The sequence below is a fragment of the Labeo rohita genome, chromosome 5, assembly GCF_022985175.1.
Source record: "Labeo rohita strain BAU-BD-2019 chromosome 5, IGBB_LRoh.1.0, whole genome shotgun sequence".
Classification (NCBI taxonomy): Eukaryota; Metazoa; Chordata; class Actinopteri; order Cypriniformes; family Cyprinidae; genus Labeo; species Labeo rohita.
In genome coordinates, this window is record NC_066873.1 from 3276508 (window position 1) to 3332078 (window position 55571).

The 55571-nt window shown below is 35.5% G+C and overlaps 4 protein-coding genes across 5 annotated transcripts in view; all 4 read right to left on the minus strand.

The window, feature by feature from the left end:
- The window catches only part of tmem116 (transmembrane protein 116), a 12234-nt gene extending 3646 nt beyond the window's left edge, over positions 1 to 8588 (minus strand). Inside the window, exons 1-9 of the mRNA XM_051111245.1 lie at positions 8379 to 8588; positions 7458 to 7504; positions 7301 to 7364; positions 7074 to 7202; positions 2422 to 2523; positions 2270 to 2319; positions 1695 to 1778; positions 595 to 730; positions 1 to 104 (exon numbers count right to left, since the gene is read on the minus strand). The exon at positions 1 to 104 is cut by the window's left edge and continues 41 nt beyond it. Of these exons, the coding sequence (XP_050967202.1) occupies positions 1 to 104; positions 595 to 730; positions 1695 to 1778; positions 2270 to 2319; positions 2422 to 2523; positions 7074 to 7202; positions 7301 to 7364; positions 7458 to 7504; positions 8379 to 8444 (782 nt within the window). The 5' untranslated portion in view covers positions 8445 to 8588. The remainder of the gene's footprint in view (positions 105 to 594; positions 731 to 1694; positions 1779 to 2269; positions 2320 to 2421; positions 2524 to 7073; positions 7203 to 7300; positions 7365 to 7457; positions 7505 to 8378) is intronic.
- Positions 8589 to 17411: 8823 nt separating this feature from the next.
- zgc:153044 (uncharacterized protein LOC751678 homolog) lies at positions 17412 to 20345 on the minus strand. The gene is made up of 2 exons (XM_051108870.1): positions 20288 to 20345; positions 17412 to 18092 (listed from the first exon to the last, which is right to left on the minus strand). Exon 2 carries the CDS (start codon positions 18078 to 18080, stop codon positions 17541 to 17543), a length of 540 nt encoding a protein of 179 aa, XP_050964827.1. The 5' UTR covers positions 18081 to 18092; positions 20288 to 20345; the 3' UTR covers positions 17412 to 17540.
- Positions 20346 to 22573: 2228 nt separating this feature from the next.
- On the minus strand, positions 22574 to 34120 carry kiss1rb (KISS1 receptor b). 2 transcript variants are annotated; one of them, XM_051108908.1, is made up of 6 exons: positions 34021 to 34120; positions 32177 to 32453; positions 31965 to 32089; positions 28605 to 28740; positions 25545 to 25783; positions 22574 to 23332 (listed from the first exon to the last, which is right to left on the minus strand). In XM_051108908.1, the coding sequence occupies exons 2-6, from the start codon at positions 32439 to 32441 to the stop codon at positions 22982 to 22984; spliced, it is 1116 nt and encodes a 371-aa protein (XP_050964865.1). In that variant the 5' UTR covers positions 32442 to 32453; positions 34021 to 34120; the 3' UTR covers positions 22574 to 22981. The 2 variants fall into 2 exon arrangements, with proteins under 2 accessions (XP_050964865.1, XP_050964866.1); XM_051108909.1 differs by lacking the exon at positions 34021 to 34120 and having other exon boundaries at positions 31965 to 32013; positions 32177 to 32217.
- Positions 34121 to 39020: 4900 nt separating this feature from the next.
- mapkapk5 (MAPK activated protein kinase 5) lies at positions 39021 to 53953 on the minus strand. Its single transcript, XM_051109407.1, has 14 exons — positions 53209 to 53953; positions 51500 to 51573; positions 49446 to 49521; positions 48971 to 49068; positions 48740 to 48848; positions 46892 to 46981; positions 46532 to 46627; positions 46179 to 46259; positions 43443 to 43630; positions 42930 to 43050; positions 41088 to 41218; positions 40843 to 40958; positions 40454 to 40558; positions 39021 to 39690 (listed from the first exon to the last, which is right to left on the minus strand). Exons 1-14 carry the CDS (start codon positions 53242 to 53244, stop codon positions 39596 to 39598), a joined length of 1416 nt encoding a protein of 471 aa, XP_050965364.1. The 5' UTR covers positions 53245 to 53953; the 3' UTR covers positions 39021 to 39595.
- Positions 53954 to 55571: the final 1618 nt, after the last annotated feature.

Consider the following 55571-nt stretch of genomic DNA (forward strand, 5'->3'; position numbering starts at 1 on the left):
ATACGCCGTTCCAGGAGACGCAGAGTTTCCCAATGATTGTCACCAAAAAACCCTTGAGAAGTGATGACACGCTTGTACAGGGAGCGAGCTTTACACATCAGAGTCTGAAATTAAAATACGAATACAATTAGATTATGACTGAGTCACACAGTCTGGAAAATCGTATATCATTTGCCTAATAATCACTTAGACTACTGTTCAAAAGTCACCAAGGCTGCATTTATTTGTTTAAAAATACAGTAAAAACAGTAATATTGTGAAATAGTATTACCATTTAGAATATTCTGTGTTAATATTTTGTAAAATATAATTGATTTATTTGATCAAAGCTGAATTTTCAGCATGATTAAGCCAGTCTTCAGTGTCACATGATCCTTCAGAAATCAATCTAATATGCTGATTTGCTGCTCAAGAAACATTTCTGATTATAATCACTGTTGAAAACAGTTGTGCTGCTTAAACGGTTATTCTAAAATCTAATAATTGTACAATATTACTGTTGAAACCTTTGAACAGCAGTGTGCATTTAAATCATAGCTAGCTCAGGTATTCAAAAATAAGATCAAAACATGTTAAATGTTAAATTCAACTCACTGTGATGCCGATGAAGGTGATAAGGAAGGTAGTAAGGAATATGGTCATGCAGTAGTCCTGAATGACGCTACAGGCTGTCATTTCTGTATTTGCAGATGAGGTGAGATACACAGCCCCTGTATGCATCAGCAAACATCTGGAAGACAATCACATCTGATTAGCATCATATTAAACAACTGTTTTGAATGCATTCATACAACTAAACTATGGCTAGATATGGCTACTATCAGGATTCTGGACTTTGTGTTCCATGTTTTTGCCCCAGCCTTAGTTCCTGTTTTCCTTATTTGGTCATGTTCCTTTCCTTGTTAAGTTAATAACTTATTCCCTGCACCTGGTTTTTGTTTGTTAGCCTCATTAGTCCTCGTTTGTTTTGTATTTATAGCCCTACGTTTCCTCAGTTTTTTGGTCCTGTCACCGTTGTGTTATGTGGTTGTTTCTGTCCTGTTAACGCTTTTGGATTTATTAAAATGCTGTTTCTTTGATCTCCTGGCTCCTTCGAGTTTCTTCTCCAACAACACGTGACAGATGACAGGACCTTAAAAAAAATGGAAGTGATCGCTCACTTCTCCGCCCTAGCCCTGACTGGCAATGATATCAGGGCAGGATGACGCCACCACCAACTCTCTGTTCTGGATTGGGGCCAATTACAACCACCCTGTGGACCTCCCAGACACCACAGAACTGAGCTGGAGGAAAGGGATTCAACGCTCAAGCCTGCCAGCATCTCATGTGGCAAGTTATTATATACACATATGCCAAAACTGCCTGGTCCGCTATGGCTCCCCGAGCTCCCTGACCTGCCATGGCTTCCCGAACTGTCTGCTCCACCATGGCTCCGCAAGCTACCTGATCCGTCCTGGAGGCCCTCCATGTCTCCCTCAGTTAGCGGCCTCCAGGACAAACCCACGTTTGGATTTATTAAAACGCTGTTTCTTTGATCTCCTGGCTCATTCGAGTTTCCTCTCCAACAACACGTGACGACTACTAAATTGCATGCAGTAAGTATTAACAATAGGCTTATTCAAATAAGCCGTGATGACGTTATGTTGACTAGGTAATAAGTAATGACAAAATACATTTTATTAATTTTGACTGACCTGTAGGGCTGGGTGAAGTTTGTGTAACACTGAAACACATTTCCTGTTACAAAGACGGGCGCTGTGAGCATTAAAGGCAGAAGACTGTATGGAAAGATCAAGACAGACAGTCAGACGACCAAAAGCCATTTTATTTTTTTAAATCTGCTCATTTTAAACTTTATTTTGCATGGCATTTGGCCTAAATAGTATGATGATAGAAACAGATAATGGCAGAAATTCCAACACTGAATTAATTTAAATAAACAATTTTAAATAAAAGGTAAAATAGTTAAAATAGGTAAAATACTAAAAAATAATAAAAAGTGAAACTGTTGACGTGGTCGTTTTGATTAAGCACTTGAATGTTTAACAAAATAACTTGCTATATCAAAAGTACTTTACATAAGTAGTAAATTTTACCATGCTTTGTCTACATCTACACTAGAGTCTCCACAGAGGCCCTTTACCCCAGTTTTAACTGGGTTAAAATGAACCTCCATCTGCTTTTATATAATATTTTAGATATATTTTTCACACATTGCCTTATATTTGAAACAAGTTTGAATGATATTTTGTATCAGTGATGTTCTTACCATGACAGTACAGGACCAAGACATCTACAGCTTCTTGTGTTTGTTGGATTCTGAAATAAACGAGCTAGTTAGCATTGCCATTGGTTATATGCAGACTATCATATAGCGCTTTATTGATGTTATAAACGTGTTCATAATGGTGAGTTGATTACCTCGGCTGGGAAACCGTTGAGTCTCCTGTACTTCCCCATCAGTCCGGTGTAGAGCACCCAAACATAGTGCAGCGTGTAGAAGAACGAGGCCATGTAGAGCGTCTGCAGGATGTGAAAGTCAAAGGGAGAAGTTAATGAAGTTGAAGATATTTTAGTTATAGTTCACATCCACATTCTGTGTTGCTGCAATACTGTAAGCCACGGCTCTCGCGTTACTATTTGTTTGTTGTGATTGCAGTGCTTCACAATCCTGATCCTGAGAGCCTCGACACGACACATTTTGTTTCTACCTTATCAGACACACCTGATTAAGGTGTCAGTTTGTTTGTGGAGATTTAAAGACCTGAAATGGGTTTGAAGATTATGCTTAAGAGGGAACTACAGTGCGTCATATTCAGCGCAATACTGCATTAACACTGCACGTGAAATGCACAGAGATCATGCAAAGGTGAATGGATGTTGTTAAACTCCACCATGCTATTAAACTAGTATTTTTACATGCAGCAAAAGAGGTTTTCAGACTTGTCATTTTTGGGAGAACTATGGCTTTGACTTGATCACTTGTACTCACAGAATAAATGAGTACAGCCAATCTAAAACTTAACAAATTCAAAAATTACTTAGAAGACTTTACTTAGAAGACATGTTAGGGTTTTTTTAAGATATAATGTTCCAACAAGCCTGCTTAATCAATTACCAAAGAAGAATGTCAAAATTATTCAGGGAAATAAGATTTTCTTTTCAAAGTGAAAAAAATGTTGTGTTGCAAAAATAAGTACACCCTCCTGAAAGTTACTAAATAAAACAAACAAACAAAAAAATTAGTGTAGGGTTAAGGCAATTTTTGATCAACAGGTAAGTATATTGAACCAAAACCCCCAAAAAAAGAGAAGAAATTTCCTGACCATTAAAAGTGTTATATAGCCCACTGAATCATACTAAGACTTAATGCTGGCAACAAAGGAACCACTTGATATATATTTAAAGGAATAGTTCACCCAGAAATAAAAATTCTGTCAGTAATTACTCACCCTCATGTCGTTTCAAACCCGTAAGACCTTTGTTCATCTTCAGAACACGAGATATTAAGATATTCTTAATGAAATTGGAGAGCTTACAAAAAACGACTTTATTAAACATTTTTTCTTGTCCGTGTCAGTCTCCGCCGCATGTTCACGAGAGTACCAGGGCTCATAAACCCATGTCGACTGACATGAAAGAGAAGAAATTGTTGAATAAAGTCATTATTTTTGTTTTTTTACGCACATAAAAAATTCACGTAGCTTCATAAAATTACAGTTGAACTATTTTAACAAAGTTCTGACTACCTTTCTTGACCTTGAATGTGTAATTACATTGCTGTCTATGCAGGGTCAGAAAGCTCTCAGATTTCATTAAAAAATATCATAATTTCTGTTCTGAAGATGAACGAAGGTCTTACGGGTTTGGAATGACATGAGGGTCATTAATGACAGAATTTTCATTTTTGGGTGAACTTTTAATTGTGTTGAGAAAGTCTCTGTTTAAGTACACCTAAGTGGCCTGCAGTGTTTTAATTATATACATTCAAGATTTGAAGTACATTCAATACAATTAACCACACCTCTTTTTTACTCCAGGATCAGGGTTGGAAAACACTGTAAGACGGCACCTTTGTTGACATGCGTGCCAAAGCAAAGATGCTGAATGACATTCCAGGATTGAGAAACCTCTGTATGTAAAAGATAGCATATCTTTCTCTTAAAAATGCCAACACGGTTTTCCTTTCTCTTTTGTTTGAGCTCAGCTGACTGCCGGAGTTGTTAGTTATATTTGATCAGGGTGTGTATTACCTGATTTTAACATTCACAAAACTATATACACAATTTCCACTATTTAAAAAATGCACAATGAAATACATCAGTGGGCTAAAATGTAGAGCACTGCGTCATATTCAGCGCAATACTGCATCAACACTGCACGTGAAATACACAGAGATCATGCAAAGGTGAATGGATGTCGTTAAACTCCACCATGCTATAAAGCTAGTATTTTTACATGCAGCAAAAGAGGTTTTCAGACTTGTCATTTTTGGGAGAACTATGGCTTTGACTTGATCACTTGTACTCATCTGAGCTGATCTTACACTGCTGACTGCTATAACAATTTAGTTTCAGTATGAGTCTGTCTTCCTAGATTAATAACTGTTTTAACACATGATTAATATGAAGATATGGTTAATATAGTTTTACATATTTCACAATGCAGTGGTTTCCCGTAATGAGACGGAATGCTTGAGGACGAGGAAAACATGAACTGATAAAAGCAGGTTGTTTTGATTAGTCATTTAATTATTTCGGAGCTCTAAAAATGTAAACGTTTGTAGTAAACTCAGGTTTGAGTCATCAGCGGGTGTGTCACATGAGTGCAAGCAGGGTTTTCCAAACCTCACACACGGATGATTGCCGAACACTTTCAAAAGTCAAAACCCGGGCATTTTCCCACATACAGCAGAGTCTTAAATAGGGGCTAAAACGTATTATTACATGTTTAAAAAACGATTCTTATGTTTACGGAAGTGACAGTGTAAGCTGAGCTTGACAAATTCAGCAAATACTACATTATTTATAAAAACCGAAACATTCGACCAAGATTACTCTCATGTCACTTTAATGCTACTTCGTGTCACAGTTTTATGCAATGTTAAATTATTTTGTAATGGGACTAAATATTTAATTTTACATTATTAAAATTAGTTAATAATTATTTTAAATAAAGTTATTATTAGTATTACTATTAAAATATTTTTTACTGCAATAAATTGATTCCATTCATAAAAATTATGTCATGATTTTAATTGCTGGATACTTTCAAGAAGGAAAAAAAAAGTATTTGGTGGCATTTTCCTTTTCAAGTTGGGTTTTGTGACAGCATATCTAATAATAAATCTAATCAAGAGGATTTGTGAGTGCAACACCTGCCATAAAAGTTTCTGCAATCGAAACTAATTAAAAACCATAGCTTGAACTTTGGCTCTACACATTACTGAGCCGTGACGTTCACTCACACCCGCAGCAATCCGTTGTTATAAACCAACATGTGCAGACTTTAAAAGTGGGGCACAACTAATTATATCTGGACAAAGAATATGAATCAAATTTGCTGCTCCACTTCCTTTTCAGACTCATCCCAGCTCCATGTTTGTTCCCCGCTTTGGAGCAAACTGGTTTTTATGTGTGAGCTGAGAACAACTTGTTTTTGAAGTGAAACTGCCCAAGCACACATGATTTTCTTCTCTGTGAATTTTTAGGAAAATGCAAAACAAAGAGGCTTCAGTAATGAGAGACACATGTTTAGGCCTGCAGTGCGTTGGCAGGATGCAGGAATGAAGCATAGGGTTATAATGGTCCCTCCTTCATTTGTGTTTCTTTCTTTTTGTAGCACATACACTTTAAATGGCAGTCAAGTAACAATTTATGGGCTAAAGGCATTTCATTTTTGTGAAATCCCATCATTTAAAAAAAAATGCATCATGGTATTATCATATAGAATAATTACAATTCGTATTGTACTCCAGGGTACTTAAAAAATGTAATGGTACTACCATGGTACAAGCCCAAGAAACCATAATAGTATTACTTTTTGGTAACATGGCATTACCTTTTCACAATATTAAAAAATACCAGTCTGTTAAAACCATTTCCTTATAAAAGAATGAAAATGTTTAACGAGTCATTTTCGGCCAAAAATTTACCCTTAGACCATCCAAGATGTAGATGAGTTTGTTTCTTCATGGAAACAGATTTGAAGAAATGTAGCTTTACATCACTTTACACTTTACATCATTGGATCCTTGGATGGACGGCAAATGGGTGCCGTCAGAATAAGAGCTCAAACAGCTGATAAAAACAACACAATAATCCACAAGTAATCCACGCCACTCCCGTCTATCAGTTAACATCTTGAGAAACCAAAAAAAAAAAATCTGTGTGTTTGTAAGAAATAAATCTGTTATTAAAACATTTTAAGTGAAAAGTCCATCCCCTGTTGTCCTCTCACATCAAAATCCATCTAAAATATTTGTTTAGAAGTATTTTAGACTATTTTGGCTTGTAAACATTGCTTGAACTGTGCATATTTCTCTCCTGACTCAGATTAGACAACATTTTTTTACTAGAGAAGGCAGTATTATGGATGCCAGAAGCAATGGTTTTAAGTTTAAAAATGTCTTGATGGATTTGTTTCTTACAAACACTTTTGTAAGCTTTTGGCTTCGCAAGATGTTAACTGATGGACTGGAGTGGTGTGGATTACTTGTGGATTATTGTTTTTATCAGCCAATGGACTCTCATTCTGACGGCACCTATTGACTGCAGAGGATCCGATAATTTATACATTATACATGATACATTTATCCAAATATGATGGAGAAACAAATTCATCTGTATCTTGGATGGCTTTAAAGGATTACATTTTTAGCATATTTTCATTTTTGGGTGATTTATTCCTTTAACAGCCAATCAAACATGACTGCTCCTGTGCAATGTGGTTTTATTTGTGGAAGTGGAAGTGTGATGCAAAAACATGGCATTTACAGTCCACAAAGAGGAAGTATATCTTTTTTTTGCCTGTGATAAGCATTATTTCTGCATGATATTGTGTCGGTTTTGTACCTGTTCCACTATGTGCAGGTTGTAGCAGGTGGTGTAAGAGTCACAGGACTGGGTGAAGAGAAGACCGCCACACATCCAACTCAAAGCTAACAGCAGGTCTGTTAAGCTTAACAGTAATAAGGGCAGCACCTGAAACAGAGGTTTGTTTTAGTGCTCAAAATTACATGTTTGTTTGAACATTATTAAAAAAAAATCACAGTAGATATATATACAAGACAGAGACTTACCTCTGGTTTTCTTACTAGTCCTTTGCAAATGGAATAAAAGATTATGGAGCCAGCACCTATGATGCTGAGAGTCAAATTATGAATAATATATAAGTATAAAAGATGAAAACATCGATGAATACATGTCTGTTTATTAAACGACATCAACACTAGATACCTTAGAACGGCCATTGTTATCTGAATCCATCGAACTATGGAGTATATCTAGAAAAGAAAAGAAGAAAAGAAAAGAAAAGAAAAGAAAAGAAAAGAAGTTTATTCAGTCTGTCTGTGTGTGTGTGTTTTTTTTTTTATTGAATCATTCAAATTCTGAATTTTACAGTAGCCAGGAGGTGAACACAAAGAAAAGGAAATACAAAATTACAATGAATTGGGAAAAAAAAAAAAATAAATAAAAATAATAATAATAGTAATAAAATAAAATAAGAAAGAAAATTACATAAAAACATGAAAATGTTTACATACATTAATACATTTAACAGCTTTCTTGTTTGTCAGATTGTAAATAGATTTTATGTATTGCTTAACTTCTGATTTCAAAATGAGAAACAATGGTTTATACTTGCCATACTTGCATTTATGTATACTAAACTTTGCCAGCAAAAGCAACAGATTAATCAAATAATATTCCTTCTGGAATGACATGTGGTAAGTGAAAAAACCAAACAGAACATTTTCAAAACAAAGCTGAAAGCTGGGCATGATATGATCTCTAACAAATGAGCAGAAATCTGACCAAAAAGTCTGCGTTTATTTGAGGCATGTAGAATATCAAACGTAAGATAAGAAGCTTATTTTTTATGACAGTAAAAGTTTATGACAATACATGACCCAGATTAAGCGTCTGGAAATATCCTATAGTAGGGAAGACAGTGTTTCATTATCTTGCTAATAAGAATCACCGTACTAGACTATTACTTCTCAAATATCTTAAACAACTGCGATCGTTCTGAATTTAAAGACGATCATTTAAAGACAAAATCATGTGGCCAGTGCACAAGAGTCTCCATGTGTGTCTGCAGCATAGTTTTACTTAGATATTTCGCTAGTTGTAGTGAAATGTTGTGAAATCACTTACAGATGTCCAGTTTTCAGTCGGAATGGTGGTGTTCATCTGTGACTTATTTTGTCCAAAAATGTCCATTTTGTAATAAATAGCCTACTTATTGATCAATTTAACATTAACCCTATGTTCCTCTCGAACTCCGTCCTTATGTAACAACAGCGAATAACAATTGTAACAAATTTATAATTGCTGCCAGAACATACCAACAAAAACATTCATTCAGGAGGCTGCAGCAAGAATGCGCTTTCCAATTCCAGTACTGTAAATAATAAACAGCGCGCCCCGCCCACTTTACCACAAAGCGATTTTGATTGGCTACGACCCGACTGCGTCACACACTCGTCATGTTTCAATGTAAATTCGGCACTCAAAGCGACCACATGTTTCACTATGCGTGACAAAATACTGGCACGTTGTTTTGAGTCGGTCAGTCGTCTGTACTAGCAAGGACGTGCTGTTTTGTGTCGAAATTGTTTGCCTGTTGTCAAATTATGCGTGAAACTATGCGTGACAATGCCATTTAAACGTGATGACAGTCAGCACGTATTATGCATTTGTGCTCAAGGACATCAGGCATTATTTAGTCAAAACTGAAAGTCTCACTAACTAAACTATATATTAGTTATACTTAATAGCTAACTGGGTCCTTTTTTAATCATACCCTGAAACAAAGTCATTTATGCTCGCTATGGGTTTTTTAAAAGTACTGTTTAGCAAGAATAGTAATAAATAGTGACATTGAATTTGTTAAATATGTGAGTTAGGAGCACTGTAGACCTACACAGTTTTTAAATCTGAATCCAGTTTCCATAAATATGCATGTTTCCATTAAAACTGCTCAGTATTCATTTCACACTTGAATCATGTTCACTTTCTGTCTTTTCCAGATGGTGTTGGTGGGACTGTGTGACTTACATTCAAAGTATGCACATTTCTGTCAGTTCACATCAGCATCAGAGAGTGCATCATCAGCCGCCGTCCTGCTTCATTAATGGCAGTATGCCTGAGAACAGTGAACACAAGGGCTCCCAAAAAGAGCTGTCTAATACAGTTTATGTCATTGCTCCATATCAGCAACTGTGTTGCACATGGAGGTCAGGGAGCAGTTTAGAGTTCAAATGAGTTTGACAAGTGAGACTGCGTCATCTCTCTGTCCAGTGTCCTATCCATTAAAAGACATAAACGCCCATTAACAAACCTGCTCATTTCATATGCACATCTAGTTATGATACTTCATGCAATTGGAAAATGAAAGTATGGAAATATAAACAGTAAACAGAAAAGGCCACAGAGGTGAAAGTTCAGCTGTTTTTTTTTTTTTTTTTTTGAAGAAGAAATTAATACAATTATTCATCGAGGATGCATTAAATTGATCAAAAGGGACAGTAAAGAAATTTATAATGTTGCAAAAGATTCTATTTCAATATTCAATTTCTAATTTTAAATAATGCTGTTCTTTTGAACTTTCTATTCATCAAAGAATCCTTAAAAATAAAATGCATCATCGTTTCCACAAAAATACTGGGCAGCACAACTGTTTTCAAAATTAATAATAATCTGAAATGTTTCTTGAGCAGCAAATCAGCATATTAGAATGATTTCAGAAGGATCGTGTGACACTGAAGACTGGAGTAACGATGCTGAAATATCAGCTTCGATCACAGGAATCAATTACATTTTAACATGTTTATTTTAAATTGTTATAATGTTTAACATTATTACTGTTTTACAGTATTTTTGATCAAATAAATGCAGCCTTGGTGAACAGAAGACACTTCTTTCAAAAGCAATAAAAAATCTTACTGACCCTAATCTGTTGTACATGACATGTACATTTTGTCCCTTGCAAATTCAGACCCTTAACTAACTCTTTTGTTTGGGTAATGGCTTCTTTTGTGTTTGATATGGTTGACTGCTATACATATTTTTCTCAGTTCCATTCTCAGTTCATGAACTCTGGTTGCCTTTCTCACAAGACTTCTTTGCACAGTCTTAAAGAAATAGTTTACCCAAAAATTAAAATTTGCTAAAAATGTACTCCCTGTCAGGCCATCCAAAATGTAGAAAAGTTTGTGTTCATTATTAAGATGTTTTTAACTTCAAACTATTGCTTCCAGCTAAGTCCATACACCATAATATTGCTTTCTCAGGTGAAAGAGTTGTCTCCTGTCTGAATCACGTGAGAAATATGCACAGATCAAACACCATTTACACAGTCCGAAAAGAATATGTGGGTGGATTTTGACATGAGAGAACTGGAGGAAGTGTTGTTATGAATTATGGACTTGTTTTCTTACAACACACAGATTTTTGCTTCACGAGATGTGAATTGATGGACTGGAGTGGTGTGGATTACTTGTGGATTATTGTGATGTTTTTATCAACTTATTTGGACTCTCATTCTGACGGCGCCCATTCACTACAGAGGATCCACTGGTGAGCAAGTGATGCCGTGCTACATTTCTCTAAACCTGTTCCTACGAAAGGCCTGTTGAGTAAATTTTCAGGTAATTTTCATTTTGGGGTGAAATAATCCTTTAATAGAGATTATCTAGTATCCGTGCGATCTGACGCATCATCTCTTCCAGATAAATGATCCGAATGTACTCTGGGCATTAACCAAACCACAGGGTTTATCCAGATAACTTGGGTTTGGAGGTAACATGGAGATTAAGTCTGTATTTCAGTTCTTTTTTTTCACTTTAATGTTCCTTTTATTGTTGATTTTTGACAAATCAAACAAAATAATACAAAGGATAAAGATGTTACAGACAGCGGCTTTATTTGGCCTCAGGCAGAGTGGTACTATTGTGATGTTTCGAAATGAAAACAGATGACTTTGTATAAAATAGCAATATAAAACCCCCTTTTCTCTCTTCCCTTTTTAGTTTCTACTGAAATCAGTGTCACGATACACAGCTAACCAAACCTGCTGTCACTTTCAGGCATAACTGTAGAATCTGGGAGCTGAAAGTAGCAGTATGAACAATAAACTGAAATGTACTGCATGGAAAGAAACGAATGCTATCTTTACTATTGCAGGTATCACTGTCTGAAGATTTGCAGTTAAACTCATGAAATGCACAGGTCTCTTTGTGAGGTCAGTTATATTATATTTCATGTTAAATCTGATATGGAATCATATCTTTTAGCACCCCAAAACAATGCCAAACAATTAAAGGACTTTCACTGCATAACTTTCATTTGTGTGCATGTGTGTGTGTGTTTGACCCCTAGGAAAGAAGACAATAGAAAAGTACTGTGTTGACTTGATATTCATAGATTCAGGAACAAGGGAAACCCCTGACAGCCTCACAGGCTGGATTTTCTGACATTTCCAGTGCAGGTATGGAATATTTGAACAATGCCCGGAGCACGTGACCACATAAGCTTAAAAAATAAAAAACCTTAAACAAGGAAACAATCTTCATGCCTGTTGCACTATTGCCACATATCAAATATTCACTGACAGGGTGCGTGAGTTTCAAACATGTGTCTCTGTGAAAATGCTGCTATAAATACAGTACTGTGCAAAAGTCTTAGGCCACTAGTATTTTCATCAGCTAAAAATGGTTTAAAGTCAGTTAAAGTCAGTCTGCTGCTGTAGTGTGTCAGTAAGAAATAAACATTCATTTTGCCATTAATTGTAATAATCCAGTGAGATTTTTGTGTGGAGCACAGGCTGTTGTCAGACTCCTTGTGCAAACAGAGATCTGATCTCTCCATCATTCAATACAGTCTGTCATAAGAAACAGAAAAAATAGAGACAGACTAAATCCAGAAGAACTGTGGCAACATCTCCAAGATGCTTTAAGAGACCTACACCTACAAAGCTACAGTACTGTTAAAATTTTTAGACAGTTAGGCACATAAAATGAGGATGCTGTCAAAAACACTGTCATAAATAGATTTTCTTTATCAATGAACTTCTAAACTAAAATAAATCAGCATTTGATGTGACCATCTTTTGCATTTAAAGTAGCTTTTGCCCTATGTGCACTTGTACAGAGTTTTTCAGGTAGCTTTGCAGGTAGGTTACTTGAAACATCTTGGAGAAGTTGAAACAGTTCTTCTGGATTTAGTCTGTTTCAGTTTTTCTGTGTCTTCATGTCATTCCAGAGACAGACTGGACGATGATGAGATCAGATCAGTGTGGAGCACTGGCTGTTGTCAGACTCCTTGTGCAAACAAAATCTCACTAGATTATTACAATTAATGGCAAACAGAATGTTTGGAAATGTAAACTGATGTTTCCTACTGACACACTACAGCAAAAGATAGAAATAACTTTATTTAAATAACAAATACTTTTACTTCAAACTCGCTAAATTCCAGCCTCAGCCCAATCAGAAGTACCAGTACTTACATAGAAACCTATACATCTGAGCCTGATAAAAATGCTTTTTTTTAAAGAATGACGTCAGATTGATTTAGCTGGTTTTGCATCTGAACTCTTCATATATACATAAACTTTTATTTCTCCTATTAATGTAGGTCTCCATTGCAAAGGACATGTAGTTGTACTTATTAACTTCAAAACTGTCCTCATTCACATGCACCTGATGAGAACAGCACGTAGCTGATAAGACAATGTATGAGTATGTTAGAATGATTTCTGAAGGATCATGTGAGACTAAAGACTGAAGTAATGACGCTGAAAATTCAGCTTTGATCACAGCAATCAATTATATTTTACAGTATATTCAAATATTGCACCATGTTGATTTAAGATGAACATGTTCAAATGTGCTACAAGTAAATCATTCTTTTCTGCAAACTGAATGTTCCTTGAAAGCCAGTACTGACTGAATATTGTTTGGAGTTAGGAATCATGCTTTTACATCCAAAGATTATTTGCACTTCCAATGCAATACACACTTGGAGTAGACAGACCAAATTTTTTATTGTTTTTTATTTATTTATTTATTTTCTCATTGTGGGCATTTGCCTCTCAGGACTTAACAAAGAAGTTCTCTGAAGGATATTGTTGGTAATAAAGACATTCTTGTTTAAACCACAACAATCTTTCGTAATACTCTGGCCCAGAAGTATTTGAACACTTAGGCCAAACTAAAATATCTGAATGCCGTTGTATAGGCCAACAAAAATACTGAACCAGACGCTAGTGTCACACCCATGGATGGTTTTTGTTGTGTTTTCATTCTCCATGTGCTCTGTGTGACCTAGTTTCTGTAGAGATTGTCTTACTATAGTGAGATGAGAGGGTCTGTATTACTTACTACTGGAGAAAGCGTAACGGCTAACTTGGATCACATGTCCCTTAATAACCAATAACATCACAGCCTTGATGTCACTGAATTTCAGTCAGAGTTGTGCAACACGCAATCACCGTTTATTTAGTTTGAATGGGAAGTGCTGTAAGCTGAATCTCACCTGTCACTAAAAGTCAGTGACTTTACAGTGGTAAACTCCAAAGATAGTTCCATCCAGAAGTATTGTTTAGTGTAAAACATGTTGAAGATTAGCAGATATGCTGTCGATTCATTAAATGATAAGCCGTTTCCTCTAAAAAGCTGTTTATTCGGTGTAGTGAAGCCTCTCCTCCATTGACATCCATTCGGCCTCTGGTCTCTTTTCCAACATACTGCCAGACCGGAAGCATTAGCTTTAGCCGTTATGCTTTTTCAGCTAATGGTTGCAGGCTTGCCTTCTATTGGCTTTGGTTTCTGTCTTTGTTGATTGTGTCATTTGGTTCAGGTGTGTCTTGTTAACTACATTAGCCTATGTGTTTACGATGTGTTCAGTCCTGTATTCCCTTGTCCGGTCTACTTTGTCTCTATGTGTGTTTCCTGCCTGCCTTCTGTTATGGATTTATCCTTGTGAATCTAATAAAGACTATTTTCATCTACACTGTAAAAAAACAATTTGTTGAGTCAACTTAAAATAATGTGTAACCTGGCTGCCTTAAAATTTTAAGCTCAGTCAACTCAAAAAAAAGTTTTTTCAACTTGAAATGTTAAATTATACTAAGTGACAACTTAGGTATTTGAGTTGAATCAACTTAAAATTTTAAGGCAGCTGGGTTACTTACCCATCTGTTAAGTTTAGCAAACACAAATATCTAAGTTGTTACTTAGTACAACTTAACATTTCAAGTTGACAAAACTTATTTTAGTTGACTGAACTTAAAATTTTAAGGCAGCAGGGTAACACATTACAGGGTAAAGAAACTTGCACTGACTGATCTTAAAATACATCAGTGCCTTTGTTTTGTTTCATGACACACACCAGTAATGATTTTAATTTATAAAAATTACTTAAATGTCCTAATTGAACTATGATCTTATCCTGACTGTGAAACCAGGCCATAAAGTCTGCTAAACTGGAACAACCAGTTATGTACTTGTGGAACTACTGCAAGTATGCTTTAGGTACACTTTAAATATCTTGCATTTAAAGACCGATATTATTTAAAGATCATACAATCCTCATCATAGTGACATTAAAACATATTTTAGGCCTATTTTAGGCCATATGTCAGTTAATAGTAGGGCTGTCAGTTTAACGCATTAACTTAATTAATTAATTATGAAAAAATAATGTGATTAAAATATTTTAATGCAGTTAATGCACTGGCCCCGCCCCCAGACCTGTCGATCATTTCATACAGTTGACTGTTGACAAATATGATGCAGGGCAACAACTCCACAAATGCAGTTATGCCCTAAAATTCAAGATATTGGTGCAAAAAAAAGAGCTCCCGTATGTGTTTTGTCCCATATATATCACGTATCACACGATATCACACAGGCAGCAAGAGCAATATGACGCCACTGCTGATTTTGTCTGAAACTATTGTGTTATATTTTACACATTCTGTGTTTTTGCTCAATTTTACACAGAACATATTACCTTTGAAGCCATAGCAGAATTGTTGAGCATCTCTGAGCAACACAGAGATATTTAGTTTCTGAATGAATCCACGTTTGGAACGAATCTTGTAAATCAATGATTCAGAGAGCCATTCATAACGAGAGCCATTTACTTCTTTCCTGAATGAATCAACCCTTTGAATAAATCGAATCGACTGTGTGAATGACTCATAAAGACATTTACTGCCACCTGCTGGCAGATTTAGTTCTTTATTAAAGTATCATTTCATTAAAACAAAACAAAACTAAACAAATCTCAACTAAACTGAACTAAAAAACTAAATAAAATAAAATAAAATAATAGAAATAATAAAAAAAATTATAATTTCTGTCATCATTTACATTTCATACCTTTCTTTTGTGGAACATAAAATAAAGTATTTTGAAGACTGTTGGTAACAAAGCTGTTTTACTTACCATGACTTTCATCATATGAACAAAAATTAATAAATTCATCTCAAATGATCTTTTTCATGTTTCATAGTTTACGTTAGGCCGTTGCAGCCTAAATGTTTGAGTGTAATAAGCTTTATGTTGAATCAAAATATCTTTCTAAAGCTACAATTTGTAATGTCTAATTGATACTTTGTCATTTAACACAAAAATAGCTTTAAATAATCTTTTGTGGGTATTTTCACAGTCAAATTGATTTTCCAATTAATTAGATTAATTAATCAACACATAATGTAATTTTAATGTAATGTAAAAATTTTAATCGACTGACAGTCCTAGTTCAGAGTTGAACTATACTTAGCATAAAATAAATACATTTTAAATCTATTACTTTTTTATAGAGGTGTCACAATAATGTCTGTGTTCATTTTAAACATACACCGTATATTTCTGTTTTAGAATTTAAAAAGACAGCTGTCTTTGTGAACTGTTTTGCTTAAAAAGCGTTAAATAAATTCAACTAGTTTATTTAAAGGGATAGATCACCCAGAAATGAAAATTACCCTTTGATTTAAAGCCATCCTAGGTGTATGTGACTTTCTTCTTTCAGATTAATACAATCTAAGTTATATTAAAAAAAATGTCCTGGCTTCTCCCAGCTTTATAATGGCTGTTGAGATTTTTAAATCCAATAAAGCATGTCCATCCATGATTAAAAAGTGCTCCACACTGCTCCAGGGGTTAACAAAGGCCTTCTGAAGCAAATCGATGCGTTTGTGTAAGAAAAATATCCATATTTAAAACGTCATAAACCGTAATCTCTAGCTTCTGCTAACTGTTGTATGTGCGCTCACGAGAAATTGGCATTTCAGCGGATGATGTAGGATGAAGCATAAACTACGGTGAGAATATACTAGTCTGACGAGAACCCAGTTTTTACAGCAAAGGAAAAGATGAGCCTCTTGGCTCATCTCAAAATCCTCAGACATTTTTCATTACAAATCTAATTTGTAACTGGTGATTTGTTTTGCTCTCATTTTTGCTTCCACGTTTGTCACACACAACTCTCTCACGAATGCATGCATGACAGTTAGCGGAAGCTAGAGATTATGGTTTATATGGATATTTTTCTTACACAAATGTACCAATATGCATCAGAAGGCCGTTATTAACGTCCTGGAGCCATGTGGAGTTCTTTTTATGATGTATGGGTGCACTTTATTGGACTCCAAAATCTCAACAGCCATTCACTGCCATTATAAACCTTTGAAAAGCCAGGACATTTTTAAATATGACTGTGATTGTATTAATCTGAAAGAAGAAAGTCATATACACATACTGTAAGGATGGCTTGAGAATGACTATATCACTGTGTAATTTTCATTTTTAGGTGAACTATCCCATCAATGCAATTATAATGGGATATTATTATAATTATGGGATTAACATTCACTTTAAATTCACTCTCCCTCAGGCCATCCAAGATGTAGATGAGTTTGTTTCTTCGTCAAATTTGGAGAAATGTAGCACTGCAAACCAATGCATCTGGCCAAAAATATGACTCTGTTATCCACATCCATTCTTCCTGTGAAAACTCATCTACATCTTGTATATCATGAATGTGATTTTTAGCTCATTTTATTTATTTTTAATTATTCCTTTATTTTTAATCGAAGGTTAAGTGTAAAAATATTATTGGAGGCCACAGGAGCTCAATCTACATGTGCCCTACTAAGAAATCTTCTGCCATCTTGTGGCGTTTTATTGCACAACATCAACAATTTTATTATAAAGAAAAATCAAGTCAGATAAAAAAAAATATACTGTACAAAAATCATTCAAATATGAATGAAATAAAAGGACACTTGAAGATCAACTACTTCATTTCCTAAAGTGGAATCAAGCCTCTTGTTTCTCTCTCATACAAATCTGGAATGAGTCCGACAGGTGAGTTTATCATACTGACTGTATTTTTGCCATGTAATTTGTGCTCGTACTCGATCAGCTGCCTCCAGAAGCCGCTGTTCGGTCTCACTATGGGTCTGTGTGATTTGAGCATCACGTGCGCCTCCGCTAGCGTCAGACGGCGGTGTTTCATCAGGTAGGCCAGACACAGCGTGGCAGAGCGACTGACGCCTGCGTTACAGTGCAGCAGCACATGGCCGTGATCATCACTAACACGCTGTATCTTATCAGCAACCACGTCAAAATAGTCACAGAGTTTGGATTCAGGATCATCAGTGACGGGAACGTGCAAGTAATCAATAGAGGGAATGTTGGTGTTGCTTGCGTCCTGAGTTGCGTTAATAATGCATGTGATGCTGAGAGACCGCATGACGGAAGAATCGTTTGCTGTTTTGCTGTTGCCGACGTATAAACAGTCCGTTACCTGAGCGAAGCCGCCGAGCCCACCTGCTTTTCCGGGCATGGTAATGAATACCTAGGAAAAAAGTGAAAATGTTAATATTGCAAACATCACAACTAAAAAATCATAATTTGTCAAGACAAACTCTAATACTGGCTTGCTTAAACGATTATAGCATATTCAATAGCTTGATGTTTGAAGACAGACAGACAGATACTGACAGTGCTGGGTAGGTTACTTGCAAATTGTAGTCTGTTCTTGTTTCCAAAATTACATGACAAAAATTAAAGTCAGTAACATAATCCATCACTTTACTTGTTTTAGGTAATGTAATCAGACTACTTCTGATTATTTTTTAATTACTTTTGACCTAACGTCTTTATCACATCGATTTAGGATAATGTACTAAATCGTATGTTGATATAAAAATAGAAATAGATTGAAAATATATTCCATTTGTTGTTATTAACAACAAGAAGTGCACAACATTACATAACATCAAGGTTTCCCAGTGTGGGGTTTGTGAAGGACTGTAAGGAGTTGACAATCTAATAATTAATTAAATCATAAAAATTAAAATAAAAAATGTAATAGAGCAACAATCAAAATAAAACACTAAAAAAGATGAATTATTTTATTTCTTTGCATGTAATGTGACCATTAACCAGAGTCAGAGAAACATGAATATGCAAAAGTGTTACTTAATTATTTTAGTACATCACCTTAAAATGTCAGGGGTAAATAGATGTATGAAGTAAAAGGGGTTTGGCAAAAAAGTTTGGCAATCCCTGCATTACGTGTAAATAAGAATTAACATGAAGTTTTGCATACATAAATACATTTTAAATCTATTACTTTTTTATAGAGGTGTCACAATAATGTCTGTGTTCATTTTAAACATACACCGTATATTTCTGTTTTAGAATTTAAAAAGACAGCTGTCTTTGTGAACTGTTTTGCTTAAAAAGCGTTAAATAAATTCAACTAGTTTATTTAAAGGGATAGATCACCCAGAAATGAAAATTACCCTTTGATTTAAAGCCATCCTAGGTGTATGTGACTTTCTTCTTTCAGATTAATACAATCTAAGTTATATTAAAAAAAATGTCCTGGCTTCTCCCAGCTTTATAATGGCTGTTGAGATTTTTAAATCCAATAAAGCATGTCCATCCATGATTAAAAAGTGCTCCACACTGCTCCAGGGGTTAACAAAGGCCTTCTGAAGCAAATCGATGCGTTTGTGTAAGAAAAATATCCATATTTAAAACGTCATAAACCGTAATCTCTAGCTTCTGCTAACTGTTGTATGTGCGCTCACGAGAAATTGGCATTTCAGCGGATGATGTAGGATGAAGCATAAACTACGGTGAGAATATACTAGTCTGACGAGAACCCAGTTTTTACAGCAAAGGAAAAGATGAGCCTCTTGGCTCATCTCAAAATCCTCAGACATTTTTCATTACAAATCTAATTTGTAACTGGTGATTTGTTTTGCTCTCATTTTTGCTTCCACGTTTGTCACACACAACTCTCTCACGAATGCATGCATGACAGTTAGCGGAAGCTAGAGATTATGGTTTATATGGATATTTTTCTTACACAAATGTAATGTGTCTGAAAAACAAAAGCCTTCCTAAGACATATGTATTCATTAAAAGCACTTCTTAAAATGTAAAAAACTTTTATAAATCCAGTGGTCAGTGTTGTGTGGCCTCTCAGTTTTGTGTGTAATTACAGCCACCTGAGTACTGACAGGTCTTTGTGTGAACGCCCACAAAACTGAAAGTCTTTCTGAACAAGCTCTAAAATATTTTAGAAAGGGAATTTTGAAGATGAAAAAGAATTATGGAGAATCACTAAATTATAAATAATTTATTGCTTTTCTGTGAATAATTTGTAATCATGTAATCAAGTCACTTAAGTCTGATTACTAGTGTTTTAACATGTAATATAATTACAAGCACGTAATTTTTGTAATCCGATTACTCAATCCAGATTACATGTAATCAGTTACTACCACCCCTGGACAGTGATAACAGACAGACAGACAGGTTTTGGTGTGTACAGCACACAGAGCTTCAATAATTGTAAAATGTCTTGGCAAACGCTTCACAACTGTGTATCATCTAAAAACTGTGACGGAAGCCAGTGTATTTATCGACAGTATACGCTGCACCATAAAGTATATATCTTCAATTTACTGACAAGCTTTATTACTTTGCTTTAACTGCAAAAAGTGTGAAAATATGAGTAAAAATACGATCACTCACCTGCGGGCAGCTCTCAGAGACTGAACTCTTCTTCTACTCGATGCGGCGCGGAAGCTGTAAGCGCACATCGCCACCTACCGTTGATATTGAGAATTTTAAACTCCAAAAACGAAATTGTCAAATAAACTGAGCGCTATTTATTTATCTATAAACCACATGGCTTGTACAACATCCCAGTGTGGCAAAACATTTGCTTTCAGATCAAGACCTGGTTGTTTGCTTTTATTATTATTATTATTATTATTATTATTATTATTATTATTATTTTCCTTCCTCTTGTCTTTGAAGATTACAGAAATTGTTATGGGTACCCTACTTTATTTTTTTTTTAATCCTGCCCAGGAAGGGACTGCGGAAAATTAATTATTTTAGCCACATCTGGTGCAATTTACATCAGCATTATGTTAATAAATGTGTATTTTCACTGATTAAATAAATGGAAAACAAGACACTGTTGCATTTCTGTAAACATCATTTGTTTACTTATATGTAAATATCTGAAATGTAAAGTCTGTTGTAGTCATACACATGCATATATTCAACTCACTGAAACACATGCAACACACAGACACTTTGTCAGCTTTGTTGTTCTGCACTCTCTTTTACTGTTGCATTAATGCCAACCCTGAAACAACATACAGCACTACCAAATTTTGCTACTAATTTATGGTGTTTTTTGTCTGTTTGATTACATCAGTTGATCTTTACCATACATCTCTGCCATATGTACATCAACTTGACATAGTCAACACTAGTAAGCTAAATATATTGTAAAAACTTTAATTTAGTGTAAAGTCGCTTTGCAACGATATGCATCGTGAAAAGCGCTATACAAATAAATTTGAATTGAATTGAATTGAATAACGAATGACACAGTACATGAGCAGAGCTACAGTTAACAAAGAAGTGCTTAAACATCAAATGCAGACAAATGAAACTAATAAGGACTAATATGCAAAATACAATTCAGTGTTTGGTTCTGCATTGCAATTGTGACCAAAAACATGTTCATGGAAGAAGAAGCAGCTGCTGGTTTGGGAAAATATTGATAATGAGACTGACAGTGAGATTAGGATGGAAATCTAAATGAGTGAGACTGACACCTCAGGCAAAGAGGTGAAAATTCATATGATCCATGCTTATACTCTAAGAAAGAGAGCACTTGTAGTGAAATTAATGACATAAAAGGCCACTTAAATGTACTGAGACACTAAACATCATACTTATATCATGTACTTATACATTTTTTGAAGGGGTCATCGGATGCCCATTTTCCACAAGTTGATATGATTCTTTAGGGTCTTAATGAAAAGTCTATAATATACTTTGGTTAAAAATTCTCAATGGTTGTGTAAAACAACACCCTTTTTTACCTTGAGCTCTGCTCGCCCCGCCCCTCTCTTCTCTCTGTGGAGTGACCTGCTGCTCTGAGAGATTGTTTACTTTAGCCACGAAACTTGCTAACTCGCACCTTATTAGGAAAGGCGATCGCAGAGATTCATTAAAAAAAAACGCTTATACTCACTTCTGCGAATGATTTGCGTGAACATAGACGGATATATGTAGATCGGGAGGCGCATTCCCTTCACAAACAAACGTAATCCACTGCATCTTCAGCGGCTCAGATGTCGGGAGTAAATGACGACCACTATGCTCATTATTACATCCAGCAGCACAACACCTCAATCGCTCAATCGGAGATATTGTTGTCTAACTTACATCCCTGCTCCGGCATCAAAACATGGAGGTTGGACTGTTCCAGCTGATCTGAGGTAAGACACTCATGTCAATCAACTATTGTGGGAGCGGCCTCTGTCGGTGTGACGCATCTGAGAACGGCTCGATTTGAAAAAGGGGATATTATTTTTACAGATTAATTAAAAACCACTGCATGGATTTTTATCATTATAGGGTAGATTTGTACATACACTGACAACACACAATAATGTTCAAACAACATGAAAAAGTGAACTTAGCATCCGATGACCCCTTTAACATGTTTTTAAAAAGTGTACTTTGTAATAATGTCAAATTATTATGTTTTGTTGGATTAAGTAAACTTGTTTTGATGTATTGACTAACAAAGCAGAAGTAAAGTACTTGATTATAATTTTAACTGTAGTGTGTTTTTTTCAGTGTTTTATAGTGTTTTTTAGTGTTATAAGTTCTTTTCAAATCTACTAAACTGCAACTTCATCATTACAAATGTGTAATTACAAATGTACTTCAATACACGACACAAGATTCAGTAGAAATGACAATAAAGTATATTTTACATTCGGCAGTATCATTGTTTCATAAACACAGACGTTTTTATGAAACTACATATAAAGATGTAGTCAAGTCCTACTTAAGTGGGTCAAAAAGCACTTTAAATTTCAGCTTATTGCATTTAATGAAAAAAATAAACCATAATAAACACAATTAAGTGTCTTTACATTTTAAAGTAGAGTGCAACCATAAGAAGTTATTTTTTAAACATATGCTAAAGTGTATTTCTCTTTCACAAACGCATACATTTAGAATGTTTTTTTGTTTTTGTTTTTGTTTTTTTGTTTTTAATAATAATATACTGATCACGGAATGTACCAGTTAAATTGTTAGTTTTGGTCTGATAGCATCTTTATAAAGTATTATTGATTTCATCTTTCAAAGGTATAATCATGCATAACCAGTCCTAAAAATCCTTTAAGGTCAGGATGAAAGAAAGTTCATCTCTCTGTTATAGGTGGGGAGAGGCTCGGTGGTTCTTGCATTCCTTTTGAAGATCAAAGGGAACACACTTCTGAAGGCCTTTCTGAAGTTGGCTCCCATGAAGGCGTAGATGACGGGGTTTATGGAGGAATTGGAATAGGACATGCAGTGAGCCCAGATCTTCAGTTTGTAGAGTGTGTAGCTGTGACTCACATCTTCAGGACAGAACGCCTGTAAGAGAATCAGGATCTGGATCGGACCCCAGCAGAGCAGAAACAGCAGCACCATTACAACCACCATTCTGGAGACTCTGGTCCGCACTGCTTCAACACGCTCTGCTGGCGTCTGCAGCTAGAAAACAAAGAGCACTCTTAGAAAAATGAAGGTTTATTGTGGTTTTATATATAATATTTTCTAAAAGTAAGGATTTGGCACAGCAATTCATTGTTTATAACATGCTAAATTATTAACATGGCTGTAAAAGAAAACTGATCATTTTGTGAAAGCATTCACACCAAGAATGATAAAGTTAACAAAAGATAAGATAAAATAAGAAGAAAGATAACGATAACAATGCGCGATAACATTGTTTTATTATAGGTGCACTGCAGTTGTGTCATTTACCGCTTTAAATGCTCAAGCTCTTTAAAGTTGAATGGATTCTGAAAGGCTGTCAAAGTTTTTATTGTTTATCAGCTAAAATAATAGTTCTGAAATTCCAATGACAACATTCTTCTGTGTTATTGTAGCTGTAATCAGTGGTGCCATAATGGGGGGAAAGGTTAGGACAATTCCAAGGGCCCGGAACATAATTTTTATACAATCGCGGAGGGGCCCCAAGTCAAAATGATGTTTAGGTGGCCCGGAAACTACAGCGGTGCTCCTGGCTGTAATGTTGACCTATTTTCATAGATTTAGCATGATTATTAACACTTTGTCTTATTTTGTCACGTAGGCTCAAGTATGATATGTAAATTTGTGCTAAAATATCATAAAATTTGAATGGACACAACCTTTAACATCAGAAAATGAAATAGAATGTCTATTGTTTTTGGTATTCCAACTACATGTTAGTTTTTTTATTCAACTTTAACACTTTAATTTTGTTATTTGTATTCTGCATTTTTCCCAGCTGCCAGAACCAAGCCAGAAGCAACAGTTTAAAAAATTGGTTTTGAGTATTTTTAGAGTAGTTTGATAGAACTTATGTAATCATTTTGCTAATTATTATTACTTATAAAAATATAAAAATCACCCCACAAACTGTTTCCGTTGCCATTAATTTATAAATTCAATGGATTTCATTTTTACTCTTAAAAATAAAGGTGATTTAATGACGAACCATTAACATCAATGGAAATTTTATATTATAGAAAAGGATTCTTCATGGTCAAAAAAGTTCTTTAAATTCTTAAAACATAACCCTGGACCACAAAACCAGTCTTAAGTTGCACGTTGTTACGATTTAAAATCTGTATTTAACCTCAGAATGATCTCAAATTAAACAGGAGATGTTAAGACTGAATTTGTGGTGGCTGTGCTTTAAATTAAATTATTACACGGCTCTGTGGAATGCTTGATTCTGATTGGTCAGTCGTGACATTCCAAGGTATGTTATTCCCCAATAACAACTGGTAAAAGCTAATAACACAGACTCATCCAGGCAACTTACGTCAGAGCTATACGCTTGATAGTTTTTCTTGGTGGAAGCTTTGTGTTTGGGTAGCTAAAAAGTATTAAAATTCATTTCAATATTATGTGTACAATTTCTTAATTCTGTCAGCTTGCCACTTGCTAGCAACTAATTTCTTCATGGATGCTTTGCATTCAGATATTTCAACTCAGATCAGTGTTTTGTGTCTAATTATTTACTTCTGTGCCAAGCAGCTGTGTAACAAGTGGGATAATGCACATCCAGCTAGCTGTTATCACAAAATACAAATGTATATTATCCCTTACTTATCATAATCTTAATTGAAGTGATAAAGGATTTTGAAAGTCTGACAATAATCAGTGTTTAGTGCTACTGTAAGGTTCACTCTGCCTGCTTTAAATGTTTCAAACTGATTAACAGTTGAAAATATTACAAATTTAGAAAAGTAATTAAAACGTAATCAAATGTAATAAGTTGCATTACTTTTATAAATAATTGAAAAGTTACACTACTTATTACCTTTTAAATAGAGTAACTCATTACATTTCCAAAGTAACCTTCCCAACACTGGTGTTAGTTTGTGCCCCGTACTCCCCTAACGCATCACACTCTACATTTATTTTTGTGGAGATGTTTCATCCAATAATAATGAAAGTCAAAGATATCCTGAATGTAGGAAGGCATCTGTGCTTTAAATACCCCTCTGAAATTTCACAACTTTAAGAATAGCTCACGTTTATTTTTACCGCAATGATTCAGAAAGGTACCACAATGTAATCAGCACTTTCAGCACCATGTTCAGTTCCGAAAATAACCTAGTTTGGGATGCTATCATACAAATCTGTGTATGTTTAATTTATAAAGTATTAACATTAAAAATTTACCTCCATAATGCAATAACACCTTTACCTGGTTACAGCCATTTACAGGTTCCACCGTGGCTTGAGCCATGCGTTTCAGCATGAAGGTGTAACACATGCAGATGGTGATCAGAGGTAGCAGGTAAACAGCCAAGAAGGAGTAAAGAATGTAAGCCCTCTTATGAATGAGAGAGGGAAAGGCCTCAGTGCAGTATGTCTGTGGACCAAACCAGAATGAAGACTCTGTGTGCTGATACAACGCTATCGGCACTGAAAGCAGCAACGAACCTGTGATAAAAGATAATAAAATCTTTTATTATATAAGATCTAATAAAATGTAAAAGTATAAAAACCATTCAAATTAAAATAACCCAAATGGGTGCAGTAGAAAACAACTGTGAACCCAACTGTAACGGATGGGTTACAGTTGGTTACGGATATCGTTACTCTCTACCTCTGGTTCCCTCAGCTCTGGGGTTACGTGAAGTCCGAATCTACACCAAACTTGACCTTATAAGTGCCTATAAGCTGATCACATCCGGGAGGGTGATGAGTGGAAAACTGCTTTCCTGACCACAAGAGGGCACTATGAGTACCTTGTTATGCCCTATGGGCTTGCCAACTCACCTGTGGTCTTCCAGTCATTCGTCAACAAGATTGTCAGAGACCTACTAAATAAGTGTATCATAGCCTACATTGACAACATTTTGATCTACTCCCTTAACCTTAAGCAACATGTCAAGGATATCAAAACAGTCCTGTCATGCCTTCAACAACGCCAACTTTACGCCAAGTTAGAGAAATGTGAGTTTTATATTTCTAAAACATCTTTTCTGGGGTATATTGTCAGCTACCAAGGTGTTGAGATGGATAACTCAAAGGTTTTGGCAGTCACTGAATGGCCTCTCCCCAAGACAATCAAAGAACTTCAAAGACTCCTGGGATTTGCTAACTTTTACCGCAGATTCATTCGAAACTACAGCTTAATTGCAGCTCCATTGACTTCCCTCCTGAAGGGCAAACCAGCCAAGCTTAAATGGAACCAAGAGGCAGTGAATTTGTTTGAGAGTCTCAAGACCTGTTTTACCACTGCACCTGTTTTGAAACATCCTGACCCCGAACCACCCTTCGTGATGGATGCTTCGGACTGTGGTATTGGTGCCGTACTCTCACAACGTCATGGTAACATAGGTAAACTTTATCCCTGTGCGTTCTTCTCACACAAACTGACTGCTGCAGAGAGAAATTATGACGTGGGCAACAAAGAATTGCTATCGATGAAGGCCACACTGGATGAGTGGCGCCTCTGGCTAGAGGGAGCAATTCACCTTTGCCAAATCAGTGACCACAAAAATCTTGAATATATCAAGGGCGCCCAACAAATGAATCCTAGACAAGCTCACTGGTCTTTATTTTTCACCTGCTTCAATTTTACTGTGACATATCGTCCAGGCACCAAAAACCACAAGGCTGATGCACTTTCAGGCAGGCATGATCCAGATCAACCCGACCAACCAATTGTGTTGGGATATCATGGAAGAGATACAACAAGGCCAGAAGAATGAACCACCACCACCAGAATGCCCCCCCCAGTTGACAAAATGTTCCTCAGGCATTCCGACAACGGACGTTATAGTGGGTCCACGACTCGCTAAGTTCTGGACAACCAGGTATTCACTGCACTACAACCTTGGTACGAAATGCGTTCTGGTGGCCAAACATGAACCGGGACATCATCAACTTTATTTAGGCTTGCTTTGTTTGCGCTCTATCCAAAACCCCCCCGTGAACTGTCTGCTGGGTTGCTCCAACCCCTGCCGATTCCTCGCCGCCCTTGGTCACATCTGTCCATTGATTTTGTCACTGACCTACCTAACTCCAACGGCTATACCACCATCCTAGTTATTGTAGATCGCTTTTCAAAATCTTGCAGACTAATACCACTAAAGTGTCTACCCACAGCCATGGAAACTGCTATTGAACTTTTTCAATATGTATTCAGCGTTTATGGAATACCAGAGGACATCGTCTCTGACCATGGTCCTCAGTTCACCTCAAGAGTATGGCAGGCATTATGTAAACAGCTGGACATCAACATCAGACTTAACTCTGGGTACCACCCTGAGTCTAACGGTCAAGTGGAGAGGCTGAACCAAGAAATTGGACGTTACCTCAGGACCTATTGCAGTAGAGAACTGGACAAATTGAGTGACTTCCTCCCCTGGGCTGAATATGCTAAAAATCCCCTCACTCATTCATCCACTGGCCTAACCCCTTTTCAGTGTGTTCTAGGCTACCAGTTCCCATGTTCCCCTGGTTTGGTGAACCCTCCATGGTGCCATCAGTGGACGAACGGATCAAGTGTAGTAAACAGGTGTGGGATAGCGTCACGTGAGACTTAAGAGAGCCATTAGTGCCCAACGGATCCAAACGGATTGTAGGAGGCGTCTCCACCCCAACTATCAACCTGGCCAGAGAGTCTGGCTGTCCACCCGAGATCTCCGACTACGACTGCCAAGCAGGAAGCTCACCCCAAGGTATGTGGGTCCTTTCAAGATTCTCAAGCAGATTAACCCTGTAACATACCGCCTAGAGCTTCCTGCTGATTATCGTATCTCCCCTTCTTTTCATGTCTCCCTCCTAAAACCCGTCTACCCGGCATCTTTCACCGACGGCATCCTGATCACCCTGCACCACGACTTGTTGTTTGGATTTGTTTGCTGAATGCTAATAAACTTCTTACATTCGGATCTAATGATGTCTTCATGTCGTCACCTACGGCCATGTCACGCCAACAGTAATATACTATTCCTGCCATAATACTGCTAGTCACTTTTAGCAGCAAAGAAACCGGCATCTTAATTCTGTGACAAACCTTTAACTTCAGTGGTTCTTTAGAGTATTGAAATATTCTTCACTCTAAGAAAAAATGTTTCTTTCAAGAACTGTTCATTGATTGGTTCTTTTGGGGAACCAAAAATGGCTTTTCTACAGCATTGAAAAACCCACTATTGTAAGCTTTATTTTTAAAAGTAAACAGCTGTCAAAAGAAAAATCAACAGAGATAAAATTATAAAGCAACTTAAATTGATTGGAATGATTTTCATACATATCCAAATAGTGGTGCATACAGACAGAGCCATCTGTGGTGTTCGATGACGGAGGGACTGGAGTGGGTAGACAGTCACGTAAAAGCGATCAACACTCATTGCAGACAAAGTGATGCAGGTTGCCTGTGCGGTCACCTGTGAATTCATTCAAAGACACTTCTTAAACAGTGACAAAATTACACAACCATATTTCACATCCAGAATAGTGTAGGTAGCCTATAATATAGCTGTTTACAGTAGATGCATTTGAAGACATTTAACCCATTTAATTAAGCACTTTTTCGAAACTACAATATAAGAACAAGTGCAATATATGGATAAGTATTGGGACACCTGACCATTACACCAACAGGGACTTTAATACATCGCACTGTAAATACAGTGCACAGCATAAATGAGTACATCACCTATAAAACATAGCAAATTCAGCAATTACTCTTTACTTAAAAGACATGTTAGGGTTTTTTTGGAGATATAATGTTCCAACAAGCCTGCCTGATCAATTACCAAAAAATAATGTCAAAATTATTCAGGAAAATAAGATTTTCTTATTAAAGTGATAAAAGGTTGTGTTGCAAAAATCAGCACACCCTCCCAAAAGTTACTAAACAAAACAAAACAAAAAGTGTAGGGTTAAAGCAATTTTTGATCAACAGGTAAGTTTATTTAACCAAAACTTTAATAAGTAATTTCCTGACAATTAAAAGTGTTATATAGCCCACTGAATCATACTCAGACTTAATGCTGGCAACAATGAAACCACTTGGGAGAGAACTGCCAGCTGACTTATTTTTTAGCATAAAAGAAGACAATGGTACAAAAGGAATACCAAAGTACTGTTGTAAGTGTGAAAGTATAGCAGAAGTAACACCGACATTCAAAAACAATGAACTTGTGACAAGGCTGAAATAATCAGGCCTTCACATTAAGTTTTCATTTAATGATGAGTGAATTTTTGCTAGAAAAAGAGCAGGAGCAACACCATGCAAGTGTCTCAGAGCCAACAAAAGCTACGAAAAGAGACGTTTATCTGACAGAGTACGACGCAGCCTGCAGAAGTGACATGGATGGTTGTTGCCACCACTAGAATTACCAACTGCATAAACTCATTTAACCTCTTCCAAGGCCCATATTGACAAAATATAGACTTCTAGGAATCCATACTCTGGTCTCAAGAGACCAAGTCAATCATTTTGGATCCAAAATGTTCTGGTGTTGCTAGAGGAGGAGTACAGTGAGAAGTGCCTGGTACTCACAGTGACGTTCAGTGGTAGTAAAGCTCTTCTATAGGGATTTATGAGTACTAAAGGTGTGAGGAAGTTGTGCTTTATCAATGCTGTCATGAATTCACACACCACTGTGTGATGGAATACAAACACTTGAAACTGAAGATGTTACCCTCCCCTCATTCCGTGCATTGTTGGGCATTTTTTCAACATGACAATAAAGATATTCATTCTCCCAAGGCGAAAATCCTTTAGTGGACATGTGTTTACTCAATCTTAACACTCTTAAGCAGCTGTGGGGGATTCTGTAGAGACGAACTGAGCAAAACTCCCCATTAACCCTTTCGTGCATGAATTATGAAAAACATTACCTGGATTTTTTTATTATTATTTTTATAACTTTAATATGACACTACAATTGAAATCCATTTTCATTTTTACAAAATTTTGTTTCATTTAAAAATTATTTAACTGTCCACATACGTGGACACCATGCAACAAAGGTGTAAAATGGGATATAAAGACATAGCTGACAATATGGAATATTGTGTTTTTTTTAATGGCCTGTTATTCTATTCATATCAGCTCATTTATTAAAAACAATAATAGTACAATATAATAACAATAAAACACATATTGTAGGAACAATAATAACAGTAGTTATATATATGCAGAAACGTTTGCAGTATGGGTAAATCATGGAAAACATTCACTGCTGATTGTAACAACTTATTTCATCCTTATCTTACTTCATGTTAAATCATCTCAGTTATAGTATTCTGTACTGACTTCTTGACCTATTCTTTCCCTGTTTAGAAGGCAAAATGCAAATTTGTTTCCATATGAATGCGTAAAATTGCCATTTAATGCTGTAATATGTAATTTTAAATGACTATTTATGTTGATATATTTGTTAAATGTCTGTTTTATTACAATATAAGACAATTATAACATCTTTGATAAAACAGAATAGATATACTAGCAGGTTACAGAAAAAAGGACTTTTATGCAATCTGACTCCTCTGTAGCATGACGTCCACATACGTGGACAGTTGGTTTTTGGTGAATAAAAACTACATTTTACCCTCAATTTTATTTTATAAATTACTAACATATTCATCATACTTTACTGTACATACTGATATTTTTTTTAACCTCAATTGACCTCCTTGAATAAAAGTTTTTCACAGATATGCCTGAGGCATTAAGCACACGGCCATCACTGTCAGCCATCTTGGATTAATGATGTCATCAAGCAAAGAATAGCTGGAATGCAAGAGATTAGCCACTGTGACAATACTGCTGACAGTCTACTGACACTGCCCTCAAGTGATTTGGAGAAAATTACCATGATTAATGAATCTTAAATTAAGTTAAATTAACTGTCCACAAATGTGGACACCATGCAAAGACCAGGGCATTTAGGGAGGTCATCCTCCAGGAGTTATACAGGACAGATGTGGCATTTTGTCATGAGCTTGTACACTCAGTGTCGAGAAGGGTCAGAGCTGTTTACTTAAAGTTATGGAGGACATACTAAGTACTAGAATATTCTCAGAGTACTAGACTAATATACTCATTTCTGCAATCCTTCATTTGAAAAAAACTGGGCAATTTACTTATTTTACAGAAAATATTCGCATATACTTTTTTTGTTTATATTAAGTATATGTTTAATACATTTCAATTTTGCCATCTTTCCATGAATTATTTTAGTGATCATTAAGAAAATACATATTTTATGTTGAATCAGAGGGGGTGTACTCTGTGTGTTTATGCTATGTATAGTCTTTAATATAGTTGGACCCCCTTTGCAGCTACCACAGCTTCCACTCTTCTCGAAAACTTTCCTCAAAATTTTGGAGTGTTTCTGTGCGAATTTTTGCCCATTCATCCAGTAGAGCATTTGTGAAATTGAACTGATGTTGGATGAGAAGGCCAGAATCTCCGTTCCAGTTCATGAAAATCAGAAAATCCTCCTAAATCTCATAGCCACTCATGTCCCTCAATTACACAAGTGTGTGTGGGGTAAAATCTGTCTTTTTCTATTTATAATGAATCATCTTATTGGTCTGAAAGTATATGCCATGACATTTTTGCTCTTTCCTCTTTACAGAGTAAAAATGCTCTCACCTGTTGCAGGTAATTGACGAGGCGACACATAAAGTCCCCAAATATCCAGCTAGGAAGAGTGTACAAAGTGGCAGTGAAAGGAACGCAACAAACCAGGAAAAGTATATCTGTGGTGGCAAGATTAACTGAAGAGAAACAAAGACTGTTCACTAAAACAACACTGAGTAAGTAAATCTGATATGATATTCTGAGAAACAAAGCATCTTTCTTACCTATGTAGAGGTTTGTAACAGTTTTCATCTGCTGGTTTTTGACAACTACATAGATGACCAATGAGTTTCCCACCAAACCTACAATCATAATAAGGGTGAAAAACACTGGCACCAGCCAGGCGTCCGTCAGTGGGATTGGGCTTTGAGAGCCCACAGGATCTGATTGATTGCAATCATAAATGTTTGCTTCTTTATTGCACAAGATGAGTTCTGCAGCCTCAGTGGTCCTGTTGCTTTCTGCCATTAGACTTGCATGTGTCACCATGCTAGTAATAACCTAAAATACACACAAAAATTCAATTGTCATAATAAATTTGTCAACCTTCACCATATTTGTGGAGTTTGCAAAACTCACAGTTTTTGGTTCTATTTACTAGACACATGGTTTTGATAAAGTGCATTGCACTGAAATGCATTGAAATGATGCCTCTGTTCTGAACAAATATGTGACTCCGGACCACAAAACCATAATTAGCACGGGTATATTTGTAGCAATAGCCAACAATAAATTGTATGAGTCAATTATTATTACTTTTTTTATGTTAAAAATAATTAGGATATTAAGTAAAGATCATGTTCCATGAAGATATTTTGTACATTTCCTACCGTTTGGTCAACTTTAAAGGTGATTTTCTCAATATTTAGATTTTTTGCACCCTCAAATTCCACATTTTCAATAGCTGTATCTCGACCAAATATTGCCCTATCAAACCATATATCAATGGAAATCTTATTTATTCAGCTCATTCATTCATGTATAAATGTCAATTTAAAAAAATTGACCCTTATGACTGGTTTTGTGATCCAGGGTCACATATGTGCAATGTGAGTAAAAATACACCGTTTACAGTCTTTCTACACACCCATCACTCATCATCATGATGAGTAATTAAAAAGATTATTTACCTGTTACATTGCTGAAATCCTATTATTAACGGTATCTAAAATGTTTTTCATTTGTTTTTAACTAGTTTATACTTAAAACGGGTAAAGAAAATATGTGTATATAGTGTAGTAAGACAAAATACACTTGTATCAAACATATTTGACCAAAACTCTAAAAATATCTTAATATTTCAAGTATTTTTTTCTTTTTCATGGATTTTTTGAGAAAGAAAGAAAGAAAGAAAGAAAGAAAGATAAAGAAAATGAAAGATACATATAATTTTAGATATATTTAAGTAAAAACAGACCTTATCAAGAAGACGTCATTATGCATAATTACAAGCAACTAACCCTAAACCAAACCCTAAGTGCATGTAGTTTATTAATACTACTCAGTACTTACATGTGTAATTACACTGTAATGGCACTTAGCGTAACATAATTTCTGCAATGTACCTGCCATATTGAACAGTCAAATTAAACACATATGTGAGGCTGGACCACAAAACCAGTCATAATGCTTTGAAATTGAGATTTATACATCATAAGCTTTCCATTGATTCACAATTATTTAAAAATCTAAAATCTGAGGGTGCAAAAAAATCAAAATATTGAGAAAATCGCCATTAAAGTTGTCTAAATTGAGTTCTTAGCAATGCATATTACTAATCAGAAATTAAGTTTTGATATATTCACAGTTGGAAATGTACAAAATATCTTCATCACATGATCGTTACTTAATATCTTAATGATTTTTGGCATAAAATTAAAATTGATAATTTTGACCCATACAATGTATTTTTGGCTATTGCCACAAATATACACGTGCTACTTAAGACTTGTTTTGTGGTCCAGGGTCACATATAGAAAAGTCTATTTCATAAACACATCAATCTCTTTATGGTATTGCCTAAACATTTTAAAACAAATATATGCAATAATAAGCAATATTAGCTTACCTCTTTCAGAAACCTTTAGTCTTATTTGAAGGGAAAAAAAAATCCTCCTAAAACATTGTTCAGTCCTGTGTGAACATGACTGTTTTCAAGCTGTCCATGCCTCTTTTTCACAGTAGTGGAGTGTCACTCTTGCAGTGACAGCATTTAGTCCTGCACAAAGGGAGGAGCTAAATGATATTAAGGTGTGAAACACTGTTAAAATTGCTTTTAAAAATAAAATTTAAAAAAGAGAGAAAGATTAATTGGTTTGTAAACGATTAAAAAAACGACAAAAGACAAGACAAATGCAAAAGTGGTTTGTTTTACAGGTGAATTTTTTATGAATTACATGATTACATATTATTCACACAATATCTGGACAAAAATATTTCACCACGAAAGACTTTGGACGTGTAATGTTGCTTTCAGTTTTATTAATGTTTGTTCATGTGATGCAGGGATTCCAAAACGTTTTTGTCAGCCAAACCCTTTTGACGTGAAATAGTTAGATTAAATATCTTTGAGGAAGTTAATATTTCAATAACACTTCAATAACAGCGTATTTTCATGTTTACAGTTCTCTGATGTCGGTTACTGGTCACAGGTAAGCAAAAACAATATTTATATTTTTATAAAACTTTTTATTTTGTATATATTTTTTATGTTTTATATAACTTTGTAAATAATATATTTAACATTTTTATTCTTCAATTAATGTTTTTTTTTTTTTTTTTTTTTTTTTATCAAGTCATAAACCCACTGCAGCTCTTAGAACTGAGCCCAGTTTGGGAAACCCTGATTTAATATACAGGTGCATCTCAATAAATTAAAATGTTGTGGAAAAGTACATTTATTTCAGTAATTCAACTCAAACTGTGAAACTCGTGTATTAAATAAATTCAGTGCACACAGACTGAAGTAGTTTCAGTCTTTGGTCCTTTTAATTGTGATGATTTGGCTCACATTTAACAAAAACCCACCAATTCACATCTCAACAAATTAGAATATGGTGACATGCCAATCAGCTAATCAACTCAAAACACCTGCAAAGGTTTCATGAGCCTTAAAAATGGTCTCTCAGTTTGGTTCACAATCATGGGGAAGACTGCTGATCTGACAGTTGTCCAGAAGACAATCATTGACACCCTTCACAAGAAGGGTAAGCCACAAACATTCATTGTCAAAGAAGCTGGCTGTTCACAGAGTGCTGTATCCAAGCATGTTAACAGAAAGTTAAGTGGAAGGAAAAAGTGTGGAAGAAAAAGATGCACAACCAACCAAGAGAACCGCAGCCTTGAGAGGCTTGTCAAGCTAAATTAATTCAAGAATTTGGGTGAACTTCACAAGGAATGGACTGAGGCAGAGGTTAAGGAATTAAGAGCCACCACACACAGACATGTCAAGAAATTTGGCTACAGTTGTCGTATTCCTCTTGTTAAGCCGCTCCTGAACCACAGACAACGTCAGAGGCGTCTTACCTGGGCTAAGGAGAAGAAGAAATGGACTGTTGCCCAGTGGTCCAAAGTCCTCTTTTCAGATGAGAGCAAGTTTTGTATTTCATTTGGAAACCAAGGTCCTAGAGTCTGGAGGAAGGGTGGAGAAGCTCATAGCCCAAGTTGCTTGAAGTCCAGTGTTAAGTTTCCACAGTCTGTGATGATTTGGGGTGCAATGTCATCTGCTGGTGTTGGTCCACTGTGTTTTTTGAAAACCAAAGTCACCAAGAAATTTTAGAGCACTTCATGCTTCCTTCTGCTGAGCAGCTTTTTAAAGATGCTGATTTCATTTTCCAGCAGGATTTGGCACCTGCCCACACTGCCAAAAGCACCGAAAGTTGGTTAAATGACCATGGTGTTGGTGTGCTTGACTGGCCAGCAAACTCACCAGATCTGAACCCCATAGAGAATCTATGAGGTATTGTCAAAAGGAAAATGAGAAACAAGAGACCAAAAAATGCAGATGAGCTGAAGGCCACTGTCAAAGAAACCTGGGCGTCCAAACCACCTCAGCAGTGCCACAGACACTCCATGATGACCTCCATCCCACGCATTTCCCAACATTTCAAGCAGGAGGATCTCGTGACCACACTGTCGCCAGCTTTGCACAGTACTTGCCATTCACTTTCTTCTCCCGAGGACAATATGCTCTTGTGCCTGGAGGAAAGAAATGTTTTCTGATGTTTTAATTCATTCCTTCCGCATGTTGACTAGATATAGGAAGCGCTTCTGAGAGCTGATTAACAGCGGTTCGTAACACATTTCAGAGGAGATGCTGAAGGCCAAATTCTTCATGACTGCATTGCACTCAAAGTCAGTCAGTTTGACCTCCATGGTGTTCTGATTCACCAGCAGATTTTATGGCTGATTTTATGATGCCTCAAAATGTGGCCTATTAAAAGAGAACAATGGTACATTGTTGTACAATGGTACTAATACAGTTTTACATTTTTATTAGTTATAGTTTTTACATTTATGTTATAATTTAAAATAACATTCTCTAATTCTCATAAATGTATTATTCTTACCCTTGTCCTGGACGTACTACTGTGTTTTTGTTGTGTTTTTCCAGATGTACAGTGCACAGCATTAATGAGTATATATAAAAGATGTATTTTCTTAATGATCACTAATATAATTCATGGAAAGATAGCAAAATTGAAATGTATTAAACATATATTTAATAAAAACAAAAGTATATATGTCAATATTTTCTGTAAAACAAGTAAATTAGACAATTTTGTTTAAATGAGGGATTGCAGAAATGAGTACACCCTAGATTTAATTCAGCAAATGTATAATATTCTAGTAATTAGTATACTTAAGTATACTGTTCTTGGCACTGGGTGTACAACTTCATGACAAAATGCAATATTTGTCCTGTTTAACTCCTGGAGGACGACCTCCTTAAATGCCCTGGTCTTTAATGGGGAGTTTTGCTCAGCTCGTCTCTACAGAATCTCCTACTGCCGCTCAAGAGTGTTAAGACTGAGTGAAATACATGTCCACTGAAGGATTTACATCTTGGGAGAATGAATATCTTCATGGTCAAGTTGAAAAAATGCCCAACAATACAGGGAATGAGGGGAGGGTAGCATCTTCAGTTTCAAGCTTTTTTGTATTACATCACTCTGTGGTGTGTGAATTCATGACAGCATTGATAAAGCACAACTTCCTCACACCTTTAGTACTCATACATCCCTATAGAAGAGCTTTACTACCACTGGACATCACTGTGAGTACAAGGCACTTCTCACTGTACTCCTCCTCTAGCAACACCACAACATTTGTGGTCTATTATTTTGTAAATATGGGCCTTGGAAGAGGTTAAATGAGTTTATTGTGCTTTTGCTACAGTAGGTAATTCTGATGTGGATAAACAACCATCCATGTCACTTCGGCAGGCTGCATCTGCAGATAAACAGTCTCTTGTTGTAGCTTTTGCTGGCTCTAAGAGCATGGTATTTCTCCTGCTCTTTCTCTAGCAAAAATTCACTCATCACTAAATGAAAACTTAATGTGAAGGCCTGATTATTTCAGCCTTGTCACAAGTAAATTGTTTTTGAAAGTCGGTGTTACTTCTGCTATATTTTCACACTTAAAACAATACTTTGGTATTCCTCTTCTACCATTGTCCTCTTTTATGCTAAAAAATAAGTCAGCTGGCAGTTCTCTCCTAAGTGGTTTCATTGTTGCCAGCATTAAGTCTGAGTATGATTCAGTGGGCTATAAAACTGTCAGGAAATTTTCTTTAAAGGTTTTTGTTCAATATACTTACCTGTTGATCAAAAATAACCTAGACTAGATTTTTTTTGTTGTTGTTTTCAGGAGGATGTACTCATTTTATCATTGATTTATAAGAAAATGTTATTTTTCTGAATAATTTTGACATTCTTATTTGGTAATTGATCACGCTGGCTTGTTGGAACATTATATTTCCAAGGAACCCTACTGTTGTACTCATTATATGTATATACTCATGTATATGTTTTAGTCATGTAATCTATAGGTTACGTACAGTATATAGCCAAAACATACCTAAATACATAAAAATTACATATTTGTCTCATTACGAAATAAATTATGAAGGGGACTGGGATGGCCATCGCAGTAGTTTTTTTCCCAATGTTTGTTTTGGATTCTTGTCCTGATGAAAGAACCAACCACGGCCCATTATAAGATTTCTAGCAGTCAGTCAGTCAGGTTTTGTTTTTCTATCTGTTGGTATTTGATAGAATCCATGATGCCATATATCTGAACTAGACGTCCTGGCCCTCTGAAAGAAAAATTGGCCCACAATATTTGAAATACAGCAGTATATTTAACATGGACATGGACTACGTTTTTGTTTTATCCTTGTGTATCCTTCTTGAGAAACATGTGATAATGTAGGCACAGTTTGATCATTTTGACAGTGCAATTTTCCAGCGTTGATCCTTGGAGAGTCTTTGAACACTCAAACTATCCTCCTTACCATGCTTTAAGACGATGTAGACATCCTCTTCCACAAAGATTTGTAACATTTTCTGTTGATTTGAAATTCTTAATTATTGTACTGATGGTGGAAACTGGAATTTTCAATGCGTTAGCTATTTTCTAACACCCACTTTCTATTTTGTTAAAGGCCAACAACATTTTGCTGCACATCAGAACTATATTCTCTGGCTTTACTCATTGTGATGGATGATTAAGGCAATAAACAGTATTACCTCATATTTACACTCCTGTAAAACAAGAAATCATGGCCGGTGTGCTAATATGAACAGGAATATCCAAAGATGTTTTATTTCTATGAACACCTAAGGGGTGCTAATAATCGTGACCAATGTTTATACATATACAAGGATATTCACCCATATTCAATTGTTTCACTTCAGTGAAAAGATTTTTGTAATCTCGTTTTAAATAAAAGATCAAAAGAATAAAAAAGCAGACTTATTTTCATAGCATAATGAATTATAAAAATACAAACACAAATCCAGTCATCATAAAGAGTGTGAACTCTGAAGAACATTCAGAATTACAGAACTTTATTTTATTCCTACAGCGTTCATGTGATCTTCATTACTGTCATATGTGCCAGTGTAAGCATAGTTTGATAATACAGCATCAGTTTGCTGGTAGCACCAACTAATAGTCAAAAGGTAAACAATTTAGGAGAAATGACCTCTTGAGTTAACTTATCCGTTTCTATGTAATTCTGTGCATTACTGTACAGCAGATAATGTTCCATCATTTGGATAATGCATAATATTAACTTATGTTTCTTCTTTTCATTTAGCAACAGCCTGTTTTAATTTAATTCAATTAAGTCAGCTGAGGTGAATTTTAAAATGTCATCTAATATAGATATTTTCCACCAGTTTTTCGCTATTTTCAGAAATGAAAACGCTGCAATTTCTTTAAAACACATTTCTTTACTGCAGTCTGTAGTGAAAACAAATCATACCAACAACAACTTGGTTTCTGCTAGAGATTTACAACAGACTACAGCATGGCCATGGAAAAAGGCCTGCAATTTAATACAAAAACATGTTCTGCAATCATATGCCTAATGACAATTATAATGAACAGTACAAAAGGGATTAAAATTTCAGCACTTGCTATTGGGAGTCCTGTAAATTTGTCTTTTCTTCAATGGCCTGTTTGACGATTTCAGCCAGCTTTAAGCGATCTACCTTGTCTGAAAATGATCTACCTGTGAAGAAAGGAAAAGCAACAGGTTGATATTATACTTGATCAAATTATGCAATAATGTTTTTAATACTTACTGCTGGTCTTTTTCCAGTGTGAGTGTGAAACAACACATCTACAATGTCACATTTCATTTGAAAATCATTTCATTTGACAAAATCATTCTGCTACTTAATTTCCTTATTGCCAGGTAATAGTTAGGCATTTGTCTCGTTTTCATCTTCGTTCACTTTCAACATTAAAACATTTCAAGCACAAGTAACCAACTGATCATCTTAAGCACTTCAAAGCTTAAAAAAAGATAATTGAGATTTTGAACAAAATCACTGATGCTGTATTTCATTTACACAAACCCTGCAAGCTCTTACCTGAATCTGTAATGCTTTTGTTTTCCCGCTATGCAACTACTATTTCCTTAGGGAAATGCAATTCTAGTCTTAATTTTATGTCCGTCCTGTCATCAGAAAGTCAAAGTCAAGAGCATTATGAACAAAAAAAACCTATTTTGACATTTTCTTGAGGTTGCTCTTGACTGTTTATAACCAACATAACATTAGGATACTAATTGAGGTTATTAGTAATTAAAAACTAATTGATTCAAACGCCAAAATTTAATCTTTATCCTTTTTTAAAGTGGTTATACGAGCTCTCACCTCAAATTCATAGTTTCAGACATTCAATTTGGTCTACAGTAAAAAGTTAGATGATATTGTACTATCAACCACTTTACAGCTACTAGTAAATAAACTACAGACACAAAGACGCACCATCCCAACTTAACCCTTGCAATCCATCTCGAAGAAGCTTGCAATCGCGATTGAATCGCCATGCTTCATGCATAACTTCATTTAGCTTCTCATCCTCATTGTCACCTGTAAAAACAACAAAAAGATATTACAAATTGCTGCATCGCTTGCTCACACAAGAACAGCTTGATCAAATGTTTCTTCTTTTTTATAAAAGCTACACATCCAAAACAAGCGTTTCTGGATTAGTTCATTCACAATATGTGTGTGTAGATTCTATAAGACTGTATTTTTAGGACAGCAAAATATCCTGAGCAGTGTCGAACAATTATCTTCCGTCTCAGTCTTCTGGAAAGACTAACCTGACGATTCTAAACACCACAAACCTTACAATATTTGTCCATACGTACCAGCCTGTGGTAAGATGCACTGTGCAATTACATCCCGTAGTTTTTCCAGAGCCACGTTGGTGTCCTCTGCCTCATTCTCTGGATCATTGATAAAAAGTTCATCGCTAGGTTTGGTGCTGCATAAGAGAAATCAAACACGGATCCATAAGCGCATTCTGTTAACAATACCCTTCCCCAGCAGGTAAACAAGTACTAAGGAACTGATTTACTGTCAATTAACTAAGAAGCATAAAGGAGAGGCTCACCCAAGCAGCTTTCTCTTTCTCAAAATGGGGTTGTTGACGGAGTTGAGCGGCTTTAGACTGAGATTGAGGTCCTGGATTCTCATGTTGGCCAGTTGTTCAGCATGAGCCTGTTGGATTCCAGCCACAACTGCCTGAATGAACAATATAACAATATATAACTCAATTATAAGGGAATTATTAGGCACATACAGCAAGCAACAGTATTCATCAGGGATGTAACGGTATTATCAATATCTTGGCAATAGCAAAACTTCCTCAGTATCATTGTGGTCACATGACAATATGAAACGATAGGTCATCTGGACAAAAGATATCTAAACAACTTATGCTAACATAAAAGAATTTGTTTAAAGTTGTGTTATGGGCCATTATGCTTTGGCACAGTGTCTGTCAAACGAACTAAAAACGAAAGCGCAATATGGCTTGATAAAATATGCTACCTGATAAAATTAATAATAATAAAATAACATTTTTTGTCTCTTAGAAATACACATTTCATAGTAGCTTGAGTTCAGATGCAGACGTAGATTTATGTTCATTATCAAAATTAGTAATATCTGTAAAACTTGTAGCAACCTCATTTTTATATGTTGAAATTTAATTATTCTGATTGTTTGAGTTTCTTTTTTTCTTTATTAACCATTGCTCTTATATAGTGTCATCCATAAATCATAATAACAGTTAAAACCACAAATGCAGCACCTTGATACCATGGTAAAAATGTAATACGGTTCCTAGGTATTTGTATGAAAAACTGGTCTAAATACATTTAGTATAAATGCATAAATGCTATAGCTAAAAATCACAAAAATACTGTAATTATATTCCATTACACCTCCTTCTATACATTTAATACATATAATAACATATTAAAATTCACCATAAATCACATTTCCGACCACTGTGCAGTTAGTGCTACTACAGTAAATCTATGGTAAATGATGAAAAAGTCACTCTACATGGTTAGGCAAAGAGCGGTGCACTTTGACAAGTGCTCTTTTGTTCAGCCTTTTCCGCATAAACATTATATCAAACATTTATCAAACTCTTGTTATCGTTTAGTGAGGAAATTCATATCACGCGATAATTATCGTTATTGATTTATCACCCAGCCCTATACACAAACAGTGCTAATGACTCACAAACTACACACAAAATGAGAGAAAAATATACAGAGTGCAACAGAAAAAAATAGGGCAAATTATCTTTACAAATTATATAAGAATAAATTACATAATATAACAGCCAAATGGAGCCAAATTCCAGTGTTCTATCCAATATGTACGGCTGTTTTATCCCTGTTTTTAATTTGTTTTATGTCAAAGTGCTCTGTTGTGTGCTTTTCTGTACTTCTTCAAAGAGTGCTGTCATGCAAATGTGTTATTTTGTGTTTCCAAAGTTTCAAATTTTCAAAGAAACATGCTAATTGGTGGTTCAAAAGTCCAAAACCTATGTTTATTGGTTAAATAGATAACAGTTTGAACCAATCTGGGCACGGGGGCGGGACTAAGCGTCAATAATAGTTCCTGTTTGGCTCAGAGAACGAAATGCATTGGTTTCTTCTGCAAAAATATGATGACATATTCATGTTTACTACGGAGCCTCTAAATATCTAAATGAGACGAATGTGATATGGTGATATGAATCTCAGCTTTACTATACTTTTTAAAGCACTGGATTGGTGGTTCAAAAGTTATTAAATATTTAAGAACGATAGTTATTTTTAGCCGCGGGCGGGTGTCTCGTTCTTTAAGGGTTAAAAATAAATGAAAATGTTGTGCAACGATCGCATTAAACACTAGCAGATACTGCTCAACTATGCTTTTAAATGTTGGTGCTCACCTTGTCCATCATCATTTGAGCAGAGGGAAGCACATTGTCCAGCGCTTCAGTGCAGTTGAGCCAGGGATGGGCTATCACTCCCTCTATGGTTAGTCTCTCCTCTGGCTTCACCTTAAGTAGCCTTAATGGGAAGAAATATGGAATTTTAGATCTGAGCAATAAAAGCATTGGTTTTCAACACTTAAACGGAGTAAAAGTTTGACTAAATTCACAGTTAAATCATTTTGATTCCAAGACAGACTAAAGTTTGTTAATAGTTGCCAATCTTAGTCGCTTTGAATAAACGTGTCTGCTAAAATGCATAAATGGAAAACATGAATTCTAAACTTCTAGTGACATTAGAGCAACTGGCATTAAACCTGGGAACAAAACTTTTAAAACTCACCTTAATCACTGTGCCAAATTTCACTTTTACCATAGAGATCTAGGGGCTGCCAGAATAACACACGCAATACTTGTTTCTGTGTTTGGCCCTGAATAAATAAGAAAGTATGTTTTGATAAAGACACTCACTTGCGGACAATGTCCTTGGCCATTTCAGATATTTGACTCCACTCCTCCTCTGGGAAGTCAAAGCTGCCAGTCATGATTTTTTTGCGCATGTCTTTCGGGATGGTGCGGCTGTGGTGTTTGGAGTAAAACGGAGGATATCCGCAGAGCATAACGTAGACGATCACCCCCAAGGACCACAGGTCACAGCTCTGGAGAGCAGAAAAGAACCTTTAGTCAAGTACATCTTGTGACAAGGCTGAAAAAAAAAAAAAAAAAAAAGCCCACTGCATTCTAAAAGCATGACTTTTTCAGAGAACTTAGGCCTTTTTGAAAGCACTTGGGTTAAAGGAGAAGTCCACTTCCAGAACAATTTACAAATAATTTACTCACCCCATTGTCATCCATGGTGTTCATGTCTTTCTTTCTTTCTTCTTTCTTTTTTTAATGTAAATAACCACTAAAGATCATTTCGCTAAATAAGACCCTTCTTCCTCGGCTGGGATCGTTTACAACCACATTTGGGATCGTTTGAAGCTGCATTTAAACTGCGTTTTGGAAGTTCAAAATCAGGGCACCATATCAGTCCATTATATGGAAAAAAACCTGAAATGTTTTCCTCAAAAAACAATTTCTTTACAACTGAAGAAAGAAAGACATGAACATCGTGGATGACAAGGGGGCGAGTACATTATTTGTAAATTGTTCTGCAAGTGGACGTCTCCTTTAACTACAGATTAAAAAACATTCAAGAAAAAAAAAATTCAATGTTGAATAACTGTAAATTTCTGTTCGTCCAAAAGTAATAAGTATTAATTACCAGTGTTGGGGAAAGTTACTTTTAAAAGTAATGCATTACAATATTGAGTTACCCTCTAAAAAAAGTAACTAATTACATTACTTAGTTACTTTTTATGGAAAGTAATGCGTTACGTTACTTCTGCGTTACTTTTTAAATCTGGGCAGGGCTTGCTTGTTTGTTTTTAATATAAAACGTTCTATTTTTGGCAAATGTAAAAGCCTTTTCACACCAAAAGCCTCAGGCTTTGAGAAAAGTAAATTCACTTCTGTACAGCAGAATGCAGAAGAAAAAGATGTCAACACTTCAGCAATAAAAAAAGTTGTTAGATTATCTTGAGTAATTTTTACTTATTAGTATGGTTGAATTGGATCATCGAAGGTCGGCAGCAAAGACATTGGTTGATAAAATGTGATTAAATGCATAAAGGATATTTGTATTATTAAACATTTAATTATTGCAGGTTTTTGTCATATTCTGAGTTGAAATCACTGTTTTTATTCATTTTGAGGAATACTGAATCTGTTTTTTGTAAGTGAGATGAATTACGAATGCATGAATGCATGTTTGCATTTATTCTAGAACTCACATCTTACTCCTGATTTCTCTCAACATGGGGACAGGAGAGCTTTTTATCAGTAAATGGGGGAAAGTAACTGGTGCTACTTATTTGAAAAATGTACTTCAGATATTTTCTTGTCTTTAAAAAGTAATGCATTACTATCCACAAGTTTCCTACGTCCCATGAGGCCTTGCGTCAAAAGTGGGAGCGTCTTCCGGTTCAAAGTAAACAAGCGGGATGTGACACTCATTCATTGAACAGTTGACAGGAGTGACGGGCAAATGAAGCCTCGTGAAGCACCGAGACTTTCCTCTGACTGTTTTCGGGATAAGAGTGTCGAAAACAGCGCAATCTGGTGGTTAGCCAAAAGACTAAAGCTCCGTCGGAAGACGCATTCACCGCAATTTCCATAGATCGATCCATGTTATATGCACAAATAAAAGCCTAACCATGTGTGTGTTTGTTTGTTGATTTTCTGACTCTGATAAATTAATTTACCCATTAAACAGTGCCATTAAATGCCAGTACGAATATCAATATGATGTAATAGAAGAATAATGTACACATGTATTAATTGCATATGGCATATATTTAATTTTCCTGAAATAATTTGTATTTTTCATATTATTTGTATGACTTGGTACAAAATAAATTTTTAAATAGGTCCCAATGAAAATGTACTCGGAAAATAAGATCTGGGGGTCGAACATTAGGACACACAAAGTGAATCGTGCACATGACTGGACAGAAAGTGAGGCTTCTACGAAAGGGATTTCTACATTAACAAGTCTCGAATCGAGGCTTCATCTAGCATGCAATTTAACACAAGCTCTGAAGTCTCGGTTCAAATGTCATTTCACTAGTTGACAGTCATTCAAGATTTAGCGATCTAAACTTGCTAATAACACAAATTCGAAAAGCATATGTTGTCCATAAGAACGTAATGATCTCTCATAAAGGTGTGCATCTTTACAAAGTAAACAATGGTCTAAAAAACACTTAGCCTCTTCGCTAATTAGCACACAAAATACCATTGATATACTACGTCCGCCACCTCACCGGAAGTTGTACCCACGTTCTTTTTTACAGTAGTGCCCCCCGGAAACTTGTGGATCCTAGTTACTTGGAAAATATATTAATAATATTATAAGTAATAATATTACAAAACTCTTGTTACTTGTAATGCGTAACCCCCAACACCGTTAATGACTGCACAGATCAAGTAATAAATGCAAATATTTTCAAAGGGCTCAAAAACGTATAGGAAGAATACAAATGTGGATTTTGAATATTTGCACTTTAGAAAATAAGCAGCGGACATCAAAAAGTTGACAATGGGATGAATTTTGGATGACATTTTTAAAAAACAAGCCATAACACTGAGTAACGTAAAGTTTACCTTGTTGTACGTGTACGGTGTGGGTGAGGTAGGTATAATTCCAGACTTCTCTTTCTGGTGGCGTCTCTGTGCCTCCAGCACCTATTGAAGAAGGTTAGCAATAAATGTTTTATCATTATCATAACTTTACCATTATTTCCCAGAACTAGACTAACCCATGAAACATGACCATGGGCTTTCCTTGCACTATTCAGTTCAAGACATCTTTTGAATAAACTGATTAAACTTTTAGTTTGTCCCTTTTTTATGAAGAAAAGGAAATGTGATTTTTTTTGAGACATGACCCCCTTAAAAGTAAAAATGAAGAAGACATGGTCAGCATTTACATCTCTAAAAAGTCAGTGAGGTCTTACCTGTGGTGCTACATAGTATGGAGTGAACTGTGGGGTCATTAAATCACCTTGGTCGATTTTAGCAAAACCAAAATCACACAGTTTTACAGGAGCATCCTGATAGGGCACAAAAGAAACACAGCTCTAAATATAATACTAATTGTCCTTACTGATTATTGAAATAACATTTGCTTAAGATTCTAAAGTTGTGATATTTGTGATAAGCAGCGTTTCAACTATAATGTCACTTTTGCTCTATGCATGGGAGATCAGGACCACAACTGACCAAGACTAACCCTGATCTAATACGTCATTTGCACTGTAAACAATGAAATAAAACATATTAATGGAATAAAACATGATTTGGGCATCAGATCTCACCAGTGAATTGTCCTTGAAGAGCAGGTTCTCTGGTTTCAGGTCTCGATGTGCAATATTTAATGAATGACAGTGTTGTAATGCAAGGCTTATCTGTAAAACGGACAGACGTTTAGTCAAACTACTCGTATGTATTTACTATACGGATAATTTCTACAATTACGTTGCAATTAAGTCCTCAGTACAAGTTTTGATGTTTATAACATTACGTTTCAACCAATTATAATTTCAACATAATTTCTACTAAAAAGAATACACATATTTGTATTTTATTTGTAATAGTGTAATAACGTGTTATTTAAAGGGCTTACGTTTTACTTTATTGTGAAGTTAGTCACATGGTCTAGCATTGCGTACTCTATTATGCTATCATTAATTTTAAAATGAAAACATTTATGTTGTTAACAGATGAATTCATCAGCATAAGTTTACAAATACACTAGCAGTCACAAGTTAAGATAAGTAAGATTTTTTTCCTGCATTTATTTGATCAAAAATAAAGCAAAAGCAGTGATGTGAAATATATATATATATTTTTTTTTTGTATTTTTAAAATGTAATTGATTCCTGTGATCAAAGCTGAATTTTCAGCATCATTACTCCAGTCTTCAGTGTCACATGATCCTTCAGAAATCATTCTAATATGCTGATTTGCTGTTCAAGAAACATTTTATATTATTATAATCAATATTTAAACAGCTGAGTACATCTTTTTCAGGATTCTTTGATGAATATAAAGACCCAAAGATCAGCATTTATCTGAAATAAAAAACTTCTGTAACATTATACACTACACCATTTAACAGCTTGGAGTAAGTATTTTTGTGGGGAAGAAATGATAGAAATGAATACTTTTATTTAGCAAGGATGCTTTAAATTGATCAAAAGTGATAATAAAGACATTTTATGTTACAAGAGATTTCTAATTCAGATAAATGCTGTTCTTCTGAACTTTCTATTCAACAAAGAAACCTGAAAAAATTATACTCCGCTGTTTTCAACATAATAATAATAATAATAATAATAATAATAATACATTTTTGAGCAGCAAATCAGAATATTAGAATGATTTCTGAAGGATTATGTGACTGGAGTAATGATGCTAAAAATTCAGCTTTGAAATCACAGAAATAAATTACACTTTTAAAATATATTCAAATAGAAAACAGTTGTTTTCAATAGTAAAAATATTTCAAAATTTTCCCGTTTTACTGTACTTCAGATCAAATAACAGCAGGCTTGTTGAGCAGAAAAAGAAAAAAAAAAAAATTACTGTTCAAAAACAATTGACTGGTAGTGTATGTTAACTACATTTTTAACTTAAAAAAACAATTCCATAGAACTAACAAAATTATTCTCTTAATGTTTTCGGGATTTGTCAAAATGTCCAAGCAATCAATCTTCGGTGAAGGTTTGGACTGTAGCTGCTTTCATATTTACAGATTTCTGGCTGGCTGCTAATAGTATCTTCAACAGAGACTTGTGTTTCACCATTAAATTAGCTGCTATGCCACTCAAATAAACTGTAGAAGAGCAGTCAATTGCATCACCAAAAATATTATGCATTACGTCAATCTGATATTAACTACATTTCATTCACAACATGAATTTTTACCAGTAAAGATCTTGCTTACACCTCCTATTAAGATTAATCTTGAGTGATATGTTCACACTCGCTCATCGCTAAATACAGATTCAGTCCTCGAATCCAAATAAGACAGTAGTCAGAAATGCATTTGACCACATTGTAGTGTAAATGCTAGTTTGTCCTGATGCAACCCAGACAAAAGTCTACTTTCTCTCCAGACCTGAGCTCCCTCAACACTACTTCCTTTAACTGTAATGCTGTACCTGTTTAGTGACCTGGCTGGCCATCTTCTCTGTAAAGTGCTTGTGCTGGCTGATTCTGTGGAACAACTCGCCACCTTCCATCATTTCCATGACAATCAGTAACCTTGCCCTATCAGAGAGAATCATAAAACAGCAGATTCTTTATATTTCAGGTAGTTAGAGCATCAGAATTCTTCTTTGTACTGTAGGCAGTGCTGTGTTGTGTGCACTGATGCTGCTGAACTCCACTACCTCGGACTGGATTCATGAGGAAACTGTACACTGTTGGCATACACCTCCATTATTTTCACAATGTTGGGGTGAGAGGCACACATCATATGAAGCCTAACCTAAAAAAAAAAAAAAAAAAAAAAAAAAAAAATCACAGCATAGAGTTTAAAGCTGCATTTGGAGATGTTCTGTAGAGTCAACTCATTAACCTATTACACCAAATGAAAGAAATGCTCTTAAAATTAGGGATGCGCCAATCCGAGACTCATTTTGGGTATCCGCTCTGATACTGCCATCTTTGCCAGAAAAACACTGTCCAAGATCATTCAGTGTTCCCATTATTATACAGTCGTAAAAAAAAGCTGGTATTGAATCAGTATCTGTAATGGCCAATACTGAACACCAGGTATCAGTATCAGAGGCAAAAAGGCAGATCGGAGCATCTCTATTTAATATAATAACAGAAACTGCACCGTACACACGGGGTGCACAGTACCTCATTGCGGGCTTTGGGTCTGTCGATCAAGATCTTTAGGGCAAATCGTTCTTGTGTTGACTTCCTCACACATACCCTGGAGAAAAAAAACAGCAATGTACACTACGAATGCATCTGATCAATTGACTTTTACACAGATGAATCCAGTTAACATTTTAGCCTGACATATAAGAGAGAAAATTTGTATTGTTTTAAATGGAACAGTTTATTGAAAAGTGCATTAAAAAAGTATGCGCAAGATATTTGATGCATAAGGATCTTATGGCTCATGTAATATGATATAAAAACAGCACAATTTGATCCAGAGGCCCAAACTGAGCAAAAATATGCAATTTGGTGCTGATGCTGATATTTATATGGACAAAGAGATGAAATTCTGACAGCTTGTATCCCAAATCAATGAGATTTTATAACTTTATAATAGTATATCTGACTGCTTGCATAAAAATAAAACAAATATCACGTCACTCTATATCTCCCAATAATACAGTTCAAGTCAAAAGTTTACATACACCTTGCAGAATCTGCAAAAAGTCAATAATTTTACCAAAATAAGAGGGATCACACAAAATGCATGTTATTTTTTATTTAGTACTGACCTGAATAAGATATTTCACATAAAATACATTTACATATAGTCCACAAGACAAAATAAGTTGAATTTATAAAAAATGACCTTGTTCAAAAGTTTACATACACTTGATTCTTAATACTGTGTTGTTCCTGAATGATCCACTGCTGATTTTTTGTTTAGTGATAGTTGTTCATGAGTCCCTTTTTGTCCTGAACAGTTAAACTGCCCGCTGTTCTTCAGAAAAATTCTTAAGGTCCCACACATTTTTGTGTATTTTAACCCTTTCCAACAATGACTGTATGATTTTGAGATCCATCTTTTCACACTGAGGACAACTGAGGGACTTTAAACACTCACTGATGCTCCAGAAGGAAACATGACGCATTAAAGGAGAAGTCCACTTCCAGAACAGAAAAATTACAGGTAATGTACTCACCCCCTTGTCATCCAAGATGTTCATGTCTTTCTTTCTTCAGCCGTAAAGAAATTACGTCTTTTGAGGAAAACATTTCAGCATTTTTTCTCCACATAATGGACTGATATGGTGCCCCGATTTTGAACGTCCAAAATGCAGTTTAAATGCAGCTTCAAACGATCACAAATGCAGTTGTAAACGATCCCAGCCGAGGAAGAAGGGTCTTATCTAGTGAAACGATCGGTTATTTTCATAAAAATAATACAATTTATATACTTTTTAATGTCAAACACTCGTCTTGTCTTGCTCTGCCTGAACTCTGTGTATTCTGACTCAAGACAGTTAGTGTATGTCGAAAAACTCGTATTTTCTGCGTCAACTTCAAAAATAATTTCATAATCACCCTACATCGCTGCAGAAGCACTTTGCAAAGCCTTTGCGAAGTGAACATGCAAAGAAAATCAAACACCATTAACAAAAAAGGTAAAACAGCGATATAGGACCATTTTGAAGTTGAGGGAGAACATGAGATGGGAGTTTTTCGACATACCCTAACTGTCATGAACCGGAAAAAACAGTTCAGGCAGAGCAAAACAAGACCAGCGTTTAACATTAAAAGTATATAAATGGTATTATTTTTATGAAAATATCCGATCGTTTCGCTAGATAAGACTCTTCTTCCTTGGCTGGGATCGTCTGAAGCCGCATATAAACTGCATTTTGGAAGTTCAAAATCGGGGCACCATATCAGTCCATTATATGGAGAAAAATGCTGAAATGTTTTCCTCAAAAAACAATTTTTTTACACCTGAACAAAGAAAGACATGAGCATCTTGGATGACAAGGGGGTGAGTACATTATCTGTAATTTTTTGTTCTGGAAGTGGACCTCTTTTGGAGCCAGGAGAAGTCCACTATTCACTCAAAAAAAAAAATTTAAACAGCGGGAAACAGGCTGACATCTACTTCAGCTAGAGGAGATTTTTAGTGTTTACAGCTAAATGTAATTTTAATATGAACAACCTTTTAATAAAGCCTTCAAACTGGTCATAACGATGTACTGTACCTCACAGGACCACTGATCCCAGCTCCCAGCTTCTGTGTCCAGTTGATGTTATACTCTTCCAGGATGGATGTCTCCTATAACAAGAACATACTGAGCATTTGGGAATAGTCCAAACATTCAATTCACTCCACCAGCATGACTAAAACGGTGTGCATAATGACTATATATTTAACTGATTACTTGGCCTGTGTTTTTAAAAAAAATTCTGCACTGTGCATCATAAAACTGAAATGGGTTACAAGCATATCTAGAGGATAGAGTCCATGACTAGTAGTTTTCAAAGAGTTATGATGCAACAAGTCAATGACACAAAATGCAGTAGTATAAAGAACACGTTTTTAAGAGGGAAATGTCAGACTAAGTTGAAACGTAGGTGAAAACTTAAATTACAGTGCAGTCAAACGTACTGTACTGAATTTAGCACTCACTGGTCCTGTTGTTATTTTAAATGCTAAATGAGAATGTATGGTGAGATCTGTTAGTTATTCACTGGTAGTATCTTGCCTTAAATTATAATTACTGCATTGCTATGTAATAGTAATTACTTTGTGTGTTGATTTAATTATGCAATTAAAAACATTCAACAAACCACAGAGCAAATTATGGACCAGAATATTTCTATTGAGATATCACTTCTCATTTTTACCAGTTTTAATAACCAAATATAATATCATAGAACAAATTGTCCTGTTGTTATTTTGCAAACACTGGCTCTGTCCTTTCTGGCAATGTTCTGGCAAAATCATGTGTTTGTTGTGGAAATATCATTATCCACAAAATCACACTGACAGCTTTAGAAGCCTAATTTTACTTTTGCACCTAGAGAAAATGTTTTGCTGATTCTTTGTCAATATGACAAAGAAACATTAAAGATGTTACAAGATCATGGTGTTTATTATGAACAGAGGAACAGTTTGTCTATTGATAATGGCTGCAACATTTTTTTTTTTTTTTTTTGCTTTGTTTCTTTGTAATACAGACAGGGACTTGTTTGTTTTCTGTGACACTTTGTTCCTGGTTCATATGTCACATGCATTTACTATAGTTATAACAGAAAATTATATGTAATTAGAAGCAACATTTACTTTTGTTAATTCACAATAATCTGTATTTAATTACATAATTACACTCAAACAAAAACACCTTAAAACAAAGCGCAAATATAATATTTTTTTTTTTCTCTGTAGCTTCACTGTGTCCTTGCAAATTCTGATATATTTGCACCAGTTCATTATTTGCTACATATTCGAATCATTAAAAATTCTTTCAAGTATTTGTATCATTCTCTCGTTACATTCAAACACAGAAATGGCGCCATCGCGCGTCTCAGTTATGTATTATAATGAAAATGACCTCGGATGACTTCATTATTAGATATACTGTATATTCTACAGTAATGTAACACAGTGGTCGTTTTGTTACTAAGCTGATTGTTTTGTTAACTGAACCTGACTTTTTCTTAGTGGAAACTTTAAGACAACATACAGATAAAATCATGATATTTTCAACTCAAATTGCTATTTTGATTTTTGACAAGTAGTCGTGTGACAAGCAAGACAATGCACAGACTATTTTTTTTTTTTTTTAGTTTTTTTAGGTAGTGACACTTGCCATTTCATGAAAATTATGGTATAAGAAGTTACAAAAAAAGTAAAGACACAACTTAGTCGCTTAACTACTGACTTTTACTCGACAGTCAGGCGTCTTACCTTAATGAATCTGTCCACGCTGGTGTCCTCAGACATGATGTTGACTATGACACTCACTGCTCTTCACTCTTTGGCTTCAACAGACTCGTACAAGTGCGATCTTACCTAAATCTTGAGGTTGAACGAGGTCTAAGCGCTAAGAAGCCTTCTTATGTACAATTTCCATGCTGTCCGATGAACTTTGGAACACCAGCGCCTTTCCTTGCTGGATGCGTAGCTGGCATTCAATGCAATAACACTGTCAAACTCCACACGACAGTAGGTAAGCAATGAAGACGCGAGTTTCTGAGGCTATACGTGCTTGGCTAACATCTTACACATGCATTTCACAGGCAAAAGTAGCGCAGACTAGCCACCGTGAAAGTTAATGTCCCTCCAGCCACTGTTTGCCAACTGCTCTAACGTTATGCTGTTCTTGACAAGCGAGCGACTAAACCGAAGAAGGACAATGAAAGCGGTAATTCCTCGTCGGCTGCCCGTTATCAGCGGCGGCGGCGGCAGCAGCTAGCACTGAAGCTCGCGTTCACAGCAGATGCTAATTCTCGCGTTCATCGCGTTACATGCGGGCGAGATCGCTTTGATACTACGATTTTCGCTCGCCTACCCAGTGTTCAGCGATTAACAGTGTTTTGAAAAGCACCATAGAGACCAAATACTATCCTGGGCTTGTTTGCTAAGGCGCTAGCGCTTCCTTTGATCCGAAGCTGGGGAAGATTGTTCTTCTTTATTACACGCCACATTCTGCGACATTAGCAGCGATGCGAGCGCATTCCGCCACCTAATGCAGAGGAGCTCAGTCAGGAGAAAGATGTGGGCTTTGTGTCTCTTTTTAAAGTTGCTTCTTACCAGGTCAGTTTTCTGTTTGAAATTTAATAATTATAAGAATGCTAGCGGTCCTTACCGAAGTAGTATATGGGGTTACCGTTATGAAAATTAACCATGGTTTTATTATAGTAAAAGTGTAGTAACCATGTTTTTTTTTTTTGGCGCATTGATTACCATTTGTAAACCCTTGGTTAAACTATGGTTAGTGTAGCAAGACCATGTTTAATTTGTGGTTACTGTGATTTAACTGTAGTAACCATGTTTTTTTTTGTTTTGTTTGTAGTAAAACCATGGTTAATTTACGTAAGGGTAGAATTGTTTCATGTTTAGAAATACATTTAGATCCACAAATAGTGTTGTGGTGAGGCATTACAAGTAACAACAGCTGTGTAATCAGATTACTTTCCCAAAGTAACTAGCAATGTAACGCATTACTTTTAAAGTCGGGATCACGCATTACATGTAATCAGTTGCATAATCAGAACACTTTTCACAAGTAATTACTAAAGTAAGGCGTTACTTTAAAATTAAAGTTGGGCTAACTAGCAAAGTAACGTGTTACTTTTAAATTAAAGTTGGAATAACGCATTACAAATAATCACTCACGTAATTTAAACACTTTTTCCAAGTAACTAGCAAAGTAACGTTAATTTTTAGTTAAAGTTGGGCTAACTAGTAAAATACTGCATTACTTTACCATTAAAGTTGGGGTAAACCATTACAAATAATAAGGTGCATAATCAGAACACTTTTCCCAAGTAACTAGCAACGCGCAATGTAACGCATTACTTTTAAAGTTGTGATAATACACGTAATCAGTTGCATAATCAGAACACTTTTTCTAAGTAACAAAGTAACGTTAATTTTAAATTAAAGTTGGGCTAACTAGCAAAATACCGCATTACTGTAACATTAAAGTTGGGGTAACTAGCAAAGTAACGCGTTACTTTTAAATTAAAGTCGGGATAAAGCATTACACGTAACCAGTTGCATAATCAGAACACTTTTCCCAAGTAATTATTAAAGTAAGGCGTTACTTAACATTAAAGTTGGGGTAACTAGCAAAGTAACATTACTTTTAAATTAAAGTTGGGATAAAACATTAAAAGTAATCAGTTGCAAAATCAGAACACTTTTCCGAAGTAACACGTTACTTTTAAAGTCGGGATAACGCATTACATGTAGTCGGTTGCACAATCAGAACACTTTTCCTAAGTAACTAGCAAAGTAATGCGCTACTTTAAAATTAAAGTTGGGGTGACTAGCATGGTAACACGCTAATTTGGAATTAAAGTAGGGAAAACGCATTACAAGTAATCAGTTGTATAATCAGAACATGTAACTAGCAAAGTAACACGTTACTTTTAAATTTTAAGTCAGGGTAACACATTAAAAGTAATCAGTCAAGTAATCAGAATACTTTTCCCCAAGTAACTAGCAAAGTCACGCATTACTTTTAAATTTACAACAAATTATGCAAGTTACTTATTCCAATAAGTAGTGCAAGTTACTTTGTTTTCCCATTTATTCACTGACAG

Excerpts from the sequence above, each read along its gene's own strand:
- zgc:153044 (XM_051108870.1), bottom strand. The coding sequence starts at position 18,080 with ATGCCCGGAAAAGCAGGTGGGCTCGGCGGCTTCGCTCAGGTAACGGAC.
- mapkapk5 (XM_051109407.1), bottom strand. The coding sequence starts at position 53,244 with ATGTCTGAGGACACCAGCGTGGACAGATTCATTAAG. Across the intron at positions 46,260-46,531 it reads CATACTATGTAGCACCACAG|GTGCTGGAGGCACAGAGACG; the intron begins GTAAGACCTCAC and ends CTTCTTCAATAG. Across the intron at positions 39,691-40,453 it reads GCAAGGGTTAAGTTGGGATG|GTAGATCATTTTCAGACAAG; the intron begins GTGCGTCTTTGT and ends CTTTCTTCACAG.
- kiss1rb (XM_051108908.1), bottom strand. The coding sequence starts at position 32,441 with ATGGTGACACATGCAAGTCTAATGGCAGAAAGCAACAGGACCACTGAG. Across the intron at positions 32,090-32,176 it reads TGTTACAAACCTCTACATAG|TTAATCTTGCCACCACAGAT; the intron begins GTAAGAAAGATG and ends GTTTCTCTTCAG. Across the intron at positions 25,784-28,604 it reads ATGCACCACTATTTGGATAT|GTTCGTTGCTGCTTTCAGTG; the intron begins GTATGAAAATCA and ends CTTTTATCACAG.